The 72,089-nt window shown below is 36.7% G+C and overlaps 1 protein-coding gene across 4 annotated transcripts; it reads right to left on the bottom strand.

Annotated features, from left to right (window-relative positions):
• Positions 1-14,376: 14,376 nt before the first annotated feature.
• Positions 14,377-52,896, bottom strand: CRISPLD1 (cysteine rich secretory protein LCCL domain containing 1). Of its 4 annotated transcripts, XM_052703842.1 has the most exons (15): positions 52,690-52,894; positions 51,426-51,748; positions 31,781-31,899; positions 31,508-31,640; positions 29,829-29,944; positions 29,144-29,244; positions 27,865-28,044; positions 27,711-27,771; positions 27,493-27,559; positions 26,758-26,888; positions 23,903-23,946; positions 23,734-23,806; positions 21,851-21,926; positions 17,655-17,785; positions 14,377-15,942 (listed from the first exon to the last, which is right to left on the bottom strand). In XM_052703842.1, exons 2-15 carry the CDS (start codon positions 51,681-51,683, stop codon positions 15,891-15,893), a joined length of 1,542 nt encoding a protein of 513 aa, XP_052559802.1. In that variant the 5' UTR covers positions 51,684-51,748; positions 52,690-52,894; the 3' UTR covers positions 14,377-15,890. The 4 variants fall into 4 exon arrangements, with proteins under 4 accessions (XP_052559802.1, XP_052559804.1, XP_052559806.1 ...); XM_052703844.1 differs by lacking the exon at positions 17,655-17,785 and having other exon boundaries at positions 52,690-52,895; XM_052703846.1 differs by lacking the exon at positions 52,690-52,894 and having other exon boundaries at positions 51,554-51,660.
• Positions 52,897-72,089: the final 19,193 nt, after the last annotated feature.

Below are 72,089 nucleotides of genomic sequence, written 5' to 3'. Positions count from 1 at the left end.
TTAGGAAAAAAAGCAAGACCTTCTTTAATGTTTGGGAGACACAGAATCATAAATAAGAGGTTGTTCATTAGAAATCCACTAACAACTCAGAACGTTTTAGTCGCTATAATATTTTTCAATCTTTAAACTAGTCTTATACACATTGCTTCCCACTGTATATTTGCATCAAATGACCAAGCCCTGGCACAGGTTGCCCAGGAAGGCTATGGTGATTCCCTGATAGAGATCTTCAAAAACCAACTGGTCGTAGGCCTGGGCCCCCTGCTCTGGGTGTCCCTGCCTGAGCAGGCGTTGGGCCTCTAGAGGTCCCTGCCAACCTCAGTTGATCTGAGATGGTGTGAAATGTGATGGGTAATAGACCTTATATAAATCATAACATTTCATGCACAAAGTTGTTACTAAGATTTGAAAACCACCTCAGCAGATGACAGTGTAGCTTTCTACAGTTGTCAGATGGTTTGGTTTCAAATAAATTAATGCCAGGCCAATTGTTAAATTGTATTTACTGTTTGGATAAAAATGTTTCTGCTTAACGTAGGAAAATCAATAATCCTTAGAAGCGTTAAGCTGCCTCAAGTATAAGGTTGCATAAATAAAAAAAATCTCTGCTGAAGGGAAGGAATAAGAAAAACATCAGATGCCAAAGAGAAAGGGGAGACAGGTTCTTAGCTGCATTCACGAAAAGCAGTGCTCAGAGGTAAAGTTTTACCAAATTAATGGCTATTAATTAAGTATAATTAAGTAAACTATTAATTTACTAAATTAATGCCTCTTGGAACAAATGAATAAAGAGCCATTATTTTCCCTCCCATATCATTTTTGCTTACCTTCTCTAAACCTACCAACAACTTTGTTCACCTTTGTATTGTAGCGTGCATATTTCCTCGTGCCTTCACTTCTACCTGGTGTTACGGTTGACTGGCATAAGTACAGAGATGCTGCACCTGGTTGAGGAGGAACCTATGAAACTGGCCTACAGGCTAACTACTCCTGTTCCACACACCGTTACTTAGGGAGTTGTGGAGTGCTATTTTCTTCTAGGCCATTCTTGCCAGGTGTTATGATGCAGTGTGAGGCAACTCCTGATGACAATTGTTAGTTGGACTCTCACTGCTGTGCTGCTTTGTAAGTTTAAGAAATAAAAACTCATCTCAGGTATCAGGTCAACCTGCTGTGATTAACAGTTGTACGGAAGTATTTGGAACCACTCATTATCACTGTTCTACTTTTCTGTCGTCTAGTTAAAAACAGTTATAGAGTAAAAACCAAAGCGAAGGTTTGGAAATAACAGGAAGACCAACATTTGTTCACAAAATATTGGGAGAATTCCTAAGAGGAACAAACATAGTTAGTGAAAATCATTGTTTTGTGGTCACTTCACGAAAATAGAAAGTGTAACAATTGTCAGATATTTTAAAATAGAAATAGTAAATACAAAAATAGATATTTCCTTTGTTTCTCATTTTCTCCCTTATCCTTCCCCTTTCCCCCACCCTTAAATGTTTCCTGCCAGAACGTGTGCATTTATATATATATATATATGTGCTGGTTTGCTATTACCAGTAAAAACTGTACAGTAAAAATTGTATAGTCAATAAAGGCTGATGGAAATGAACAGAAAAGAATATGGCTATCACATTGTTCATTTTGTTTCTAAAATTCAAATGTGTTTGTGATTTGGTAGGGCTATTTTCTTCCCAGAAGGATGTATTAAAATGACCAGGTTTTCAAAATGCTTCCCATCACACATATTGCATGAACAAAGGCCTGATTTTCCAAAGGACAAGGTGTTCATTTATTCTGATGGTATGTCCTGCAGTTTATAAACTTGTAGTGGAAAAATTGAGCTTTTTTAGCAAATCTGTCCCTAAATGTACAGGACGTGATCTATCAAGAAATATGGACGGGTATCTATTAAAGAACAAAATAAAACAAAACAAAAACCACCGTCAGTGATTGATTAAGGTTCCTTCTGGATTATTTGCATCACTGGATTTTGTTCCATATAATAGGAAGCAATATATGTATATTTTGTCTTCTGAGTATTTCTGAAGCTGTGCTATAGATGAGAGGTTTAGATTTTTGCAGTTTCATACATAATCATAGAATGTAATCTATATTACACCTAATAATAGCAGAGAGTAAATCCACACAACTAATGTAAAGAAGTTCTTGTTCAGTCTCATAAATATTCATATATAAATGCAGACGAAAAATCCTAGCACTCCTGTGGGATCTGGGATGCTTTTGGGGCCAGGCAAAATATCATCGAGAACTGACTTAACACGAGTCCCTTATGTCTATAAAAACAAGTACCCATTAGTTTGCGTGAGATTGCTCTTAACAGCTGGCCTTTTATATTATCCATTATTTTTACTGTGCTTTGGTTAAATTCTAGCTTTGCATTCAGCCCACATAAATAGCTCATGTCCTGGGGCTCTGCAGGGGTTTCTAAAAGAACTCCACTCTCACCAACAAAGTAATGACAGTAAAATTGTTTCATGGTGCAGGGTAGAGTTTCTATCCCATCCACGCAGCAAATTCAGTTCTCTCCTGCTTTGTTTCCTGAAATTCCCATCCTAGAAGAGGTATGCCCTATTGTATAACCAGGTAATGTTTATTTCATTAGTAGTAAATCTTTAAAAATATCATCATTTTAAAGAGGGCCTTGTTTGCTTCCCGTGTTACCATTTTGTGTTGTTGGCCAGGAAATGAGCCTGGGAATGGAAAGTTATGCATGCTCTGTTTTTTAAGTTTATGGAGGTGACAGTCTATGAATCCAAATTAATGCTCTTTGAAGAAACTTTGTCAATGTTTATTTTCAGTTTGTTTTTGAAGAATGTAGACTACACCATCAGCTTGTGTAAATTAGCACATATCCCTTGAAGTCAAGCGAGCTGGCCTGATTGACACCAGCTGAAAATCTGGCTTGAGTTTTTAAAAATCACTGTGATTAAATGCTGGTATTATTTTTCTTGAGTAACGTATTTACCGAAGTGGAAAATGAGGCAAAATTTCAGAGGCAGAGAACTTTCAGCTAGGCATCTTGAAAGCAGCTAGGACAGTGGGTCAGTAAGGGGAGTTTCTTCTACATGACAGTAAAACTAGTAAATCTTACTTTCCTAAAATCTTGTCTGTTAAACCAAGAATCATAGAATCATAGGTACTTCCCACTAGACCAGATTACTCAAAACCTGGTGAGGTGCTGAAAGGCCAAGGTACTGAATGAGTTCTTTGCCTCAGTCTTCACTGGCTGCCAGGATTCCAGTACTTCTCACATTCCTGAGCCCTGTATCCCTAAACCTCTAGGTGGGGACCAAGTAAATCCCCCTCCGCTGTGAGGACAGAGCAGGTCCGAGACCGCCTCGTGAGATTGAATGTGTATAAGTCTATGGGGCTGGATAGCATGCATCCTAGGGTTCTGAAGGAGCTGGCTGAGGTGGTTGCCAAGATGCTCTCCATCATATTTGAAAATTTGTGGCTGTCAGGTGAGGTCCCGGATGACTGGAGGAAGGGTCACATCACTGCCATTTACAAGAAAGGGAGCAAAGAAGACCCAGGGAACTACAGGCCGGTGAGTCTCACCTCTGTGCCTGGGAAGATCATGGAACAGATCCTCCTGGGTAACATGCTTGACCACATGAGGAATGAGCGTGTGATCCGAGACAGCCAGCACGGCTTCACCAGAGGAAGGTCATGAGTGACCAATCTGGTGGCCTTCTATGATGGAGTGACGGCATTGGTGGACAAGGGAAAGGCGACCTATGTCATTTACCTGGACTTGAGCAAGGCCTTTGACATGGTCCCTCACCGCATCCTTATCTCCAAATTGGAGGGATGTGGATTTGATGGGTGGGCCACTTGATGGATAAGAAACTGGTTGAAAGCCCGCAGTCAGAAGGTGGTCGTCAATGGCTCTATGTCCAGGTGGAGGCTGGTAAAGAGCGGCGCCCCCCAGGGGTCTGTCCTGGGACCGGTGCTCTATAACATCTTTATCAATGACATTGATGATGCAATCGAGTGCACCCTCAGAGAGTTTGCTTTTTGTCATGTGAGAAGAAACCCTGCTCATTTTGCCAGGGTATTTCTGCTGGTAGAAAGAGATCAAGGGAGAGATTGGCTGTGTCAAGCACAGAGATTAATTTAAAGGATCTATGACTTCATCCCAGAAAGAGTTGGGCATAATAGGTTAGAGACCAGCCCACATAAGAGAAGGCAGGGAATGCTAAATTCAGTGAATAACCTGGACAGAGAGGCTGTGAATTAATTCCCCTTTCCACCCTTTTCCTTTGGGTAAAGTAAATTCAACCTTGTCTGGAAGATGTGCTTGTGCCTTGGTGTACTAATGCTATTCACAAAAATAGGAGGTACAGTGTTAGTAAGGCTGCTATGTTAAGAAAGATGGTATCCAGAGGGAAATACACAGCACCTCAAGAAAAATATGTGGTAATCACACAGTCAAGAAAATGTGTATAGTAGAGAGAATGGAGCAAAACTGAGAAAACTAAGCCTACTTTTATGATTAAAACCAGTCCTGCTCAGTTTGTTCAAAGTAAAATGAAAGGCACCCTTATGTTAGAGAGAAATAAATGGTTTGCTTCCAAAATAAGTATTTTGAATCATCTGTATACTTCTTTGTTACTTTTATTTTTTCTCTGAAAGAATCTCCCATTGTGTTGAATGACCTATAATTCATGCCACTTCCTGCAACGTTTCTAACTCTGGATGCTTTACTTCCTCTGTTCCAAGCAGAACTGTTCCAGGGAAATCAGACAAAGAATATTTTCTTACATCAGTTCATTCATCACATTCAAATGTCTTTGACTTGTTTGTGGAGTTAATGTAGGAAGGATTTGCCTTTTGCAGGGTATTATTGTATTGGAAATGGCATCACAATTTTACATTAAATCCTATGAGTGGAGCCTTCAACTGATGTACACTGGCATGAATAGACTGATGGAATACTTTAGGTCTGAAGACGTCTGCCTCTAACTATGAGATTGAATTACAACCATCTGAAACAGCAAAACTGGTCATCACATTCAGCAGACTGTTTCATTTTGTAAGGGACATGTTCTCAGGTGGGGGTTTTGGGTCCCTGACAGTGGAAACTGGAGACATTGTTTAGAGCTAGATGAAGGTCACAGGCAAATGTCCAGTTAGGAGAGTCAGACTATTAAATTGAAATCTTTATTTAAGGAGAAAAGTCTGGAAATAAGATAGTAACATAACATAAGGAATGTTGTTTGTCACTCTCTCTCTCTCTCTCCCTCTCTCTCTCTATCTAGGCTGCCTCCACTTACAGAATGAGAAGCATTCCTACTAATCCCTGCATTAAACATCTGAAACCGCAGCCACTGTGTCCTGGTTTCAGCTAGAACAAGGTTCGTTTTCTTCATAGTGTTTGGTACAGTTATGTTTTTGCCTGTAGGAGAAGAATAATGTTAACATAGTAATGTTTTAGTTACAATTTTTCAGCTTCCCATACTGAACTTCCACTGAGTGCCTGAGGGGCATAAGGAGCTGAGAGAGAGTAGAACCAGAACAGTTGACCCAGACCAGCCAAAGGGTTATTTCATACCATATACCATCATGTGAAAAAACTTCAAAACTGAGGGGAGTTGGCCAGAGGGACAGATGCTGTTCAGGGACTGGGCTTTTTTTTGACAGGTGCTGAGCAATTGTGTTGTGCATCACATTTTTAGTGTATGTATACACATTTACATATAATTATCATTAATGTTATTTCTCTCTTTCTTCTCAATCTTACTAACTTGTTTTTATTTCAACCTACAATACCTTTTTTTATACCTTTTTTAAATTCCTTTTATACCTTTTTTTTCCCAGTTCTCTCTTCCATCCTACTGAAAGTGAAATTAGAACGCACTGAGTAGATTACTTGCAGACTAGCAGAAAGCCCTCGGGGCAAGTCATAAAGAGGACATCTCCTGTCAGTAGATCAAAGCTGCTTCCCATAACATCATCACGGAGAAGCTAGTATAGTGTAGTCTGGATAATCAGGCACTGAGATGTATTGAAAACTGGCTGAATGACCAGGCCCAGATTGTGGTGATCTGTGGCACAAAGTGTAGTAGAAAGCCAGTAACAAGGGGTAAATACTAAGTCCAAATCTGTTTAACATCTTCATTAATCACTTGTATGATGGGGTAGAGTGAATCCTCAGCAAGTTTGCTTAAGACTATGAGGGGTGGCAGATACACTAGAGGGCCCTGCTGCCACCCAGAGGGAACCTAGCTGATCAGAATCTCTGATGTTCAATAAGGAGAAGTGTAAAGTCCTTTACCTGGGGAGGAACAATTCCAGGCATCTGTACATGCTGGCAGAAACCTGGCTGGAAAGCAGCTTTGCCAAAGAGAACCTGGTGGTTCAGGTCAACACCAAATTGAATGTAAACTAGTTGTATTCTCTTGCCATCAAGAAGGCTAATGGTATTCTGAGTTCCATTATGAAGAGCATTGTCAACAGGTTGGGTGATGTGATCCTTTCCCTCTACTCAACACTAGCAAAGCCACAGTTGAAGTCCTGTGTCCAGTTCTGGGCTCCCCAGTACAAGAGAGACCTGGACATACTGGAGAGAGCTGAATGAAGGGCCGTAAATATTATTAAGATACTGGAGCATCTCTCCCTTGAGGAGTCTTAGACAGCTGAGAATACACAGATTTGAGAAGAGGAGGGTTGGGGAGATCTCATCGATGTCTATAAATACCTGAGGGGGGGTTCAAAGAGGACAGAGCCAGGCTTTGTTCACTAGTACCCAGTGCCAGGACAAGAGGCAATGGGCAAAGAAGTAAAACATGGAAGGTTCCCTATGAGCATCAGGAAATGCTTCACTGTGTGGGTAACTGAATGCTGGCACAGGTTTCCCAGAGTGGTTCTGGAGTCTCCTCCTTGGAGATATTCAAAAGCCACTTGAACATGGCCCTGGGAACCCTGCTCTGTGTGTCCCTCCTTGAGCAGAATTTGGACTAGATGTCTTCCAGAAGTCCTTTCCAGCCTTAACCATTGCATAATTCTGTAATCATCTAAGATTTGAATGTCCCAATGAAATGGATTAACCATCTTTTTATAAAGTTATCTATTTATTAAAATATCTAGTACTGAGATGAGACACTCAGAATAGGCCATACTGATCCTTCCTTGACAAAAACACTTGAAACACTGACATAGGTAAAATTTTATGATCTCTAATCATCTGGTGAACACATTGCTTCTGCCAGAAATATTTTTATAACTTGGAAAAGCAGAGCTCTTTATATCCCAGTTTTTGAGGAGCATTACAGGTATTTATGAGATTATTCTGTTCACTGAATTACAAGTTTAACTGAAAAGATAACCTAACCTTTCATTTATCAAATTTTGACATTTTATCTAACAATAAACAGCTTGACTGCTGCATAATATGTTTTGCTAAATTGCATGGAGAACAAAACCTCTGTTGTCAGTATTGTCCCTGTGCTGAAGACACCTTTGTTACCATGCTTTCTCATACATGCTCATGTTCCTCCCTCCCTCCCTCCCTCCCTTTCTTCTCTGATTTCACATGAACATTTCCAGAAACAGAGCTCTGCAAGGAGTCTGCCATCCCATTCACCCTGCTGTGCATTGCAGTGCAGTATCACCAGAGATATTCTCTCAAGATGTTCTCTTTCTTTGTAACTCCTACCTTTTACTAGGAAGGAAAAGAGGCGTTTATGCCTTGCTGAAGCTCAAAGCAGCTAGGTTAGGTGAGAGGAGAGACACGACTTCTGTTTCACAGTCACTTCTGTAGCTAGGCATGAGTCGTGAGAGTGAGAGCTGAGTCACAACTTCAACTGTGCAGATACTGTGAGTAACTTCAGGGTCAGAACCAGAAGTTGCACTGCGTAACAAGTATTCCAGCTAACACATACAATTTTGAAGGAAAGAAGCTATGTTCTTTACATTGGCTTTTGAGAGACACAGATTTTATTCCCTGTGTGCAGATTATCTTCCTTGCACTGTGAGGCTAATCCCCATATTACTGCATCCTTTCTAACTCTTCACCAATGTCTAATGCTGAATTTTCACCTCCAACACATTGGTGTCTGGGAATTTGTTTGTCTGGGGAGTATTGTGTGGTTTTATTGATCAGTGAACTGGGGGAAATCAAGCAAAGAGAAGAGCTTTGAGCTGAACAGACTACAAGAATTTAAGTTCATTTTTAAATTCTTCCAAATTCATTCAGAATAAAATGATTGGCTGGTACCTTCATATCTTCAATCTTAAGTAAAGATTCATCCTAGAAATTAAGAGAAACTTGATTGCTGTTTATTTTAGCAGACTTTGTAAATACAAACAAACCTAAGCAGTTTGGGAAGCTTTCTATGACATCCTTCATCCTGTCTTCTCCTTACTGAACAGTTTTTTCTGCTTTCTGCAGTGCATAATCTTATCTGAAGTTTATTTGATTTAGGATAGTAACCACACAGCTTTAAAATACTGAAATCAATCTTTATTATGATTTATTCTTTGAATTCTTCTATTCAAGGACCGTGTGTTTAGTACAGTCATATAAGTTTGTCTTCTCATACACAATAATGCCCTGTTTTTCGGTAAGAGATATTTTCCATATTCAGTGAACCTCCGATATTCCAGCGTTTAGCGGCAAACTAGTTTCACTCTTCTTGTTAAAGCCCAATTCTGTGACAGATTATGGATGCTATTTAGTATATTTTAAAGAATATTGACTATTTTGCATGTGCTTTTGGTTAGTGCTAAATAAGAAGCTGGGTTGAATACTCGGCCTTATAAGGAATCATAGATGGCAATTTTTTATAGGAGTGGCTCAGAGTTATTCTGTTCTGTACTGTACTGATATAAGAAAAATAAATTTGAAAGTATTCTGAGAGATCATGGTAGAGATGGTGGTTTTCCTTAAGTATATTTTAGTTGTTTTGATTGGACTGCACTTCTCCAGGGACTGTAATAACTAAAAACTGAACTGAAGCATTAGCAGAAAAGAAGTCTTAACCAAAGAAAAATATGTACGTTGTGTAACGGATGCAACAGCACATCTCATTCTATGCATAACTTCCTCATTCCTAGGACAAATCTGTTCACATTACAGAATAATTAAAATTACAAAATAATTGCCTTCTAACTTATGGAAAACTGCTTTAAAATTATGTGGGTTTTGAAGCTTCCAAATATGAACTAACATTAGTGACAAGCTAAAAATGACCATACCTGCACAATCTGCACATCACTGAATACATCTTTTATAATATCCTCGAACTCTCAAATGGTGGCAGAAGGGCAAGTCTTTGTTAGTCGTCCACCAAACCTTTTGTGCAGTAATTCCTTTATTTTCAAAATGCAAACTGATCTAATTTACTCTGTAATTCTTACTGGATAAGAGAGTGGGGCTCAGAGCATTTCACAAAACTATTCTTCATTTCAGTTATAGGCATGCCAGAGTAGGACTATCACCTCCACTACAGCAAGCACTAAATCAACTCATACAATGTACTTCTTTGTGTATGGAAATGGGCTAAATCCAAAATCTGAGACTAAGTCCTTTTGCATAAAATGATTGCTCTGTTTCTGTGCTTAGCACAGCCTGCAGCCCAAAGGTCTTGGAGTCATTCTGACACAACAAAATAAATGCTTATTCAGAAGACATGATCTTTCAATATGAATAAAGAAAACCACCCAGCACCAACAAGAAACAGATGGAATGGAGATTGAACTGACTACAGGGAGATTTATTTAGCAACTGTTTCCAATTTGTGTTTGAGATGTACAGTAGCAGTAATTTATGAGAAGTCAAAGCCAGCTTGCTATTTACATTGCATATAAACAAGCCTAAGTGAATAATAAAGCAGCTGAAGTACTTGTTTCTCAAACATTAGGTTAAGTTCAGGAGATTTGGTATCTCTTAGCGCTTTTTTGTTTCTGAAGAATAGTAAAAATAATTTGCATTGCTACAAATCCTGTGGAGTCTCTCAGATAATTGCAAATAGATGCAAGAGTAAATCTAATACGAGTTCTTCCATTTATCCTAAGCTGATACTCCTAGAATGGATATTGCCTTCATAAAGAACGTTCATACAGAAATATCTGCAAACACATCTAATGAAGTTTGTTAAATGTCATCTAAAAGCCAATGCAGACTGCATGTCTTATATGCAACAAAATTGCAGGATTATTTTTAATATTGCTGGCTTTTGGTACAGCAATTTCTGTTCAGCTGTAACAGCTTTCTGAACATCTTACTAAACAGTCAGCATACAGTGACATTTTTATTTCCTTATAATGCCTATGCATTAAATGAAATCATTGAATTTTAAAGCCTGAGTGTTTTTGACATTGAAAATTAAAGTATTTTGCCTGTAAAGAAATGGAGTACTGCAAACTTATTCTAGTTGTTTGGCCAGTGTGCCTCAGTTCTTAACCAACAATTTCACTTCTAGCCTTCAGAAATTCACACCATTGTTAGTGAAGACAAAAACAATACTGGATAAATCACCAGGGGCAAACACTGAATTGAGTAACTAGAGTAATTACTACAGAAATCAGTGTGATTAGTAAGACATGGAGCATCACAACTGGTGACTTTGTTCACATGTTCTTGACTTTCCTCCCTTGGTCTCTTATATTTCACTCTACCTTATTATAACAGCTGGTCTGATGTGGGCTTTCAGGTACTACTATCTTCTGAACATTTAAGACTCATTACTAGCACTTTGTGCAAAATGCTGCTAGGGTTTTATGATTTGGAAATCTGTCTCCCAGCAACCAGGCTAAGATGAACAAGACATTAGATGGATCGTTGAACAGCTGATGGCAAATCTCAGGTTTCACATTATCATCCTGTGTTAACATGGAGCAGGAATCACATTTGATTCTATTTTCACAATGCATGGTAAGGACCTCTGATTTAATAATATCAATAGTGACCATATTTAAAATATCAGTTTACTCATTTATTCATGACAGTAAATACAGGCGAAAGCTAACACTGACGGCATGGTTACTTTTCCCACAAGCATAATTTATGTCTTTATAAAATCATATGCAATTTTCTGAACACTAAAGTATGCTCTCATCTGTACACCTAAAGCTCTGTAAGATGCATCTTATACAGTGAGTGAAACAAAACTCTCCAAGCTCTTCATTCCTTGTTTAATTCCCTAGAGTTTCACAGATGCTTTAAAAGGCCTTAAGATAGAAATTGTGACAGTACAGCATTTTACACAGTATTTATATGAATTTCCAAATAGAATAATGCACTTTATGAATTATTTCCATCACTTCTAAATATTTATATTTCTGAATCTGACCCTTTGTACTACTGCAGAAATTGCAGGAAATAAACCTTCCGTTGTGAATTCACAGGAAGCTGGCTTATCTGAGCTTTAAGCCAAATTCAAAACATACTTCAAAAACAATTGCCACACAGAAGATACTGTATGTGTGAGTCACTTGGCTACATCCCTGCTATATGAAATAAAGTGCCATGCATTTTCCTGAGCATATGCATCAGTACAAGAAAAAAAACCCAACAGATATTATTATTCTTTTATTATTGTTGTTATTTATTGTCTCCTGATGATCCATACAAAGCTGACAGTTGGGTATTTTTGTAAAATTTGAGACTGGGTACTTCATCAGATAAAAACCCATACACTTATATACAAATTATCCTAACTTGTGTTTCAGGCTTAGTTCTGAAAACACTTTACGCATAATTTTTAGATCAGACTGTCCCCTACATGGAAATGAGACACGGCAAAGTCTGTAAACTCTCTAATATATTTCAATATTCACAAAGTTTTTAAGAACTGTTTTACACCATCCCTAGTTTATGTCTGCCTAGTACTGTAAGCAGTCTGCTGGCATGAATATGGGTTCCAAGTTTCCTCAAACTAAAATATTCTCAAACACTTATCAAAAATGGTGAAATTCTAATGACTTGTGTCTGACCACTTTGCTATCATACTAATTGCTGTTTAGTTCCTAAAATTAGCCACTCCATCTGGAATCAGTGCAGCATAGCAGAGAGATCACAGCTGATGTGCACTGCTTCATCAGGCAGGTGAACTATGCTTAATGAATATTTGATCCCTCTCCATATGATTCAGATGTTTTTTTATGAAAAGATTGCAAGTTGTAATTGGAAATACCACAGGATTGTAGGATGAGTTTCATAGTATTCTTCCTTGCCTCAGATAATGCTTTTAAGGGCCTATTGAATTCACTGGGTTTACATTTCTTAATATTTTAATTCTTTGAAAATCATAAATAGCAGATATTGGTGTACTATAACAGCTCGGGTTTTTAGGGGGAGAGTGGTTTATTATTTTAGAAAAGTATTGTTATGGATCAGTGTTAATTACTCATGGCAGCTATTTGCTGATGTTTTGTGGGAGAAAACCATGATTTACAAATAGCATAAATTAAGCTTTCTTATTGTTTATGCTTTTTAAATTTCATACCATGATTTTATAACTCTCTGATTAACTGTACAATCAATAGGTGCACAGAGGTTAAGCTAATTAGAATCATTGTAGCAGAAAGACACTAAATAGAAAATGCTCTCTGGTGTTGTAGACTCACAATAGATCCCACAAGAAGCAATCTCCAGAAAGAGATCCTTCTTCCGTGGCAGCACTTAAATGGAATCTAGGAGAGGTGGAGACAGGCTCCACCCCCTCCAGTAGCACAAGTGAATTGTCTTCACCTGTGCTCCTGTGGGTGACTCATTGCTTGCTTCAGGTGGTCAATTAGAGGTTCAGGCTGTGATCAACAGTTCCCATACGTTAACTGAGCAGTTCTTCAGAATTTGAAGTCTTACTTTCTTCTATATTTTTTGCTTATACTATAATATGCTCTCAAATGCAGCTAGTTACTCATTCAAATTAGTTGTAAGCATCTGGCATATAGTAGCTTTGTTGCAGACAAACATAAAAGTATGTAGCTTTCACTTTACAACCACTGGGAAACAGATACTTCTCTCATTTTCAACAGGCCAAAGTTAGATGGGGATTTATATTTTAATAGGCTAGAATGCATGCAGAAAAGCAACCAGGCTCCCAAATTTGTGCAACAGGTGTGAGGAGAGTTACTTCCCTTTCTTCTTCAAACAGTGTTGGAGAACAGCTCCCTGCAACTCTTTAAATAAACTAGAGATTGCCCCCATTTTTTTTTTTTTTTTTCCCCACAAAACACTCTCTTTGTTGCTACACTGATGTGAATCTATCCCTGACCCCTTGCACAGGAATGCTCAGAAAACATAGATTTGACTTCAAAGGGGAGAGAGAGGACAGAAAGCAGACTTGCAGAACACAAAAAGACACCACAAACAGAAAACAAAAACAAACAAACAAACAAAACCTGTTCAGGAAAACAAGCATAGGAAAAGGCAGAAATTTTGTGTGCCAGCTGCATTTCCACCTAGGACCCCCTTCACACAAGTAGCGAAAGGAAAGAAGGTGTGGGTATGACTGAAGGTTTGACTGTAGTGTCTCTCTCTCTACCCTGGACTCTGCTTTATCCCAAGAGAGGTATGCAGTTTGCCTGGTCAGAGAGCAGAAAGCTGGTTCACCACCGAAGCCCTGCAGCACTGGTAACACGTGGCAACAAGGTTGCTGCTGGGCTGTGAAGCCAACCTGTAGGAATGTCTCCTGTCCACTGTGTTTGTTTTCCCACAATGTAGTTTCAAATATCTTTACCATCAAGTCTGCTTTTCCTTAATTTCAGAAATTGCCTTATTCCATTTTATGTTTTGATAACGTTAACTGTTGTTGTTATTTAAAGAATGCTGGTGCAAATCTGTCTCAAGCCTTTGAGTGACTTGGTGCCCCATCACAGTCCAAGCCTATTTGCACTATGGTTTTATTTCTGAGCAATTGTTAGTGACATTACTGTGCAATCTACATAAAGCTTCTTTCAGTGCATCCTCCCCTGCCAATACCATGTTTCGTCTCCCTCATCAGTTGAACAGATTTCCCAACTAGAGCTGATATTTCCCACCAGAAGCATTTACCAGAAGAGCAAAGGGCTGGATTGAGATGGAAAAAGGTGGCAGTTTTTTGTTTTATGAAATTGTTTTTTATAACACTGGCTTTCTGACACAGTTCCACTTTGCAATGGCAGAACAGTCTGCTCCCAAATACACTGGCTAGAACTTGAAAAATGACTGCAAGACTTACTCAGAGAACTCCCAATGTAGTTAATAGAAGTTGTGTGCCTACACTGCTACAGCTTTTGAAACTTCAGGCTGTACAACTTGGTTGTACAACTTGCAACAATTAGTTAAGCAGAAGGAAACTTTGTGTGGTTGCTAATTCTTCTTCTTGAGGCGAGGGAAACAGTCGAACAATAAAGGCCATCAAATGAATTCTAAGTAAATAATTTTTATTCAAAACAGATTAAAAAAACTAACAAAGCTTGTCTAACTACATGAGGTAGTACATGTAGCAAAACAGAAGGCAGAATATAATATTCTGAAGTATGAAGAATATGAATCAGTTTACAAATTGAAAGGAAATAAATTCAACAACAGAAACAAAAAAATACCAAAAATAAATTTTAACAGCTTTTCAGTCTTAAAGCACAATACACTTTTCATAGAAAGAAACATAGTATCACCATTACATGTTCTCCATATACCATAATATGGTAAAATTAATGCACAAGGCTGTTCACCATAAATGAGTTTCAAAAAAATGGTGAAGCAACAAATGACAATTGCCACAGGGCTCTGCGCCACTATACTTCCTGGCCTGCAGGAATATTTGCCAGGTCATGAGGAATAAGCTTGCTATTTTCTTAAAATCCACCCTCATAATTTTGTATAGTGTGCGGATACCATGTACAGCTTAAGCCCTCGAGCTTGCCAATAACTATGCACGCATACAACTCTATGTTTTTTTCTGAAACCCAATTTAGGTAAATCGAATGAGTCACGTGGTAAAAGTAAAGCGTATCTATGCAGAACTGCACCGCAGATCTGATGGTTTATGCCTTAATTTATGGTTGCTCCACTTCTGAATATGAAAATTTACTTTCAAACTAAGATCCTTCAATGTTTTATACATCTTGCTCTCAATCTGCCCCGATAAGATAAGAGAATATATGTGAAGGACTGGGCCATAGTGAATCAGTACCTTGAACTAAAGAGCTTAGCAGCATTCAATAAACATTGTATTCATAAATTTATTTTAAAAATAGCAAATATGAATGGTCCTCTCTTGTAGAAATATTTGTTTAGAGGAAAATATACTGATACGTTTTCTCTAAAGGACTTCTCTGTATTTCCTATTTTATTTAAAAATTGTGTTTGATTATGATTTGTGTGAAAATGGAAAACCGTCTAGCTCTTCATTTCTGCTTGCATGGCTAATGCTACCGTAAATCATCAAAAAGTTATATATATTTTTATTTTACTTTAAGGCACGATTTGTTATACTGAATTATTGGGATGGCTTCTTTTATGTACATTAGAAATAAAACCTCAGGCCTCCCTACTTTTAAGGTTACTGTTAGTGGCATATATAAAGCACCATACAATAATATTTTCAGATGAAGAAAACACAGAACATTTATGAGTTTTGAATTAGCTGTCTAGGAGTAACTGCTAAGAAAATATAGCAATATTTAACACAGGATTCAAAATACTATTATTTATCAATATAAATTTTCAAATGGATTCTTCTCCCATGTTTAAAGATTTTCTTCATTAAAATTTATACGTAATTTAAAGGTTTTTTTGTGGGAAGCAGTATATATCTTCTGTACAAGAATGTTACAGTTTTATACAAATTTTAGCAATGATAAGAAATGGTCTTTAGTATTCTCTTCCAAGTGCCATGGTTTCACTTGCCTGTTTTATAGTCCACTCGCTTGATTCAAACAACAGCAAATACTCTGAATGCCTTGCTTCCTGGAGGATTCTGTAAACTGAAACATAAAAAAAAAAAAAAAAAAATTGTAACAAAAATTATAAAAAAATCAGATTTTTTTCTCTCCCAATAAATTTATTAAGAACAATTCATAACATATGAATTTCAAGTAATTTTCCTTTGGAAAGGAAACCAGGGATTCTGGTTTAAAGAATAAAGCTCTAATGAAGCAAAATGTTAAACAACAGCTTATGGGAACTTGCGAAAGCATTCATCTTACATAGACTGTTCAAAGACCTACATTCAGATATAACTTACAGATCTAAGAGATCACTTGCTCGTTGATTGTTTATACTTTAACGGATGTATTGCTAAACAGAATTTACATTTTACAAAAACAAAGGAAATATATTCAAACTACCGATAGGCTTCTGAAGAGATTAATATCTGGCTTCAAAAGAAACAAAAACAAAAACAATGAAATTTTGTTAGAATAGATATTTTTGTAATGAGAATTGAAAGAACTTGTCGTGTTTAATGGTCCAATGCTTTTCCCTTTTGCAAAACATATTTGAGGCAATCCGAGAAAGAAGGGGAAACGGAGAGAACATGAAAAAGGGAGTAATGAAATATGTTGTCTCCATTGGCATTGCGGTCTTCATTACAGTTCTTCAGTTTCACAAAATAAAAATTTCATGAGAATGGTCTCCAAAACATTGAGCAAGATGGTAAAGTACAAATAATGACTGAATTTGCAACACTTCACTATTTTTCTACCCAGTGAGGGAATTTAGAAGAACAAAAGAAAACAATGAGGAAGCATTCTTTCTGAGGGAACTGGAGGATAATCAGGAAAAAGCCAAAGAATATGCAAATGAAATTATTCACAAAGGAAATGAAATATGTATTTTACAAGTTTCTAGGTTTGCTCAAAGGTTTATGAAAGAAAGGAGCAAGACTGCCTGACAACTGTAATAAAAAAATAAGAAAAAATTTTTTATCTTTCTCCAACTTGCAAGTTTTTTAAAGAAACTTTCTGAGATTTTACAGAGGTAAAAATCATTCATAGCTTTACAGGACTGAGGAAGTTTTTCTTAAGGTTATATCTTTTTCTTCCTGTAGAACCTGGAGAGCTCCTTCAGGAATTACATTTGATTTGCAATGTACAGCCATGAGTTATCATCACATAACTCACTAATATACTAGTATAATTAAAAGGACTTCCAACACATCTGCGTCTTTCAGAAAAACTGATAAAAACAGTAAAACCGTTACAAAATAGAAACTAAAAAACTTTTAAAGGTTTCTGTGCATCAGTCGTGGTCCAGGCTTATTGGTTTGATACTATATAAACCTGTAAAGTCCATTTCAGAGTGAGCGAATGAACCTGCAACTAGCTACCAGTAGCATCCTATTCTCTAACTCAGAAAGAATAGATCACTGATATTAATTTTAATAAATGCCAAGTAAACCAGAGGCATTTTTATTAAATATTCTATTGCAACATAACCAGAAAAATAAACAAGAGGGTTATTTATTTATTTTTTTTTTTCATAAGCAGCTTTTTAGAATAATGATTTATGGGCTTAGAGGAGGCAGGCAGCTCTGGTACCACAGTTTCTCCAAAATCACTGCAGCTCTTACACAAGCTCTGTAAATCACCCTAATTGATTACTATCTGTGGCCCAGGTACAAACAGACATAATACAAAACTTTATAATATTATCAAGGTGAAGGGTAAAGAGTAATATTAGAAAATGAGCTCTGTACCTTTCTGAAAATATGCCATTTTGGAAGGAAGCAATGTACACCTTTCTTTTGTCTACTGGCATAACATCAACATAGCCACCCTCATTGCGGACTACGCCAGCATGTACGGCTGCCCGGCAGATACTGGATATCTAAGAAAGAATGAGGAGAAGTTTAGTATTCTTTTTTTTTTTATTATTTCAAAAGTAGAAAAAAATAAAAAATGTGTAAACCAAGTTTTAGGAAATGTAAAATAATTACACTCATTGCATGACTGATTTTATTAATCTTTGAAGTCCTTAAATCAGTTACATACAGATAAAGCCAATTTATAGGAGTACAGCCACTGTCTCTTCAGCAAGGATTCACAGCATGATCCAAAAATCATTTCTTTCAGCCTATTTCATTTCAAGAAACATGTTTAAATTCTTGGGCTTTTCACAATGATAGGCTCTATCTATCTGCCTTCATTTCAGTAGCAGAGAGGCAGTGAGAACCAAACCCATGTCCCATGAATTATTATAATTCAGGAGATTCTGTTTAATCTCCAGTCATAGCCAAACAGTGGAACAGCACAGTAGCAAAGGCACACTGCAGTCGTATGTTTCTAGGAAGAGATGTCCTACCCTAAAAGTAAGAGGGATAGAGGATAGCAATTCCATCTCCATCTGAATAACCTCAAACAGAGGTGAAATGCTCCATATTCAAGGGAATATTACAATTTTTCTGTCCAGCATGGGCTAATATTAAATCTAATTAGATTAAAGTTATAATATGAGCATCATATAGAACAAAGAGATCTAAAATAATTCCTTAGATATGGTAGTTGATTAATGCCAGACTAATGATTTTAGATCCTTAATTCTGAGTGAGGAAATACAGTTGGGATGCAAAGTCTCTTCAGTTGCTTCAGAAGAAGAATTTTTCTGTCACAAATTTTATGCAGGCAAAACTCTCCGTGAAGTTAACAGCACCTTCTTCTGTGTGAAACATACTAATTTTCTATCCTGAATCTATGTAGCACAAATAATATTTACAGGAGAGTTCAGTGACAATCTTGAAAACACTAACTTAAATAATTGATTTAAACCTGCAAGTTACGCCTTCAAGGATATTATCACTTTCAAGATATTTTAAATCAATAGCCATAAATATGAAGCTTTTTATATAGTGCAGAATGAAGGTCCCAGTATTCTTCAGTACAAAGTGCTGCAAAGCATAGTTCCAGTTACAATGAATCTCCATTGAAAACCACACTATTTTGTGGAAAAACAAAAATTTCACAGCAAAAGATCTCTCCTCAATCAATCTTAAATTTGAAGCCAATATAAATTAATAGCTGGTCACACAGACCACTGTTCAAACAAGAGCTGCATTTCTTCCAGATGTAACTGGAATAATTTATATCTGTTCCTGTAGATATTTTGTAAACTCAGTGCTGTATAAAATCAGGAACTTAAGATAAAAATAATTTTCCTACTCCTATTCCAAACACAAATGCTGCTAGCTTCAATGTTAACTAGTTTGTCTTTTGCTGTTACAATATTTTTGAAAGTAACAATTTGATGTTCATGTAAATAAGCTTTAGCATGTTTAGATGTTTAAAGTTTTTCTCTCCGTTGTGATGGCTGTGTTTTTGAGCATGTCAGAAGTGATGCCATTTATGCACTCCTTCATACTTTTTCCCTTCCCAAATCCACCAGACTTTCATTATGTCCTGAACAGAAGCAGTCACTTTAGTTTTAGGGTTACAGCATCCTTTATATACACATATTATGGTAGTAGCTATGTATCAGATTGCTACTGTATGATATCTGATATACAGGGGGATATCTACCTCAAGATAAGAGAAACAAATGGAAGGTATGAAAAGTAGAGAGTATAGAACACAAAGGGATTAGTGTTAGGTGAAAACTCCATCCACAAATAAGTTTATAGGCATTGACTATATCAACTGCAGTTGTAATTCGTCTGTCACAAAGTGACAATATTTGGCAGACTGGAAGAACAGGATGAAATAATGGATGGTTTTCCTTTAGTTATGTTAGGGATAGTCATTGCAATGTCAAGGCTAACAGAGGTGGGAAAATAAAAGGATAAAAGTTGTGTGTGGTGCTACTGACAAATCAAAGAAAAATCCCTTTCAGGAACAAGGGAAAAAGGAGTACCGGTAAAACACTGGGAATTTAAGAATGAATATATGATCAAACTGAAGATAGAAAAGGAAGTGATTAAATAGTTTCTCATTGATACTACCAAAATTGTTCTCTAAAGGCATATTTTTGAAGTGACATCTGTTAATTACTTGTCTCTAATGAATATTTATGCAAGCAAATTCTTCTACGTCTACAGAATGCAAGTGGCCTAAGCAGTAGTGCAAATAAATAGTCACATGCATATGTGGATACATACATACATCCACAAATACGGGGGGAAAAATTTGCAGGAATATCATAAAAAATATTGACTTTCTAGAATTAACCAGGAAAACCTTTGACTGCAATTAGAAATACATTTGCTATGATAAGTGCATAAATGAATTCCCTGTATACATGGACAAATCTGTGAATACAAGGAAATCTGAAAAAGAGGATCCTTGTTAGATGTTCTCTATAAATATTTAATATGAAACTAGTTCAGTCATAAGTTATAGTGTACAAAATACACAATTGTATTAGATAGTGAAAATTTCAGTTAAAATCATCTTAGCTTTAAAATAAAAAGTGATAGCAACAACAAAAAAACCTGCAGAAAATCATATAATGACAATACTATCAATAAAAACATCTGCACAAATATAGATAGGATGCATCTGTCTACATCTGAGCTGGAAATGGAAAGGAGTGGACGTCTCTGCTCAGCTATTCACCTCACACTAGAGATAGACACTCAGAAATGGTCAAATGCATTCTCCACATCACTTGTCCATTTATTTACCTTACCACTACTTATGCAAACTGCTGTAAAAATAACCTAGAGGAGCAGCTTCAGTGATTATATCTACTCTGGCAACACGTGAAGTTGGTAAAAAGACTCCAGTCACTGGCTTCTTACTTGTTTTCTGTCTGTTTTTTCCTAAAAGCAGTATGGCTGTACACATTTCTATCCAGTGGAGATTAATAATGAGAAACGATGTCTAATATCTTTAAAGCATAATTCCATAATACTAACAAAAGCCACTTACGATTTTTCCAGCCAAAATAAACACATGGTGTAAGATGTCCTCTTGTATAAGTTAAACAGAAACAGGTCTTTCTCTCACAACAAAGCCTCATCTGTCTCACTGGGAAAATTTGGCTGGAACCTTTGAACTGAAAATTGTCTTCCACTAAATGAACCATCAATGAATGTTAATCTCTTAAACACATTAAGGACCAGGTTGCACATGCATAAATCAATGTTATTTACTAAACAGCAATGGCTTTTCAAACAGGTAGCACTTTTGTCAGCAAGTACAAAAGTGTTTTCAGGATTGGGATTCAAGTTACAAAAGTAACCTAGCTAGTTGCCATTGATGCCAGCTAAAAAATAGTTATAATATACAGCACACTGATAAAAATGTGAACTCTGCCACTACTTCCTGGCTCCTTCATAGAGAGATGACAAAGGATGTACATGGAAAAGAATATTCATTTAGTTTTGGCTATCCACTTGGGAACTAAACATGATGTACAGAAGACATGGCAACAAAAAAAGTTGCCTAGGAAACAGAAAATGCAACATTAGTCTCTTAAAATAACGCAATATGAGAAACTTTATAGAAATATATCAGAATCCTTGTACAAATTTTTAGCTATCTACAAAGATAAGAAATATCCAAAACAATAATAGCGTGGACATTTATTTTCAGAGTAATTTTGGTTAGTCAGACAAAAAATATGGTTGCCTTAGGATCTAAAGTGCAAGGATTTAAATGGGTATACATTGTCAGTGAATGAATCTATGGGAATTTAGATCAAAAATTGAGAACATGGGTCCAGAAGTCCCATGACTGAAGTCTACACTGATTTTTTAATAAAATTTCCATTGAATTGTCTGAGTATTCAAAGACAAAGAACTTCTGAAAAGACTGTTATGTATGTCTTTTTTTGATATTAAGTGTAAAAAAATTAGCATGTGGAAGAAAACTGAATATCTATTAGCATTATTTTTACATTATAGCTTTTCACAGAACTTTACATTTCATTTCTTAATGCAGCGTAGATCACAGAACTTACATCAGAATAAATTCTTGTTCCGATGACTCGGGCATAGTGTGGATTTGCCTGCATACAGTTGTGAGGACAATACACTCTGAAATATTGAAAATAAAGCACAATTAGGAATAATGATAAAAAAGTACTATTATAACATATTCAATATCAACATTAGTGAGTATTAATCAGTCTGGTGGTGCTTACACAAAGGTCCATACCGATGCTAGAAGGCTAACAGTTTTGAGCGTTTGATACTACTAATGAGAAGAATTCCTAAAGTAACTTGTAATTCATAACAAAGTGCTTGAAAACATATTTCAAAGCTCTGATTTTCTTCTCTTTGGATAAGTTTATGATATTTTCATTTTACATATTTGAGTACAGTAATAAAGCCATTAATGTATTTTTATCTGCTTCTACAGTATCCTATCTGAACTGTACAGCTGCATATCTTCTCAGGAGATGAATACTTCAATGAAGGCCTGCTACTTCATGGCTGTTAATGCCATGAAAAATTAGCAACTTATAATGAGGGTCAGCACTTAAAATCCTTGGATAAAATAGAAAATTCTGGAAGGTAATGAGATTCCTAGCAGATTCCAGAGGATATGTTTCTATCCATGCCCTTGTCGATATTTGATATGCCACAGCCTTTGGGCATGCTATTATCAGTTTTATCAGATGGGTCACCAAAATAAGCTGATGCAGCTGTGAGAGAGATTTTTGTCTAAAGGAAGTAAGATGTCAAAGAGTCATTTGAAGACTTCCTGATTTATAGATAGAGCATGAGGGAAAAACAAGGTTGCACAATCAATGCCATAGACAGTCACTTTCAGAATAGTGTTAAGTACGTATACAGATTCCTAAGTGTATCACCACTGTTGAGAAGCTCCTTAAGTTGATACTTCAGAATTAATTAGTTCTTCTTGTGTGGGTTTGTTTGTTTGTTTGTTTGTTTGTTTTTGTTGTTTGTTTGTTTTTTTTGAGCTAGATACTAATTTTCTTTTTAATTAAGGTAGTTTCAGTTTTTGATTATGAAAAAAATAATAAAGGTAGAAGTATGAGTGTCCATTCCCGCATTCCACTCCTTCTCTTACTTCTCCACATCCTCCAGCTAAGAAGCCAGAAGTCATAGCCAAACACCAAACAAGTCCACAGACCCAAGTGCTACATGAAGGGATGTTTTCCTAGCAGTTCTGGCTTTGTACTTGCTTCCTGTTCTGGCTTTAGGACTGCTATGAAAGTACTCCTGTGGATATCTCCAGCTTAGCTTGCGGTAAATCATGCTATAACGTGTTTACCTTTGACTCATCTATGGTCTTAAGAAGTGTTACTGATCTCCTTCCTCAAAATATTGAGGCATTGGCTTCTACTGATGAGCTAATATATAGGCTTCAAAGAAAAGGAGCATATGTTTGACTGAAAGGTGTTAGCTGACCTGCAGACCACACCTTACCTTAAAAACATATTCTTCAATAATTTTGCAAATATATTTGCTCACTGAATCCTCCAGGACTCAAAAAAAAAAAAAAAGATTACTTCTGTGATAAGTATCTGCATTTATGTTTTGCTCAAGATGCATAGATTTAATAATAAACAGTGAAAAAGAAAAATAGATTTTCCTTTTCAGTCTTTAGTCTAACAAAAGATTTACTAAGATTTGATAAAGAGATGAAAGATAGATCTGAACAGATAAGAGAAAGTGAAATTTGTCTATGAAAACAGCTGATGGATCATCTTCAGCTACTCAACCATTTATTTAGACCTAAAACTAAAATATCGGGAAAACATTTCCGCCTAGCACATCTACTGCTGTCACCTTCGTTAATGTCAGCTATAGATAATCAGTATCTGACATAAAATATGTAGCATTTTGTATTAATAAAAGATCCAAAGAATTTTACCTTGGACAGTGTGAAGTTGGTTTTTGAAATGGGCACAATTGTTCCACTGTTGTTTCACAGGTGATAGCTTGAACTGGAAAAAGTAAAATAGGAACAAATAAGTTTGTGCTATTTGGAAAATCATAGTTTAAAATAAATGAGTTCATTAAAAAAAAAAAAAAATGCTAACCTGTTACTTTAGAGACTGTGAAGGAATTAGCAGATTGGTATTTTCTGAAGAAGATATAACAGAAATAGTCAGTAAATAACATCTCTTAACGTTTCCAGTCTTCTATGTCTTTTTAGTTAGGAGAACTTTCATACGTAAACCTAAAAATAAACTTAAGACATTGTCCTCAGTCAATTTTTACTCATTAAACCCACCCTACCCAAATGTGGATCTATTTGTTAGAGCGGCACATTTAGTTTGTACTCTAAGTAAATCTAATTGGAAACCAAGAATGCATGTTAAACTCTTTCAGTAACTTAGTTTGCTTAGAGACTACGCATGCTAAGTGCAAATTATGCAAACTCTTTGTCAGTCAAAATATATTAAACAAAAACTATGGTTGAGAATTTTTCAGAAACATTCATTTACAATAAGGGATCATTCACTTGTTTGCTTGGATTAGTTCATGTCATTGCATAGTCTACCAATTCCATATTTGGTCCTTTACTGCCTTTCAGTTTGTTTTCATTAAGTTAGCTCATACTTTGGTTGCCCTAGCATTGCCAAACACTGATACAGGAACAGTTGACTGTATTCTATTGTTGATTAACTAGTAGACATATGGTTTAAAATGTTAGCCTATACCCTGATAATAGAACAGATGGATTAAAAAAATTGTATTAGCAAGCCTGAATATAAATCAGTGAAGAAAACTGAGAAGTTTGCTGTATGTTAAAGTGAAATTTCTTTTTCTATGTTTTGGATTATACATTATGAGTGAAACTGTCTTCACTTCATAATATTCATCAAATTTATGTGTAGCTTATGCAAGAATCCACCTAGAGACAGTGAGATAGCTGCAAGGTCTCCCTAGTCTTCTTGTTTGAAGGTTTCATCCATTAACTAGAGAAATCCTGCTCAGGTAGTACTGTCATTTTATTGTAAACAGGTGTCTTACAAAACTGAGAAATCAACTAATACAGAATTTGCATCATAACCTCACAGAAGGGACATTTACTAGATGTGAAACTTTGGTAAATCTTCTCTATTTATACCAACGACTACAATTTAGGGACTGACTTACTATGCTAATGCTGGATATAGCAATATTTTATAAATTCACTCTACAATGTGAAGTCACAAACAGTGCAGGACATTAATGAAGAATTATGTCATCTGTACACACATGCAGTAGCAGAAATTTCATGAAATATACTTGTAGAAAGTAAGGTACAGTATTGGTGGTTTAACAGTATTTAATCCATAAGGCCTCTAACATAGTTTTTCTAAAATGTGAACCAAAAACCAAAAACAAATTAGCCTTTAATGTTCAGATGTGATACAACTTATATGTGTCCATAGAAAAGAAAACTGAGAACTAATACCTCACTTCTGTGTTCTGATTCTCAGAGAATAAGTGCCAAACACATTCTATAGATGACACTCATGGTTTTGTCTCAAATAGCACAGAAACACAGACATATAAGGTGATAGGAAATCCATTCCTTCCACTTTGAAAATTTTCTGAAATTTAATTACCACTACATTTGTAGGAGAGCTGAGTCCAAAAGCAATACAGATTTGAAGGTTGAAACCAGATGATTTTGATTTCCCTTCCAATCAAAGCCATTCTGTGATCCTATGATCTGTTTATCTCTTTGTCTCAAAACATTTAATGAAGGAATAATTATCTGTATGATCCTTTTAAGGAGGTGTAATTTAAACTGCATTCAGACCATTTGATGACCAAAGAAACAGATACATGTCAATGCCTGAAGTGCTTGCTACCTAGGTAGCCCTAATTCTAGGCCACTGAACTTAGTCTACCTGGCCAGTGTTTCTCTGTATTCTGGATTATGTAAATCTGTTGAAGAGAAAAATTACATCAGATTTTACACCATGTGCAATTGGTTAGCACAACACATAGACATAGCACAGCTTCTAATGGTTACACCAGGTTCATACACAAACCAAATATATAATTCAGCAAAATGCTTGTTCTTTCAATTTGATATTACTCATACATTCTTACATATACAGTATTATCACACATATACTAACTACACATAGTACTGTACAGTTCTCCAGAATACATTAAGATGTAGAGTAGTGTAGATTCCAGATGCTATTAGTATCTTACATTCCAATATACTAATATTAATGCTGTTCTACCAATAGAAAATTATGCATTATATACTTCAGTTTTATATACTACTTTTCTCATTTTACTTTTAGCATGTCAGGGAGTATCTGGATTTATTGTCACACATCAGTCTCAGGACAAGCACCTGAACAGTGTAGTTCATGTCCAAATGAAGTTTCCATGGCATACAGTATTATTCCATCACTGGCCAATGCAGATGTTGAAACAAGTATTTGTGCAAAATGTCACTGAACTGTAATGAAACTATCAGAAATATAAGAAGAGATGCATTTTTGCTTGGTTCGTATTGTTTCTATGCACAGCACAAGAGGATCACTTCCAAACACGAGCTTGGACAATTTTTGCCTTGTTAGCTGTCATACACTTCTGTGTAAGTGGACTAACACTGAATAAATTAACAGCTTTGTCCAAAACTTTTAAGGCAATCTATGTTAGTGTCAGTATGTACTGTTTTTCTACAGTAATTCTGTACAGTTACAAATGAGTTAATTATTCTGTCACTTTTCTATACACCATTAAACACTGGCTAAAGTTTCAAAATGGATTCAATACCTGTATATCCACATAAACTTTTACAGTATTTTCATTTTTTTATGACAAAAGAAGTATGCAAAATGCTATTCTTGTTATACATCTTGTATGAAATAACAGCAACAACAGAAAAAAAACAAATGAAAACTGTTCCACGTGTTTTAATTTTAAGGAAGCTTACCCAATTGATTGAATGCCATTTCTGTAAGATTTGATGAAGTAATTTTTTCTTCCTTGCCTTGTGACATCAACCCAACCACCTTCATTGTCTAGGATTCCATAATGTATGGCAGCTTTACAAATACTGGATTGCTGAAAAACAGAGTTTGAGAAGGAATTCCACGTCAGAGAAAAATACTACTTTCTATTGCAGTTTAATTCAGCTTTTTAATTATGTCATTAAAAACTTAGTAGTCTGTCAAGTTTGAAGTGGTCTAGGTATTATTTCAAATGAAGAAAAAAATCACTTTGCCTTATTCAGAGATAAAACATATTCATTTACAATATATTCATTCACCTTTGCTCTTTTTTTCCTATACTATTTTTCAGTTATACATGATAAATTATGCAGCAAGATATTTAGTTTACATATGTAGATCTGTCTTACCAAAGCAATTTGTGCCCACAGACTGTCATATTTGTCCTGAATTTGCATCTTCACAAATTTGCACCCCAACATTTTGGCATGAAAATTTTCATTCTGTTTGTGTGCATGAGGAGGAAGTATACATGGATGGTAAATGCAAAGGTGCAAACTCAGTTTGGTGCTATTTTAAATATTTGATATAGGATTTATTTAGGCTGAAAACTGTTTTCTTCAAAATCTATTCTCACTGCAAATTTAACTAGCATTCCAGAAAAAAATACATTTCATTAAACACTGCATTTGTACAAAATCTTATTTTAAAATATTTACCATTTCATAATGTACACTTCCAATAACTTTGGCTTTGCTATCCAAACAGCCAGCAGGACATTCATACCTAGGAAAATAAAATATAATTTGGTCTTAGAACCTGAGATTACATAAGGGAAAGTAGTCCAGTTCACATACATTTAGAAGAATAGCCTTTCAGAATAATAACAATCTGTAACGCAACTGTAATGTAATGACAATTGTAAAATTGCCCATACCTATTGCAAGTTGTTCCTTTGCACTGATCTCTTAACCTTACTTCACATGAAACAATCTGAGCTAAAACAAGAAAAGAGCAATTTCACTGAAATTAGATAGTATATTCCAAATTCCAAATTTGTTGACCACTTGAAAAACAGTGAAATTCCTTACACATTTGCTGTGTGCTTATTACTTCATTTTTCTCACTGTCCTCACTTCCTGTGGAACCTGAAGGTGAATGAGTTCTTGGTCGGCTTTGTGCTGTTGCATCTTGGGCTTTGGATCGTTGCCGTTCGATCTCATTGGTTTCCTCTTCTGGCTCATGAGGAGAATAAGGCCTCTCTGAATCCTCTATTTCAGAAAGCAAGTGAGAAAAGATTTCTCACACAAAATGTATTTGTGGAATGTAAAACTCTTAACATGTTTTCATAACACAATTCTGTTTTCATAAAATGGTCATTGAGTATAAGCAAAAAACAAGGAAAACTTTCCATTCTTTCAAAGGGAGAACAGCTCTAGCTTCATAATAATCTCAATTATCTTTTGTATGCTGACAAAAGGTAGATTTTTTTCTAGAAAAAGCAGCACAAATGAGGTATGAAAATGACCCTAATGCTTTTTTGATCCATCTTCTTTATGCCATCAGAAAACAAATAGGTCAAAGGAAATAATTCAAATAGATGGTGAAAAATTTTACCAAATTCAAAAATAGTTTGCAATTAAATAATCTGATTTTCTAAAAAATTGCACCTGAAAATATGACACATAACATAAATAATTTTGAAATACTCAATACTAAACCTAAAGTTTTCACTTAAATAAGAACCATAAGGAAGGTGTTTGGACTATGGGGCTTTTATGGTCCATATGAATACATAGTAGATTTCAAAAGTATCTTTCTGAAGCAGCTAAGGTACATATACAAAGAGCAAAACAAAAAGAAACACTTGTTTCATGACGTACTATAATTCAATGCAATATATACAAGATTATGACAATTCTAAAAAACGAATAATCACACTAGCTGAAAATTTAATTGTTAATTCATTCTTGATTTGATCTTCTCTTATAGTAAGGCATATTGCTATGTCACTGAGCTAGTATGTTTCCCTTTAAACAAATCACTGCACAGACTTCACTACAATTTACAAAAAGACCTATGAATAACATACAGAAAAAGTCTACATTTTTGTGTACTAAAACTAAGAAAATGTTCTCATGCAACAATTAAATTAGCAGCACACTCCACTCTTCCTCATGATGCTCAGCCCCACATATCTACCATACATAGTATATGATCTCATTCAGTATGGGAAAGCAGATCCTCACCACGTCTTTGACTACATGCATAATACATTATATTCTATTAACTTAAAACATAATGAGAAAATAAAGCAAAAGGTTACATTTCTTTGCCCAGTTATAGCTGTACTGCTAAAATCCTACGTACCTCTGTAACAAAGATTTTCTCTGCAACCTCCTCCAAAACTAGGGGGACATGCAGAACAAGGACGGCCAGGCTTATAAGGAGCATGACCCCACCAGTTACCTCTTCAAGCAAAACAAAACAAAACAGTTAGTAAAATATGCCATAATAAATTAATACATTAATAATAAGCATCATTCTATATGTTGACAAATACGTGATGAAATCTGATATTAACATAGACCATAGCATTGCTTCAGTAAATTGAACATGCTGTAAGTCATTTAGAAGTACACCAAAAATATTAGAAGTAGTGCCATTAGCTGCTCTAATGTGTGTGTGTGTGTATTCTATATTGGCCTAGCAATGTAAATCTAAATTCTTCAATTACATGAGAACAGGCTCCACTCCCCTAAATGGAATAACTTATAGGATGTGATCTCCAACATCAACTTCACATTACACATTCTTTAAGGTCAGATATATTTGTTTTACAAAAAAAGTTGCTCAATATTGAAGGCCAGAAAACCAAAGCTCTAGAAAATCACAACAGTATTTGTGCTGCCAAGGCTGCACTGGGAACAATGCTCTACTTTGTAACAGTACAAAAAACCATAAAACTCAGACTGATTTCCTTCTGGATTATTTCCTGGATTACTACAAAGTATTTCCCCCCATTCGAGATATTTTTGGGTGTCAGATAACTTACTTAGGAGAATAATTGCATACAAGATAGACAGCTTTTGGCCAAATCTGTCCCCAGATGTTCATGTTATGACACAAATTAATTGCACAACCTATTCTGCTACTTGTAGCCCAAACAACCTATGAAAAAAAAAAAAGAGAGAGAGAGAAAGACATGTGGAAATCAAAGCTAGCTAACATGAAAACATAACTTCAACATACAGAATTCAAATCACAAGAGATGCTGTATTCTGTTCTGTTATATATGGGTTGAAGCAACCCAGCTAAAACTGACTAAAGGCCTCTCATGGCCTTTTTCATTAGAAAGTAAAGCTTTACATTGATAGAACGTACATGGTGTTTATTTTAAATAGATGTTCTAAGCATGTATTTGAAACTGCAGAAAATGTTTTCAGCACATTATCTGAAGAACTGATCCTTGAAACTAAGATGACTTATTGTAATTCAATGTTTTCTACTCAGGTTCCTGTGCTATGGAGTTCTCAGCATGAACTAGGAATGCAGAAAGATTCAGATTGCTTGGACTGAGAGAACGGACACTTGTCACACATGAGAGAAAGTGACAAACAATAAAACTATTAAAAAAAAAAAAAGTCATACTTCAGTAAGATCCAGGTTATAGATTTTAAATAAAAAATAAATATGCCTCCATGTTATTGCAATATACGATGTCTGTGCTCCTTTATACATCTACTTAAACACCTTTCATTGCAGAACTCAAAATAATCTGAGAGACAAAGTTGGGTATGTTCAAAGCAGACAAAAACAACAGGTGCTAATCTTGTAATAAATCCAGTAATTAATTTAAGGGAAGTTAACTATGTAGTTCCTTCAGGACTTCGGGAGTTGAAAAGGATATGTACTGTGAAGAAAATAGTAACATAAGGAAGTATATATTTATATTATAGGTCGTGCTTGTGGCAGAGAAGTGTAATAACAGTTACTTTTAAAGAAATTGTAAGCAAAAATAAGGGAATAATTCTCTTCAAAAAATAGGTACAATCATAAATGGTGATAGTAAGCAAAGAGAAAATAAACTTTTTGAAATTGAGCATTTTGTAGTTTTCTAATGACGTATTTAAAAAAAATGTAGATTTTAATATAATCTAAAGATCATGTATTTCCCATTTACTGGAAACGTGACCTGCTCCTCTCAGAAAAAATAAATAAATAAATTTTGAAGTTACATGCCTAGACTTCATGAGCAGAAAGTAAATTAGTTCTTATGCAATTTCAAAATCTTGCTGAAGTTAAAGAAATGTGTTATAAACTGTACTTAACTGTTATTTGACCTGAGGAATTCATCTAAGAAAGCTTTTTTCATTTAAGCATGCATATTCCAGAAAGGAGTACCAGCACGCCAGCTGGCACAGAAACAAGATTATGCAAAGTGCACTGAGCAGCCACACTTAGTACCAGGTATTGTGAGCTTTTTCCTTAACCCTGTTAATGAGGTGATATTTATGAAGAAGAAATCTGAAGATTTGCATGACAGCAGTACTCAACAATACCACTACCCAATGCTTGTAACTAAAGAGTCTAGTAAAAAACTCCTTTCCTGCTTTTGTACCACCATACACATAGTAAGACTAATATGTTTTACTTATCATGCAGTGACCTAACTGGAGGTTAGGATTGCTCATTTCCTTCCGTAGCTGACAAAACACAAACCGACCTACATACCTGTGTATAATGTGTACAAACAGGGCCAGAGCATTTGTAAGGACAATATGGGTTGCATTCATGAGGATGTGGATACGTGAAATCTCTCACTTCATCATACCATGCTTGGACATGAAATGTTGGAGGTCTGTACCTATGAAAGTCAGCAGCAGTCTATTAGATCACTAAACAGCTGTAAATTCTGTCATTGATAGTCTATCATATCCTTAAAGTAATAAGCAACTTTTAGATTTCAAAAAAAAATAATAGAGTATTTAAGAATGTCTTAAATACCTTCCCCAGTGTGCACCCAAATTCTGTCCAATGGACGGAAGGAGGCTTGCAGGCCCATGCTCCCATAGACACGTTTCAGCCCATGATTCTGCAGATCTCTCCAGTTCTGTATCCCATGTCTGAAATTCAAAATAAAAGAAATTGACACCTGCTCAGAAATACTTGATGGGTACCTCATATACCTTAAAACAGAAAGGCAAGCCAAAAAAAAGCTTGGAAGATTGTTCATTTTTAAAGCTTCTGCTACTGAGAAAAAAAGTGACAGTACAATAGTGTGCCTATTATATAAGAAATAGAAAAGTTTCCACAAAGAGGAAAAAAGTTTTAATCCCTCCCCAGATTTCCCTTCCAGAAAGCCTGTGCAGGCACTCTGCAGTGAATAAAAGACAAATATGAAACTGAAAGGCTTAGTTCAACTTTCCAAGCTAAATTAAGTGCATTTTCTGTCTTGTGAGATTTCTTTTTAGTAACAGGCACTTTTCTTAGCCTAAAGAGTATTATCTAACATGCTTTCAACATAAGACTTTATTTCCTCTAAACCAGTAGTTTATTTGAAATGAAAGTGATTTTCTCTCTCTCTTCTATAATCAGCTTTCATTGAAATAATACACAATGCAAACAGAAAATATGGAAACCAGAACAACATTGTCAGACATTGATTTATGGCTAGGTTGGTAAGAAAAGCAAGCATTCATGTTAGTAAGAAGCATGCTTAGGAAAAGTTAAATAAAAAGCATCACTTTTTTCTCCTTTTCTTTAAAAGACACAGAAGAACAGGTTTGTAGCCAAAAGGCAAATGTAAGTTTCTGTCTTTCAAAAGCATACTAAAAGTTACTCATCTTTAAAAAAAATTAAATCATACTGTGTGTGTTTAACGTATTCATCTAGGGTTTACTCAAACTGGTCCTTGTTAAGCAAAGTACCCATACTGCTGATAGGCCTTTTAAATTTACTGACACTTGCAGAAGAAGTTTCTAGATATCTGACTCATTGATAATAATACCCAGGCTAAAAAAAATGAAATATTTCCAGGAATGAAGAAAATTATTTATAAAAACATAATTATTTCATCATATGTTCAAACTTAATTTCTTTTCATTAGACCGTGTTATCTAAGTAACAATAATTCAATATTTCCAAACCCAAATTCCCATGAAGACACTGTAGGTCATGTCTACAAATTTTTTGGCAGAGACTGAAGGTAAAGAACTCAATACAGCCAAAGAATACAGAAAAAAATAACAGAAAAAAATTCATGTGCTATAATTTATTTTTCTATTAATTTTGATATGCAGTTTTCACCTTATTAGATTAGTCATTAACAAAAGATATGCTTTTGGTTATGCAAGAAGATGATTATGGAAAGACAATTATCATTCAATTTAATCCAAGTTTATCAATTCTTTGTTCTCTTCAGAAGACTCCATTGCTACTGCATTTCCATTCTGTCTGCTATTATTAGTAAAAAATTTACAAGATACATTTTGACTCTCAAAATGCAGCATTTATTTTGACAGAATTCTTAAACATAACAATGTACAATAATGATATAATAATGCTCTTACCCTACATACAGACACAAAACTCCTCAACTCTAGGATGCAGTATTAATTTTCTATTTGTCTGACTGGGCCGGTGTTAAAATGTCATAAACCATAGCTCTAATCTCAAATCAGAAAGTTTCATGAGTTTGTATAAATCTTTTCCCTCTCCTAGTCACACTATCATAAACAGTCCTGTTTCCTACATTGTCTAAAAAAAAAACCAAAAAAACAACCGAACAAACGAAAAATCCAAAGACTAACACATTTCTTCCATATATACAATATTTTCTTATAAGCAATAGTACAATTGCTTTGTCATTCTGCTATAGAATTGCAACACTGCAGCATTTTAAAATAAATGCTGTACAATTTGTCCTTGCATATAGTGTACAAAGTGAAGTTGGCTCAAAATCTTTTACCACTTAGATTTCTGAATATGAATAAGTCCAGGTGTAATGTATACCCCAAGAAATTGCTGCTAAGAATGGTTTTATCAAATGGATCTTGAAATATATAATTAAATAAGACTTCAGTTAGACCAAATGTGTGCGTTTTCACACTCTTGGAACTTCCTATCTCCAAAGCCAGGTAAGTTTTCTTAGAACTCTTATGAACCTAAAACACCAAAATATATTCTCTTGTGAAGCATCCTTCAAACAAGTTCATAAGGAGCTGACAGAGCTTATGGGTTACACTTAAAGGGAAGGCAGGGGAAGGAGATATGATATTAGGGGTCTGCTGCACACTGCCCAAACTGTGTGGAGAAGCTTTATGTTCATAAAACATGGTTCTCATGGGGGAACTTTAACCACCCCAATATCTGTTCAAAGGACAACACAGCAGAGCAACAGCAATCAAATTGGTCCCTGGAACATGTTGATAATAACTTTCTCTTCCAAGTGGAAAAGAACCTATGAGAAAAAAAAACATACTATGCTGGACTTTGTCCTCATCAACAAAGATGGGCTGGTGAGTAATGTGACACTCAAGGGCAGTCTTGGCTGCAGTGACCACAAAATGATGGAGTTTAAGATCCTTAGTATCCAAGAGGGCATGCAGCAAGCTTGCTTCAAGAGAGCAGACTTGGAAATCTTCAGAGAACTGCTTGGGCAGAGTGACATGGGATAAAGCCCTGAAGGGAAGAGAGGCCCAAAAAGGAAGTCCTTAGAAAGTGGAAGCAGGAACGGGTTACCTGGGAGGACTACAAAGAAGTTGTCCAAGCAGCCAAGGTTCAGATTAGGAAAGCTAAAACCAATATAGAATTAAATCTAGCCAGAGACATAAAAGGGAACAAGAAAAAATTCTGTAAGTATATCAGTGATTAAAGGAGGGCTAAGGAAGATGTGGTGTAAGCCTTCTCCTAAAGGAAATGAGAGACCTGGTCATGAGGGATATGGAGAAAGCTGAGGTGCACTTCTTTGCATCAGTCCTCACCAGCAAGGGCTCTAGCCACACTACCCAAGTTGCAGAAAGCAAAGGAAAGAACTGCAAGAAGGAAGATCTGCCCTCTGTATGTGAAGATCAGGTTCAAGACCATCTAAAGAACATGAAGGTGCACAATTCCATGGGACCCAATGAGACTCAATCACGGGTTCTGAGGGAATTGCCACATGAAGTTGCCAAGCCTCTATGCATCATATTTGAAAGGTCATGGCAGTCTGGTGAAGTTCCCACAGATTGGAAAAGGGAAAACATTCATTTTCAAGAAGGCGAAAAAAAAGAAGATCCAGGGAACAACAGGTCGGTCAGTCTCACCTCTGTGCCTGGCAAAATCATGGAGCAGATCCTCCTGAAGTCTCTTCCTAGGCATGTGAAAATAAAAATGAGGTGATTGGTGGTGAACAACATAGCTTCACTGAGGGCAAATTGTGCCTGACAAACTTTCTGGCTTTTTATAATGAGGTTAGATCATCAGTGGATAAAAGAAGAGCAACTAACATCATCTATCTGGACTTGTGCAAAGTATTTGACACTGTCCTGGACGAGATTCTTGTCGAGGGCAAGGATTACAAATTAAGGAAAAATGGATTTGGTGGATAGACCACTTGTTGAATAAGAAAGTGGCTGGATAGTTGCACTAAGAGAGTTATGGTCAACAGCTCAGTGTTCAAGTGGAGACCAGTGATGAGCGACACTCGTCAGGAGTTGGTGCTGGGACTAGTGTTATTTAACATCTTTGTAGGTGACATGGACAGTGGGATCAAGTGCACCTTCAGCAAGTTTCCAGATGACATCAAGCTGAGTGATGCAGTTGACATGCTAGAGGGAGGGATGCCATCCGGAGGGACCTGGATAGGCTTGAGAGGTGGGCCCATGCCAACCTCATGAAGTTCAACAAGGCCAAATGCAAAGTCCTGTATCTGAGTTGGGGCAATTCCAAAAACAAATACAGGTTGGATGAAGAATGGCCCGAGAGAAGACTGAGGAGAAGAATTTTGGGGTGCCAGCTGATGAAAGACTCAACATGAACCAGCAATGTGCACTTTCAAGCCAGAAGGCCAAGCATATCCTGGGTTGCATCAAGAGAAGCGTGGCCAGAAGGTTGAGAGGGGTGACTTTGCCCCTCTACTCTACTCTCCTGAGAGCCCACCTTGCATTCATTTAGGTGGCCCCCAGCACAAGAAGGACATCAAACTATTGGAGTGGATCCAGAGGGAAGACTATCATCCATGAAGATGATCAGAAGGCTGGAGCACCTCCCCCTATGGGGCGGGCTGAGAGAATTGAGGCTCTTCAGCCTACAGAAGAGAGGGGTCTGGGAGACTTTATAGCAGACTTCTACTACCTGAAGGAGCCTACACTAAAGATGAGAAGGAACTTTTTATGAGGTCATGTAACAACAGAACAAGGGGAAATGGCTTTAAACTGGAAGAGGGTACATTTAGACTAGAATTTAGGAAGAAATTCTTTACTGTGAGGGTAGTGAGACACTGGAGCAGATTGCCCAGAGAATTTGTGGATGCCCTCTCCCTAAAGGCATTCAAGGCCAGGCTAGATATGGCTTTAAGAAACCTGGTCTAATGAGAGGTGTCCCTGCCTATAGCAGGGGGAGTTAGAACTATATGATCTTAAAGATCCCTTCCAAACCAAACCATTCCATGATTTTCAACTCTCAGAAAAAAGTGGCAGATAAGGGAATTGCATTGTTTCATTATTGCTGTTTTTCTCCATGCAAATTTTGAAATATTATATGCAACTATTTTAACTTAATGATTTTTGCATGTTCACAGCAAGGTAGTCAGTAGTAGTTGCTTGAAGCAATTCCTCAAGTTCACGAATAAGTTATTTTATTTTATTTTTTAACTGATGATAGCTATACATGACAGATGTCCAGAGCACTGCAGTAGTCTTTGATAAAGAACTTAAATTCATCACAAATTTTCCTGACCAATGTACACCCTAACTCCAAAGTACGATTGAGATTGGATACTGTCTTCAAATGTTTCTTCAACAATTTTGTTCTTTTTTTCATTAACTGCTTCTTGTCTGTAGTCATAGTATAAAATAATGTTACTCCTCTCTTCTTGCCAAGACAGAAATAGGCATGCCTTCCAGTTTCCAGGCCACAACCTTAGCTGCATCAAAGACATAGTCTTTGAAACAGAAGATGGGCTGAAGGTCTTTGCAGGAAGCATAATGCAGAAGACTATTCTAACAATGGGGAGTTTGGGCTCCTTGAATATTTTTGCCTGTTGCAGTTATTCCTGACTACAGAAAAGTATGGTATGTGAGCTAAGGAGGCAACTCTATCCTTCCCAAGAATGTGTGCATGAGATTGCCTCAGATTGGAATTTGCACAATTAAGGGCAAGAGGTTCTAGGTTATGGCTCATGTGCAAATCAACCTATTCCTTTTTACATTATCCATACACATATGCACATTTCAACATCATTTGTTCTGTCATCAACTGTTCTTTAAAAACAGCTTTGGTGCAGTTTCGTAATACTGGAAAAAGAAAAAAAAATGTAAAACTTGAGCAATTCAAATTATAGTACCTTTGTAAAATGTCTGAGGTAGTATCTAATGGGAACTGCGTCATAAATCAGAATTTAAACAGAAGTATAAAAAGAAATGTTTATAAAAAATACAGTACAGAATTTCAACACATTTCAAACACATTAATTTTAAGTTTAATCATGAAAATCCTGATGAAAAAGTGATAAGAATTTTTTATGAGAAAATCATCAGAAATCTGATAGCAAATAGTTGGGACTATGTAAAGATTGATTTCTCAGTTATACAGCATGCTCAAACACATGGTAAGATGATCAATTAACAAATAACTCCACCTTCAAAATACTGTGAGACAATGAGATGAATCACATATCAAAAAGCTTGCATTCATATTTTAGTTTTGCAACAAACAATTCCATGTCTTATTTTCTCCCTGATGTGTATGCTACACAATGAAGTCACTTCAGAACAGTCAGCTGTTCAGGAAATTCTCTGTGTGTGCCAGAGAAGAAAGGACTCATTCATTTGTTTCTCAACCTTTAACACTTAAATCCCTTATTTCTAAGCCAGACATAAAAACTACCTGGCATGGATATAATGTGTATATAGCTAGCGTGGTTTATTGTTTTTTGTTTTTGTTTTTGTTTTGATAAGGAGATTGTGAAGAAATATCCAGCTACAGTACAATTCAACATTGCTTCTTCTTCATCAAGGCTATATTTGAGTTTAAATATACAATAATTACTCATGTTGTTAATGCAGACAGATATTTCAAAGCTAGTTCAAGTATCTCAACATATGGAGGTACACCAAGTAGAATATGAATACCTACAAGGGCTGATCTGAAAGTAATGTTTCCTATTTAATTATGTTGGCGCATGAAGTCAGAGGTGGACAATGGTGGTATGACAGTAGAACTGAATCTTCCCACCAATATTCCATTACATTTTGTTATCATGTGGCAGATGGCAGCAAAGGAACAGTCAGACAAAATGGTGTCTGACATGGAATTACACATGAAGCAAAAGGAACATCATTAGATTCCTTCATGCAGAAAAAAAATTGCACCCATTGACATTCATTACACTTGCTGAACATTTATGGAAACCAAATAGTGGATGTGAGCACAGTGAGGTGGTGGGTGGTGCATTTCAGCAGAGATGACAGCAACAAAGGGTCACTTAAGCTGATGCAGATCTTTTTGTGGGCATCATGTAGGCTTTTATTCATCGCTAGTGAAAATGCCTAGCTAAAGGTGGTGACTATGTTGAAAAATAGTATTTTGTAGCAGAGAATTTGCTCTATCAAATAGTTTTATTGCATTCTTTATTTCCATGGAAACTACAATAGATAAAAACAGGAGGCACTACTTTCACGGTGACCTATATAGATCTTATTTTCTTACCTCTTTCATGTATTATACATAGGTATTGAGTACTTCTTAATTCTGGCTTTCACAGAAAACTATCGGTATTAACTTACCACAGTCCTGCAGATTTAAACTTCTTCAACTTTACTGAGTCATGTATGTCGTCCATGGCTTTTACAAGACATGTAACAATTTTACCAGTTCATGGACCTAACCTCAACTAGAAAGATATTAATCTCTTACATTCCAAGCTGTGTCTGATAACAGATGGCTAGAACACTCAATACACACATATTACTGAGAACTGCAACTACAACCAACATCAGACAGGTAGGTTCTCATGAGGACAAAGGATGATGTTCTTCCCTCATTCTGCCTTCCATTCTGGACAGGAAATTACTTCCTGCTAGTCTGGTTCCAAGTGATGGACAGATTCATGAATCCAGATGTACAAAATTCTCTGGAGAAACAAATTGTGCTATTTGTGTTTCATTGAATAAACAGAAATATTTGGCATAGGTATTAGTGGTAGCTGATCATAATTTTAGAGATGCTCACTGTGCTTCAGTTGTTGATATAAAAATTGTAAAATCCAGAAATACAAAAAGAAAAACAACAAAACATGCATAGGTAATACAGAGTTTGCTTCTACTCAAGATCAACATCCTGCAAGGCAGACTCCCTCAAGCGTTGTTTTTTTTTTTTCATACTTAATCAAGATACTATCTCTTAGCTTTTAACCTTGCCAAATTTACTTTTCCTAAAACTCCCCAGGACATACAGAAACAACTAAGTTCACAAGCAATCTGCTTCCTTATGACAAGCAAAATTTTCTTCTAATGAAATATGCACATTCAAAACAGGAGATCTCAAATGCTGGAAATCAGTTTCTTGGCCATTCAAGACAGCAATTTTTCTGTAGAAACTCACCAGCATAAGCAGTTCCTTTTTACACTTGTATCTTCATATGTGACACAAAGTCTATGAACTTTTCAGGCATCATTACTGTGAAGCATGTTCCTCCATATATAAAACCCTTAGCTGAAAGTTTAATGATGATCTAGACTTGATTCCATTATCTATTCTGAATAGTTTACCACTGACTTCTGCTATCCAAATAAGTATGCTCAGAGTAAAACTGCTATCCCCAAACTTATGTATGAGTTGGTGTGCACATCATGGGCATTGGCTGAACTTCCAGAATCTGCAAGCAGTAAGAGGAGAAAACATTCAGCTCTACATACTTCCATCTTATAGTCTCAGTTGGGTTTATTTTATTGTCTTCTTCTTTTAGATTTGGAAAATAACTTGCATATCATCCAAGCACCATGATTATTTACAACATTTCTGCATTATTCACACTTATATACTAAAACATTCCCATCCATGAAGGAAACAATGCCAATTTTTTAAGACTGTAACACCATCACATACACCTTGATGGAAGTCAGATCAGATTAGGATTTTTCAATGGCAGGATTTTAATTTAGATCAGGAATGTGGTTTCTAAATGAAACTCCTGATCATTCCCATTTAGTGTACATCACAGAGCACTCTTGGGGTACAAACCAGATTCCTTCCAGACAAAATGTCAGGAGTTGTGTTCTAAGAGCACATCTAAAGTTTACAGTTGTTAATGAGTTTTCAGCCCACACCAACAGATAAGACCCAGATCAAAATAGAAAACCCTGAAATGTAGAGAGTATGAATGTCAGACCCTCGGCACCAATTCTTTTGCTCTACAAAACCTGCTGTTGTAACACAACACTTGCTGACACAAGCACCACCTTTCTCAATATTTTGTTAAAACTGTGTGCCAATAACAATCCTAGAGTTTTGCAAATCTTATCCTAGACTAGCTGAGGCTAGCACCAGGCTGGTTGATTAAACTACATAGTGAGAGCAGTTACTAATTCCAGTTGCCAATTTTTCCCCTCAAGAAAGTTTTATAGGCTTAGCAGCAGGGATGTCACATGCAACGCAAATCTTTTAAATATTCCCAGTTTACAACATATCATATTAAAATAAACCAAAACTAACACCAGATTAACTTCACAGACTGGACTACAAATTGTGGTATTTAACCTCTGTCAATATGGGGTTCAAGTAGCGTGTATATTGAAACCAATGCTCCGCTTATTGAAAAGCTGTTTCAGAGAGGATACTGCAGCTTACAGTACAACTTGGCATCAGCCAAACCAATCACATGGGGTAGGATTAACCTTCCTGGAAATTAAACAGGCTCAAAGTAGATACAAGCATTTGAGCTAATTATCTGAATTACCTTTGTAGTTACATAGACAAATAAGCACCTACAGAAGGAGATAATTTTGGCTACCTATCTTTAACTGAGAGGAACTGCATGCTGGAAATTCTCATTTCTCTCCACTAATTATAAAAGAGATTGGCTCAAATGCAGACATCTACACCAGACAACAAAAGCTTGGTGAGATGAATCTCACTATTTATATTATATGAGTGCTAAATCAAGAGGAAATTCTCTACCCAAGGCAAATCAGCATGAGTCCATCAATTACAGCAACAGGTGTTGCATCAAAACTGAGAAGCCCAATAGTTCAAGAGCACAGTAATAACATTTTAATTGGAGAGACTTTCATGTGTAAAGGAATAAAGAAAAAATTGTATGGAAAGCAACTGTATGGAAAGAAAAAAAAAAAAAAAGAGCTAAAATTTAAGCTCAGTACAGATGGAAAAGTAAGTACAGTGGGCACCACTGAAAGTAAACATTTACCATGGCATAGTATAAATACTTCATTGCTGTATACGTTCTAAATATAGGGAGAGAGTAGTAAAGTAAATACCACCATACAGTATGGGTATTTATTTACTGTATTCTTTAAGACTAATGATAATAAAAAGCAAAAAAAAAAGCAAAAAAAAAAAAAAAAAAAAAGATGAAACATTGATTAAGAAATGTCATGAGCAAATAAGGCAGAAATACACTTAAGAACCAGAAATCAGCTATGTGGTATCAGCATAGAATGGCAGAAAGGCACAGCTGAAAGAGATGGATCTCAACCACATTTTAGCCTCTTTTACTGAGACAAATCAAATATTTGCGTGTTGTCCACTTTTTAACAATTGAAACTAATAACGGTAATTTCTGAATAATATTTATTGCCTTCTTCTTCCAAATTTTATGACTGTAAGAGTAAAGAATATTTTCTTGATAGGAACCTAAACCTCCTGCCCTGCAATGATAGCTTATTTTTTGTTGTGGTTGTTGTTGTTTTTATTTGCATGTAAAAACAAACAAACAAACAAACAAACAAAAAACCAAGAAATCACTCTTTCCTGTACTAACCTTTATTTATTTCCCAGATTAAAAAAACTCAGCTGTTTCTCTCCTTCAGTCCTCATAAATCACACATTCTGCATTTATAATCAATCCCATTAATCTCTTTCACTGACTATGAAGTGGCTAGACAATTCCTAAATTGCCAATGCTGGACATCGCATTTCAAACAAGGTCTCACCAATTTCACACAGATAAGTCATTTTCTTTCACATATTGTTGGCTCATTATTTTCTTAGTGTAACTCATGGATAGGATAGTGTTACTCCTAGCTGTTATTTACTCCTTGCGTTCCACCTGCTTGATACTCTACTTACTCTACATCTTGCAGTTACTTTTACTTTATTTCATCACATTCATTCCAGGACATTTCCTCCACTTGACAAGTTCTGATAATTTTTAAATAATTCTAAAACAATCCCAACCTACGTTACTGTATTCTCCAGTTCTTAAGTGCATTCCTTGCTCATCTAAGTCATTATCTACATGCTTAACTGAAATGGGACTTGCTCGGACATCATCAACATTTTCAACCCTTTGTGTATTTAACACCAAGCTTCTGTCACCTTTAACTTGTTTTGGGTCAAGAGTGTCAAAACCCTTCCAGAGTCAAAAAATGAGACACCCACTACTTCTACAAGTATACTACGCTAGTTAACTATCAGGTCACAAAAGTAAAAAAGATTGGTTTGATACAATCTCTTCTTGAGATATACTGGCAGTTTTCCTTGTTTTCACTTAAGGTGAGGGTAAGGCAATTTTATCCATACTTAGCCTTGTAAGGGAAGTCCATAAAAACTAATGATAATTAACACCTCTGAAAAGTCACTTACTAGCATGCAACTGAGACAGCTACCTTCAGACATTTGAATCCAAAAATATCAAATTCCATGCTAGCCTGAGGTGACTTACATAGTATATAGCAGAGTGAACACAAAACCCCAGGAGTACTGAAACACTAGACAACTGTCCCTGAAAATACAGAAATACTCATTCTAATAAGTACTGATATACTCCTTAAACACAGACAAAGCACAGGTAAAATCATTAAACTTTCCAGTAGCAGGAAAGTTAGGCACCCATTTTCTTTTGGAAGAAGAGAGCTTGTCTAAAAGTAAAAGGTAAGAACCTTACATGCTACCACATGGTAGACTGAAGTTATAGAGCATTAAGCTGGGCAGAGATCCTTGAATAGACCTTGAGGTTGCAGCTACTTTTTGGAAGAGAGTAAAGAGCAGGAAAACTGTGGCTTTTGCCTGGAAACAGGAAAGCAAGATGAGGCCAAAAATATTGTTCCCAAACACTGAATAAATTGCTCCAATATTTAGAAGTATCTCTTTATTACAGTTTCATGTGTTTGAGCTTATGTGTTCAAAAAGTAAAAACCAGGAATAGGAATGAGTAGACATGACTAATCACATTTAATTCTGTGTGTACTCTAAGAGTGTTAAAAACACCCTTGCTGGAATAGTCAGGTTTCCAAGGTGTTCTGAAACAGTACATTTACTTTCCTACTTTTTAAAAGCAGTGCATAAAGGCTTTCTATTACAAGATGACTAAAAAATCATCTATTTGCTTCTATATTCTGACATGAATGGAAAAGAAACAACATTGATCACAGATGTGCAAACTGATCTTGATTTCTGCATTTTGTGCATTGCCAAAGAATGAATTACACATTCATTACAAACAGTATTCATAAATATGCATAGCTAATTATAAACTGACCACAGCACAGCTCCTTACCTCAAATCCTAGTACTCATTACTACTATAAACTAGATGTAACTGATTGCTTTCATGCAGCAGTTTTACAGATGCTACAGAATTTCCTGGACTTTGAACAGGAATTAGCCACAGTGTCTCACATACGTGTCACAATGAATGTTCACTTCTAAAAGGTGACCATTGCAATTTGATATTAGTACAGCAGAAGTGAATTGAACTTACTGTAAGAGATCACAGTGATCATACGTAACATGGCCCTATTGACAGAAATGTTTAAATAAAATTTAAATGAAGGGAATTGGAAAATATGCCTTAAAGAGTACTTGACCACTGAGGCAGCCAACAAGGCATTGAGAATGTATATACTGCATTATGTAATAAGAATCACTCTTTCTTAAAACTGTCTTGAAACAAAGTTCTGGATTTAATGCAATCTTCCCTCATAATAAAGTAAAAGTTGTCCAGACATAAGATAGTCTTAATGAATTATGCCTTTTTGACTATTATAATCACTCCACTTTATGCCAAATCTAAGGTTGAAGAGTACTTTTATAGAAAACAGACTGAAGACATATCTAGTTTTTCAATGTCATTATTTAAGAAATAAATATATTTTTTACTTTCCTCAAATAAAAAATGTTAAAGAGGATGTCATAAAGATGAAAGACTACATGGAGTTGCTTTCACAAATCTCGTTGATTCCTGCTGTTTTTAGCCTACTTTATGTTTAAGTCTGATCCCATTACTACTGATCAATATTTTTTTTCTGTTCGGGAGGGCAATGAAGAAGTCTTCTGTCAGCAAAATAAAGGATGAACAATATCTGTTCTATATTGCTAATTATTTTCATTATGGGAAGGCTAACAGTAAGCCTTTCTGCTACTTTCCACTTTCAGTTTCTTTACTTGGAGTTGCTTAGTTGTGGTTGGCATTCTATCAATAAAAGTCATAACATGGACTTATCCACTTGCTTTCTTGGCCACTTCACATTGCACAATCTTTTGCTAAAACAGCCACAGAGAATAAGAGGGTAAGTCAACGTCACTGAGCTCTTTGATGCAGTGTCAGTAAGCTCTGAGCACAGGCTGAAGCAATTCCATCAACCTTTGAAGTGGAGCAGGTAAGTGGAAAACCAGAGAGAAAACAGACAGGTTCACTCTGAAAAAGGCTCCTCTCTTTTTGGCAACTATAGTGCTCTCTGGCCACTTAAGGGATTCCACAAACCAAGGTTTTCTGTTTTGTGTTTGTGAATTGTGTTTAACCAGGCTACCCAGACTTTCTGCAAAATGGACAAGACAAACTAGAGTCATGTAAGAGTTTCATCAGTAATGTCTAGGAATTTCAACAGGAGACTGCCATTCAGCACATAAAAGTTCATCACATCTACTGCAAGGTCTCTAAGTTTACTAATGCTGTTTCAGTTCTCTGCACACTGAAGCACTGAGATTGACTCCTGTGCATACTTCAGTTCTGTAGCTACATAGGTGATAGACTGAAAATCTCAGCTGAGAGCTGACAGACATGCAGAAACCTGCTAAATCCAGACATACACAGATCATTATATGAAGCAGCATAAAATTGCTGAAATTATTTCAATCTCTATTAGAATAGGGATTGAAATCAGCCACTGTGATGACATGAAGAATGTTTTTCTATTATCTGTGCAAGAGCTCTCTGTACTAGTGGGTTCAACCGATCCAAAGTTGAATCATCCATATTTAAAAAAGGCAAGAATTTGCTTTAGGAAAATGAAGAAAAATCCAAATTATTTATAGTCATTCTTCTTCTTCTGAAATCTTCACAAAGCTACTGAACCAAGCTGCAAGTTCTCAAGACCCCCAGAACGAGGCCCGGAGGAAGCCAGTACTCATTCAGAAGCCTCTTTTGAAAGAAAGGATACAGTATCAACACTTGCAACGCAGTGCTATGGCAGTTTTCAGACAGACAAGACCTTCTGAGAAAATATATCAGAACGAACTAGGTATATTTCTAGCTTTCCCATGAACAAAATATGGATGCAGTATTGCTATCAGAAGCACATACATGTTTGTCCGTAAGAATTATAAAATTATACCAAATCAATGTGCTAATCTGAACTTTTGAAAAAAGTACTCCTACAAGAGTACATTTCCTTCATTCCAAGTTCATTTCCTTCACAAGGTTTGCAGAAACAAACAAACAAACAAACAAACAAAAAGAAATCTGAAAATCAAGACAGGAGGCAGGGGCTTTGTGATGACATCCCTAACAGGTAATGGCAGGATGTGGACAAAAGAAGACTAAAAATAATTAAATAAGAAGCCTAGAAAACACTGATATTCCTAATTATTTTGATTACAAATTGCAGTGTGTGGCAAGGTGCCAAGAAACACCAGGTTGAAATACTTTGCTATCAACCTAGGAAGGTTGATAAAAAAAAGATGACAGGAGAGTGCAGAAGTCTGTCTAAAGTCAATTTACCAAACAAGGAGAGAAAAAGATGTGTTGCCTTATATATTCCAAGGCTATTGCATACACTGGCAAGTGTATGAGAAATCATGGCATTTTCCATTTTTGTCTTAAACAGCAGGTCTGTGCCAAGGGATGCTGGGCAGTAACAGACAGCAAAGCACAGACCAGCCTCAGAGCAGAAAAGCCTCACTATGGCACTGTTCTGGTCAGACTCACGACTGCCATCAGAAGTTTGCTTTAGTTCCCTGTACTACTACAGACATTTTTTCCACAGTAACCCAAGTGACTGATGAGAAGGCCATACTGGGTCAATGGCTCAGGATAGGAAATATTGAAAGCATCATCTAATTTCAGCTCGGGAGCCTTGGAATATTAGCACAGAAACGTCATCTCTCACAGCTCTCTTAGCAGTGCTGTTAATCCTTGCACACATCATAAAGAAAAAAGGTCTTCACTCCTTTCTGTATTAGGAAGCACTTGTTTACTGTATACAAAAGGATAAACATCCATAGAGTATGGACTTGCTGTATGTTTTCATAGCAAGCTGTTCACCATTACCTCAAGACTTTTTTTCATACTATCAAGCTGCAATACTGACAATTCAAAAGGTCTCAGTGCTGAAGGAAGAGCTCTAGGAAAGAACGATCCAGCGTGCAATCATAAGATCATCTGCAGCCACTGCAGAGGAGGCAACTGAATTTGTGGGGTTGCTGTTCCCTACACGGGAGCTCATGCAAGTCCCCACACCAGAAACTTTCTATACAGAGAAAGAAACAGAAGCTGCACCTACACCAGAATTAAGCAATGAAAAGAAACGAGGAAAAAAAAAAAAAAAAAAAAAAAAAAGGAAATTGCTACTTTAACGCTATCAAGTTGCAAGGTCTAGATAGTATCACTCATGAATTTGGAGGAACTTAATTATGAAATTGCTGAATTGATGAATTACTGTGTAGTGCAACAAATTCTCTTCCAAAATGGCCTCATTAACAAAATACAGTATGTGGGTGCTAATATTTTAAAATGCTTCCAATGGATTCTGAGAAACTGCAGACCAGAAACTGACTTCTACTTGGATGATTTGATAGGCTAAGTAGTAAAGTAAATACCTGGATAATACAAGCTGCTCCCAAATCTATCAATCTATCAGACTTCTTTGAAAGCATCATAAAGATTAAAAAAAAAAAAATTAAAAAAAAAAAAAAGTAGTTAAGTCTTTTTTGCAAAGTCTCTCACTAAGTTGTTAAAAAAATGAAGAAAAAAAAGCTATAATGAAATAGATGAGATAAAGAAAAAAGAGCCAGTTTAAAGGAAAAACAACCACAGTAACAGTTAATGTAGCATATGATTATGTGGAGAGCTCTGCAACTTTTTGTCACAAAGATATATGTAGATTCAAGCATTTAGATTCATAGAAAAGAGTTCCTTCTGGAATTACTGGTAGAAAAAATAAAACAAAGTGCCGATTTAGAAAGTCCCTAAGCTGCTGTTTGCTCAAAGCTGGGAGTTTTCATTGCAGAAGTTTCTCTGTTTCCATTCTCTACTCTTATCCTCTTACCCTAGGAATCCCCTACAGCTCACCACCAGAGCCAATTATGTGGGAAGATGAACTTTTCATCCGTTTAGTTCAGCCAGACAGCCATGAGAATATTCTGTTTATTACACATAGCCACTAACCTTTGCTGCTGTTAGTAACTTTGGGTCACTGAACTGTGATAATCTCATACCCTTTTTCTTTTACAAGGCAAAAGGGTAAAGTTTACAGCTGTACAGAAAACCAGTAATTCAACCCTTTTTTTCCCTTAAGGAAATCTAGATCTTACATGCTGAAGCTCATCCTCTAATACAAGGGAAGTCAATGGCATGCCAAAGAACTACAGAAATCTGTACTACAATAGCACCATACTATTTTCTATCACTACACGTGTCTGTCACGGAGGCTAAATCAAAACTGCAATGCGCTGCATGACACGAGACATTAATGCCATGGTTTATTCTTTTCGGTCTTCATGCTGTATCATCTACCTGCTGAATACATTATACAAAAGTACGTTAGTGTAAAAACTTTTTCTCCTCTGCACAACTCAAAAAAAAAGTGTTGGTCCTGCAGTTCTCTCAAAGATATGGTTGATATGGCTATCAGGGTACAGATCAACGCTTCTGCATAAACTGCAGTTCCTCATTTCTCCCAGTCATTCCCACTATTCATTCCCACCATCTTCTTTTATCAGCACTACTACTCATCTGATTCAGCCATGTAGGGAATTCCAAACTCAAACTGGCATAAAATTAAAACTACTGGGAACGAAAGGAAGAAAGAGGGAAGAAAGAGGGAAGAAAGAGGGAAGAAAGAGGGAAGAAAGAGGGAAGAAAGAGGGAAGAAAGAGAGGCATGTTTCTGATTCTTTAATCAGTTAAACCAATCTCATCATCAACTCAGATATGTATCAGTGGCAAGAGCAGGACAGAGGCATTTTCAGGTAAAGCTGACTGTTAGTTTAGCATAATTGAAAAATATGAATTGTGTAATGAGAGAAGATAGCTCCCACATACTTTTTCCCAGCTCCAAACACACTTGAAGATTTTAAGCTCTACCACAGACTTAGAGAGAAATAGGCATATGAGTGAGGCACCTGAACCTTCACCATCTCCTCTCAGATTCTGTACACCGTTAATACTTCATTTTCACCAGTAGAGCCAGCCCTGTTTTCAAAGAAGGACTGTACTAGTACAAAGGGCTGCTCATACTGACACGGCTGTGCCCATAGCAGGAAGGTTTCTGCCAGGAGTTTTATACTAATAAAGCACTCCAAAAGTAGACAAAAATATTTCAGCTGTACTTCTCTAGCTCACTAAATATCAGGAAAACAATTAGAGGGATTTTTGAACTTGCCTTTGTAAGGCCTCACATATCTTAATCATATTGCAAAGATCTTTTTAAAATCACTTTTAAGATTCTCAACACCATCCATCCTTTATTAACAAAAAAAAAAAAAAAAAAAAAAAAAAAAAAAAAAAAAGGCAAATGCAGTTATAATTCCGTTCATAATTGACTCCTTGACCTTTCTATGATTCAGAGAACTGACCCAGAGGTCACAAAAGCTTCTGAAACCAGATCTAAGAGTGTTTATCTCTTTGTCTGGAAAGGCCACAATGGTACATACCTTAGTATGTGTCCAGAAAAGTGTTTATTAAGGTGTAAAAACATGTATCTGTCTATATTCAATCATGGACAAGAGAAAAGCACTAATAATTACACAGCTACAATATCCGTCAGAAGTTATGAGAGAATGGACTTTGCCTCTAAGTTTACCTTTTGCCTATATGCTCTATAATAATGACTGGACATTAGGTTTCCCAAGATTTTTTTGTTGTTGTTTTCCCTTTAAGTGGGGGACAAAACAAGCTTCCTTTACAGCTACTCACAGCTCAATCTGGGGCTACCCATCTCATTTGCAATTTTGTACCCAATTTTTTGAGCTATTAAGAAGCAGAACAGCCTTTATGACATCTTATGTAGAAAACAAGGTAGACAGTCAGTCATAAACTGTATCACAAAATGTATCTTCCAGCATTCACAAATTCAGTCACTACCTTCTTCTTCTCAAGCAGTAGATGTGTTCTTTCCTAAACCATCCTCTTGGTTCACCATCTTTGCTTCTGCTTGCTTCCTCCAGCTACAACCTCCCTTCTCAAACAATCCCAGGCTCAGACTTTCCAGTAGCCTCTTAGCAGTCTCAAAACCTCCTCCTCTAAGCTCTGATTTCTCAGTTTTTCTCCACCCTGAGAGACCCAGCTCTTCTCCTAACCGCATGTACTCATCAAATTTTCTTTCCCTCTCTGCTGGCAACTTCTCAGTACCTCCCCAGACACTCAGCCTAGTTCCAGATCCTTCTCATAGCTTCCTGCATCTGAACACATCTCCATTCCTTAGTTCAACCGGTTACAGACCTTTTATCTTCTCTAACTTAATAGTCTTTCCTAGTGTCATTTTACAGAAAGAAGGCTTGACTACTTTAAAAAAAAGTTTCCCAGAAAAAAAAAGAAAAAAGAAAAAAAAAAAAAATCAACCTTCATTTTTAGAGACAAAAAATGTAATGCATATTACTGAAAAGTTTGAAAAAAAAGCCCTCAACAAAGTTTAAGGGTATGTGCAGACAACAGTAACTGAAAGAACTAAAGAGGTTTAAGATACAATCCTCTTTTTGTTTGGAGACAGAATGTAGTAACTAATTCTTTGAATGTGCATAGCTTAATATAATAAAATTCATATAGTACATTCAAGTTAAACTACCTTTATTGATGACTTAAGCAAACACGGTTTCTCTATGACACATACATTCTCAGTTCAATCATATCTCCAAGCTAATAGAGACATAGCTCCAAGCTCGGAAAGATATTTAAGTCCTGAGATATGCTAACATGATCCTTTGTCATAAACTCACAATGGAAAGTGTTATATTTGGTGCAATGTTTGGTGTTAACAACTCAGTAACACTTCCTCTGATGAAGGGTCAGATAAATAATACACATTATAGATATAGGAGTAAGATTTGGGTGCTTCTGCAAGAACAAGACTATGGAGGAAAACGTGATTTTTGTTAAAAGCTCCAATAACCTAGTTTGATCTAATCAACAAGAGAAATAGACAGTGTTGAACTACGGCATGAAATTTAAGCTCATAAACATGGCAGATTTATATCTACAAACAAACTAAAATAGACAGACTTCTATATGTCTGTCTATTTTACAGAAGACAGATTAAAATACAGAAATTATGTATTACATTATTAATCTGTTAGACATGGGAACATATAGAACTCCAGCACATGTCAACTCAAACAGAAGACTTTATAGAAGCCTCTTTTTGCTCAGAAATTGCATCCAACCTAGAAGCGTGGGAGAGAATCCATGTTATTTTGAAGCTCCATAGTTCAGTGCTCTTCTCAGATGGTAACTTCATAGGCCACAATCAACTATTCTGAATAATGCAATTTTGGAAATTGGCCCCTGATCCGAAGGAATTGCGTCTTAAATTAAATAAAGGAGATATGAGAGATTAAACCTATTAATATCAGTAAAATACAAGATACACACAAAGCATTTTTAACTCAAAGTTCACCCCTGTACAAAGTAAAAAAAAAAAAAAAAAAAAAGAGAGAGACAAAAACAAGCATTTGTAAGAAGAAATCAGGCAAGCTATGACTGAAATTATGCTGCTTTATAAAGTGACAGTAACTACTCTAAAGAACATTTCTTTCTGCACGTGGCTATCAGTTTTTCCTTACCATATATTCCATATTGGAAGCTGGTGGATACACCTGACCCCGTAACTTATTATGAAGATCCAAGATACTTTGCATATCACTGTCTGTGATAGCCCTTTTCCCTCTCTGCTTGGCGATCCACCACTCACCATCTTCATCCATGTATTTTTCCAAAAGTTCCTCTAAGAGCGTGGCATTGGGAAGAACCATTGCAGAAACTGCTTGGGCTATGAATAGCAAGGTAGTTACTCTGAGCCATTCCTGCACTACATACTTCATGATGAATGATCTCAGAATGCTCAGGAGTTAGCTCCAAGACAAAGTCTTTTTTCCAGGTCTGTTGGCTGCAAACGCATAAGAGAGAGTAATGTAATTGGGAGGTTGAAGCACTGGTCTGTATGAATTCATTAAGCAAAAAAAGTCAAACTGTAGTGTATACAGAGTTGGCCACTGTCGATTAAGAGGGAGAAGCAAGAATGCTGTGTGTTATATACACTAATAAATACAAGCTGCTGTTTGGAAAGATTGCTTATCTTCAACTTTGTGAACTTCAGTTGTCCAAGTGCTTTTGTATACACTCTGGCATGCACATTTTAGTGTCTGCATGCAAGAAAGCATGCTTTCTGCAGCTACTTAACAGAAGCCAGACATAGAGGAAGATTAGCTGTAGATAATTTTCCTAGTATTGGAATTTATTAAAAAAACAAACAAACAAACAAAAAAAAAAAACCACATTCAATTTCAAAATGTTAAATGAGAAACACAGTGGAGTAGATACAAAATATCCCTTCTTGATGCATTTCAAAACAAGACTCCGATGAAAGCTTTTATTTTACGATTTCCAAATACCTAATAGAACTAAAGTTACTCAGCTCTGGCAAGAGAATGGGGGGAGATGGGGGTCATCCCATTCATCGAAAACAACAACAACAACAACAACAAAAAACAAACAAACAAAAAAAGAAACACGGACAACGCTTGAAAAAGTACTACTGCATCAAGAACGCAACATGCCAACGCCGCCTGTTACTTGACTGAGCGATGCTCAGGAGGAGGAAAACTACGGTGCCCCCCTCTCCCCCAGGGGAAAAAAGCGTGAATCCCGCCACCGCCCGAGCCGGACCCGCCGCTGGGAGCACAACAAAAAGAGGCGGAGGAGCAGCGCGGGGTTCTCCCAAAGCCGAGCGGCGGCCACGGAGCAGCGTCCCGGCCCTGCCCTGCGGCCCGCGGGGAGCGGCCCCCTCCCGAACAGTGCCTCCGCCCCCGGGCTGGACGCTGCCCTTACCCTCCGGCGGCGGCTGCCTCCTCTCTCAGCAGCCAGCTTCGCTCCGCCGCCTCGCCAGGCCCGCGCCGGGCTCGGGGGGCTGGGAAGGAGGGCCCGGGCACGGCCTCGCCCCAGTGGTGGTTGCCGGGTTGCGAACGAGTTGTGCCGGCGAGGGGTGGATGTCGCCGAACGCGCCGCCGCCCCTGGGAGCTCTACGCTTCTTCCTCCCGACTCCCGCCTCGCCGGGCATTTATCGCGGGCGGCGGTGACGTGAGGCGGCCACCCCTCCCGGCACCCCGGGGGCGGGCCGCGATCCGCGATCCGCGCTCCGGGTTCCGGGCTCCGCGGCCGCCCCCCGCTCACCGCACCGCCCGTCCTCACCTGGACGGCCGCGAGCTCTGCCGCCCGTCAGAAGCTGGCCTTGCTCCTACCAAAGTAGTGGCCCAGAAAAGGTCGAGAGAGGGCCCTACTCCCCCGCCACCTCCACCCGTGGGCAGCTGAGAGGATGCTGAGCGGTCGGTTGGCTTCAGCAAAGCCAAAAAGCTGGGCGTTCAGCTCCCAAAAGCCCAGACAGTGTGTGAATGCAGCAAGAGGTATCAGGGCAGGAATTTTGAACTATGGATTCAGAGCAGCTGCTTGAACCTTGGCTTCACAAAGTAGAAAGCTATTTGCTATATGTACTATGTAGCACAAAGCTACAGGAAAGAAGCTTGTAACAAGTATATTTTCCAGCGAAACTAGGTATCAGAGGTGAACTTTTGAATTATACTTACATCAAAGTCCTGTAGCTTGGTTATTATTTTTTATCCAAACCACTAGAGACAATGTTTCACTTATTTAGTATGATTTGGTGCCCTGAGCTAACAGTGGGATTGACCAGCTTCCAGTCTTCACAGTACTGCTATACCAGCTTGCAAAGGTTTTCTGTATTTTCATTTTCAGCTATTGGGAGGCTGAGGTTAAAATTCATCAGAATCCAGCTGGCTTCAGACTGGCTCCATAAATGCTTCCAAATTTCTTGGGCCCAAGAGAAACAATAATGTGCAAGGAACACACTGCTTCTTACTGTACCCTCTCTTTCTCACTTTTAGTTAGAATTTCCTTAAAAACTTTGCATGTAACCTGTTTTACAAGCTTCTATGAGTACTCTGCTACTTATGTACCACAATATATAAAAACATGATCTATATTGGTTGCTCTCTATGATATTATTTTTTTTTCAGAGCTGAGATATGGATCAGAACTTCATAGAGTTTGCACATCAGATCTGGATTTTTTGTAGTAGTCATGTCTTATTCATCTAATTTGATGTAGTTACAAAAATGTCCAAAGACCAATACTTGGTTTGGAAGAGACTTTAAAGATCATCTAATCTAAAAAAGCATGGCCAGCAGGTCAAGGAAAGTGATCCTGCCCCTCTGCTCTGTGCTGTGAGGCCTTACCTGGAGTACTGTGCCCAGATGTGGACTCCTTAGTATAGAAGAGATAGGGAATTGTTGGAGCTCATCCAGAGGAGGGCTACAGAAATTACCAAAGGGGTAGAATACCTGTCCTATGAGAACAAGCTGAAAGAGCTGGGCTGTTGAACTTAGAGAAGAAAAGGCTCTGAGATGACCTAACAGTGGCCTTTCAATACCTAAAGGGAAGCTACAGGAAAGAGGGGGACAGACTCTTTAGCAGGGCCTGGGGTGATAGAACAAGGGGAAATGGCTTCAAGCTCAAACAGTGTAGATTTAGGTTGGATATAAGGAAAAAGTGTTTTACAGTTAGGATAGTGAGCCACTGGAACAGGTTGCCTAGAGATGTGGTTGATGCCCTTTCCACGAAGACTTTCAAGGAGAGTCTGGATCAAGCCCTGGGTAACCTGGATAACCTGTGCTTGTCCCTTTTCATTGCAGAGGAGTTAGACTACATGATCTTCACAGGTCCCTTTCAACTCTAAGAATTCAATGATTCTATGATCAAGTTCCAAACTTCCTGCTGTAGACAGGGCTGCTTATCACTAGATAAGGCTGCCCAGAGCCCCATCCAACCTGGCCTTATATACCTCCAGGGATGGGGCTTCCACAACTTCTCTGGACAACCTGTTCCAGTGCCTCATCATCTGTTGAATAAAGGATTTCTTCCTAACATCTACATCTCCCCTCCTTTATTTTAAAACTTCACCCCTGTTATATTACTGTCAGATCAAGTAAAAAGCTGGTCTCCGTTTTATACATAAGCTCCTATTAAATACTACATAGCCACAATTCACTTCTCCCAGCTGATCAAGCCCAGGTATCTCAGCCTTCCATCACAGGAGAAGTATTTGAGTCCTTTGATCATCTTTTGGCTGTCCTCTGGACCTGCAGGTCCATGGCAAGCTTTTCATCCACTGTAATTCCCGAATCCTTCCTGGCAGGGTTGCTCTCAATGAGTTCTTCTCCCAGTTTGTACATATTTCCAGGATTGTCCTGACCCAAGTGCACCTTGCACTTAGACCCATTGAATCTCATTAGGTTTGCATAATCTCATTTTTTCACCTTGTCAAGATCCCTTTGGATGGATCTCTTCCTTCTGTTGTTTCAACAATACCACGCAGCTTATTGTCATCAGTGAACTTCCTGATGATACACTCAATCCTGCTCTCTAGGCTGTTGATAAAGATTTTGAAGAACATTAGTCCCAAGACAGAACCCTGAGGGACACCACTCATCATCAGCCTCCACTTGGACATAGAGCCATAACTCCATTCATCCAATTCCTTATCCATCAAACAGTCCACCCTTCAAATTCATATATTTCCAATTTAGAGATAAGAATGTGGTGTGGGACCATACAAAAGGCCTTTCAGAAGTCCAGATAAACAACATGATTCATTTGTCTACTGATGCTGTCACTCCTTTGTAGAAAGCCACTTGATTGGTCAGGCATGATCTTCCCTTGGTAAAGTTGTGCTGGCTTTGTTGAATCACCTACATTCTTTGCATGTGCCTTAACATGGTTTCCAGGAAGATCTGTTCCATGATCTTCCCAGGCACAGACATGAGGTTCAGTGGCCTGTAGCTCCCCAGGTCTTCTTTTCTACCTTTCTTAAAAATAAGAGTGATGTTTCCCTTTCTTCCAGTCTCCAACTTCATCAGCCGTTTACTTCAGGAGCTTGGGATGCAGGTCAATAGTCTCTTTACACTTGTACACATCCAGCCTTAACAGGTGGTCTCAGGCTTGCTCTTTGCTTATAGTAGGAGGGATTTGCTCCCTCACCTTCCACCTAGATGTTCAGGTACTTGAAAGACATGGGACTGACTTCCAGAGAAGACTGAGGCAAAAAACTTGAGTACCTCAGTCTTTTCCATGTCTGTTTCCAGTTCTCCCTTCTTATTTATCAGAGGGAGTACACACTGCTTGATCTTTCTTTTCTAACCAATGTACCCTTAGAATCCCTTCTTGCTATTTTTCATATCCCTTGCTATGTTCAGTTCCATATGTGCCTTGCATTTCTTTATCTCACCTCTATGTCATTCATACCAAGACATTTACTCTTTATACAGGTACAAGTGGTGTATCATTAGAAAGCAGCAGAAGTTAAGAGTTATAGCTGATTATGAATATTATCATAGCCAAGAAACTGAAAAAAAAAAAAAATAATAAAAAAAAAATCTATGGGAATGATGATATTTATGGAGTTCCCTTTAGTCATTGGGAAGTTTAGTAGCTGTCCTTGATGTACATCATCAGCACTGGACAATTGCTGAACTTTATATATATAACATGTATCAAACATCTTTCATTCTCTGCGTTCATCACACTGTATAGAAAGCACTTGTTCATATTTGGTCTTTGTCAGATTGAGAACCTTATCATATTATTATAATGCAGGTTTTTAAATGAATTAAATACTAATATAAAAAGAGAAATGTTCTCATTGAAATTGATTTATTTTTTTTTCAGCTAATTTATCAGTAAGTGAATAAACCCTTTACACTTTGTGACCGTGCCCTTTGTATTTGATTTATGGCTGTATGATTTGTGACCACATAAAAGTGTTGTGACTTTGAAAAATGGGATTTGGGCCTATCCACTAATTTTGTTCATATATAAATGCAATTGCCTGAATCTCTTGTCTTGATCAGTTTATGGGAGATCATTTTTTCCATTTGCCTTATTCTGGATTGGTTTAAACCTCCAACATTGTGGGTATAACTATCATCTATAATTTAAAATTGTTGTAATAATCAGTTATGCACCATTATATCTCCTGAAACTAAAACTAACCATCTTCCTTTCCCAAAGTGACATGCAAACAAGAATGTATGCAGACTGTGTGAGTAACTATTTTTTAAATAGCTGCAGAAGAAATGAATTTAAAAAAAAAAATCGTAAGAGTGCCCCAGCTACACGCTGGACAAGCAATAAGAATAGGCACTGAAGAAACCTTGGAAGAGAATATTTTTAGCACAAACTTTGTCTAAAATCCTTTCAGTTTTGAAGGGACAAATATCTTCTGCTCTTTGAGCCTTTCTGGATTTGAAGAGACAGAATTCCAGCAGTCTTTGTAAGTAAACAAAGGACTGGATGAGAGATATTTTACTTCATCATCAATGTTTTTCTAACGGAAAATATATACACGGTCCTTAAGTGTGGATAATTTGATTAAGAAAAAGTGGCATCACCAAGTAAGAAAGAAAGCGAGAAAGGCTCTACTACATATAATGCACGCTTACAAATCTTCTGAATTATAAAAGCTGGGCTTTTACTTAAAAACGAAAGGAAGACTCAAAACCCAGACTATCTGTCTTTTGATTTTAAACATCTTTGGCTAATATACCTTCTGGTTCTGTATTTGATGCTGTGGTGTCACATGAACAAAAAATGTTGCTATTTCAAATCAAGCCTGCCTCTTTAGATACTATGACTACTTGTGCTCATCGTGTGGTAATTGTCTTCAGACTTCCACAAAAATAGCAAAGCATGAGACGTTTCATCAGATAAGTCTGTAAGGTAGGAGACCAATTTTTAAATTTCAGTCAATGCTTGATGCAGGGCAGTGCTTCTTTGTTGGGATATGCTCAAATCCTGACTTTTAGCTTTTTGCCTAAAGTGCCCCTACTGGTTTTTGAGTTTTTCTTGAGCAGGTTTAAAAACATGTCACAGAAGGAAAGGACAGTGAAAGAAGTAAAGAGAGGACACATGGTGATAATTACCTGTTCTGTGTGTGGTGGGAAACCTTCATCCAAAATAAAATTATTCTAATGTTGCAACATTTTCTTCAACTGAAAATGTCTCAGCCAAATCCATTGTTGAGGACAGCTTTAATGGTGATCGAGAGGCAGAACTCAGCAAAAAACAACAGGACATAGCTTCCCTATGGCCAGATTTACCAGGGTAAAAAGATGCATAAACATCCCACATAATCTATCAGAAATTAGACAAGTGCGTAAGTGCTTTCCGTTGTACAAGGTGGCATTGCAAACCATTTCTTTTTATGAACAAGCATTACTATGTGCTCCTCAGCACAGTTTTCACAACACGCTGTTTGATAGTTCACCATCAGAATTCACAAAGATCATGGTTCCCGACTGTCTCTCAGAGGAGCCTGAAGATTATTTAAAAGATCAGCACTTAACAAAGACATTCATAATGTTTCAGTGTTATTTACCTTTGGGAAAAGGAACCATAACTATTATCATGGATTATCTCCATCACTATGATGGAAAGCAAAATCAGTAAAAATGTTTTTCTGTACTGTCTTCACTGGCTATTTCTCCTAAGTGACTCAAAAGTAACCACAGTTGCTCATGACAGTGAATGAATCAAATTTCAGTTGGATTTTAAAGACACGTAAAATAACAATTATTTGAATGTAACTTTTATAAGTTAGAAATAAATAGCATGAACATTTTACTTTTATGTTACCAGTTTAAAAGTTTTCATTTTAAAATGTGAATGCAGTGATTGCATGAGGACTGAAATACGATTGTATCGTGGCATTATTTTGAAAAATATTCCTTTTTTGCCTGTTCACAATGATTGGAAGTAATTATTTCTACTTAGGGGAGCTTTTACTTTGTTTATAATTGAGATTAAGTACAGTTTATTTTTTCAGCTTTATTTTGTTTGAGATCAACAATAAATAAAATTTATCATCCATTAACATTCTGCAACTAATATGAAATCCAAAAAGGACTTCAACCAATGGAGAAATCACTGAACCACAGGATCGCAGAATGGTTGAGGTTGTCAGGGGTCTTGGAAGACATTTAGCCCAATCACTGCTCAAGCAGTGACACTCAGAGCAGGGGGCCTAGGGCCATGTCCAGGCAGCTTCTGGAGATCTCCAAGGAGGAGAGCTCACAGCCTCTCTGTGCAACCTGTGCCAGTGCTCCATTACCCACGCAGTAAAGAAATGCTTCCTAATGTCAGAGCTTAAAGCCATTGGGGAGCTGGGATGAGAGGAAGGCAAGCTATCGTTAAGAAAAAAAATCTCATGATTGAAGTTTCTGTAAAGATATGTTATAGAAGAATAATACAGGGAATAGTTCCAATTGTAGAACTTTCTTTTAATTATAAAACTAGTGAATTTTTCCCCTTAGCTGCTAAGGATCAAAAAGTATATTGTTGACTGAACAAAAAAAAAGAAAAATTGCTGACATGAAAAGCAGTTACTTTCTCACAGAAATAGTCTATTTTTTCCTGTGGATTCTCTCCTGTCTTTCAAGCTCACAGACACACACTGAACTCTTTTTTTTTTTTTTTTTAATTGTTTTTGTTTTGATTTGTTTTGCTTTGTTTTGTGGATATACCCATAGATTTGCAACAAATTCAAGCCTTAAGGACAGTGTTTACCATCCTTTCTCAGAAACATTTTGTTCCAAGTCCTTTGCTGCTGACTGATTTGGAATAGGACTGGGAACTTTGCTGGTGGTTTTTATTGTCTCCAGACACATAATTCAACAGAATAATTTAACAAAATTTATGTTGCTCTTGGGCTCACAGTGTTGCTTCATTTGAACATTTTCCCCAAAAACAGCTTTTACTCCAAGATGAGTGGATATCATCTTGTGAAGTTTTGAACAAAATCAAGTCTAAACTGAATGTACTTATAAAATGTCTTTGACTGTTTAGTTGTAAATTTATTTATATGAATTATTGGAACAGCATATATGAGGAAGAAACTGAAGTTTGCACCCATTCCTGCCAGTTAGAATAGAGCATTTAATTTTACTGTGGCTTAACAGATAAATTTTAATGGCAAAATCCTGTTTATAGTTTGATTCTCTGAGAGTTATTAATTCAGTCTTTTCTCTGGAAAAGAAATGTCTTGATTTAGCCATCTCCAGAGTATATTACACTTTCTGAAGTAAGGTGGGAATATAGATATTTTTTAGTTGCAGTAGATATTCTTCACAGTTGCAGTAAGTAGGGGGAATCAACTTTTTACTCAGGATGGGTCAAGGAGGAATGGTTTTAGGCTCAAGGAGGGAAGGTTAGATTAGATGTCAAGGGGAAGTTCTCCATAGAGACAGTGGTGAGGTACTGAAACAGGTTGCCCAGAGATGCAGTAGGTGCTCCATCCCTGGAGGTGTTCAAGACCAGATTGGATGGGGCCCTGGGCAGCCTGGTCTAGTAGAAGATCTGGAGGTTGGTGACCCTGCCAATGGCAGGGGTTGGAACTTGATGATCCTTGAGGTCCCTTCCAACCCAAGCCATTCTGTGATTCTGTAAATCGTGGCAGAGCATAATCTCAAGCAGAATTCTCAGATGAAATCAGTAGCAGTATCAGGTCCCTTTAAGCTGAGAACTGCTGTGATTTACATAGTACTAGTACTAGTATGACCAGAGCTGTGAGGTACCTTCGTCAAATAGCAACACAGGTTCTCATAATCCTCCTAGTTCAGAGCTTTTTTTAGTGAGCTGGGAGAAATGCATATGATACAGGTTTTCCCAGGGCAGTAGACACAGCACTGAGCTGCTGGGGTTCAAGAAGTGCTTGCACAATGCACTCAAGCATCAAGTTTGATTTTTGGGTGGCCTTATGTGGATTCAGGATATGGATGCAATGACTCTTGTGGGTTCCTTCCAACTCAGGATTTTCTGTGATAGAATATTCTATTAATCTAGCTCTAAGAAACAGATTTTAACTCTGAGACATCCACTACCGTAATTACAACTCTATCTTGAACTCAACTTCTGGTTCCCACACCACACAACTTAAAAACTGTTTGCCATGCTGAATGTGAGAGACGCAGGGAAAGAACAGGTCTACTTCCTCACGTATTATAACTGAAAGAAAATGGCAAACCAGGCTGATTATATCTCTAGTACAGCATCTTCGTCTGTGAAACATGTTCAGGTAACCAATACTGAATCATCTGTATCAGTACCATAAAATCTTGCACCATCCAAACTCTCACTTTTGAATGCTTCTTGGCAGCAATATTTCTCCTAGAGAACCAGTGAATCCAGCACTTTTGCCTAAGCCAAACAATACATCTAACATCTGTAACAATAAAGAATGATCCTGTCATGAAATACATAATGATGTATTGGGTTTTGCTTCATTTTAATCATATGTCTTTTTAATTTGGGCAAAACCAGGCAGAGGCATCATATTTCTATTAATCCTAAGAGTCATTCCCCTAGAGGAAGGATTTTAGGGGGCAGCTGTTCCTGGGAACACCAGAAGCCAAAGGAAAAAGGGAGATACTGGAGATTATGTACAGCTAGTATGTCTAGAGCACAGGATAGTTTTAAGTCATTCAGCATAATTTGTATTATTTAGCTACTACAATTCTGAGTTGGTGCTAGTGTTTCACAATCTCATAGCTTAAATGTCAGGTGAAATTACCTTCCCCCACACACTGATAGTATAAGTTGAACACTCAGTACAAAACTGTTCAAGGATCAATAATGATATTTAATTCTGATTTTATTTTGGCAGGACTGACCATTCTAATTTTTCTGTTATAAATTGTTAGTAATTCCTTCTTCTTCACAATAAATTGCCCATATCCTGCTGTGCAAGAATGGTCTTTATAAATTATACCAGCATGAACATTTATGATTCATTTATTAAGAATTAATTTATGTCATCCTACATGTTACCTCAGTTTTCAATGGCAACTTATTCTAGTTGGAAAAAATCAACACAATTTTAAAGACAAATAAATTAAAATTACTATATGTTATTATATTTTCTTTAAATTTCCTGATAAATGTAATTAAATATATAATTCTACTGTGTCATAAAAGGAAGGATGGTTTAAAAATGATTAATAAAGAAAGATTTAATTAGAATTACAAAGAACATCTAGACCCATGAACTTTGTCCGTTGGAATATGGATCTTTCATAAGCAGATCTTTGAAGAAGGGGCTCGTTAGCATATTTCTATATTTTGCCCTGGAGCACTTCAGCCAGACTTATTCAAGTTTCATTAATATTTTAAAATTTGTGGCAAAAATGTAACTTTAATTATAGGGTTGGATTATTTGAAAATTAAAATGCTGCCTTTAGCTGTACTAAAAGAACACTCAGAAGAGACCTTGTGAGAATCTTATTTCTCCCTAAATCCCACAAGATGGAATCAATTTCTATTTTAATTAATAGCTTATTTGCCAGTCATTTACAATTCAGTGTGTAGCCTTGACTGTTAGCACCTCTAAATACTCATTCCTAACACTGGGTAAATTATTTTGCAGTATCAGGAAAAAGTCTGTGACGCAGTGACTGTTTTGGAGGCACTGACAGCTTTAGGAACCGTTCCATGTAGCACGTTTTGTTGTATCAAGGGGAAATCATGAAGACTGGCAGTTCTGCCAGTTGCAGGCAGAGCAGGAAGAAATGTTCTTCCTTCATTTCTTCTTTAAACTTAACCGTGTCCAATGTTGATTTAAGGACTTCATCCAATCACCAGATTCTCTTCTCCACTTCCTTCTGTCCCTCTCCTCCACATTTCTGCTGTCCACTAATAGCCAGGCCTATTACTCCCACTCTCTCACAGCAGGACCCAGTCCATTATATTCTGCCTCACCAGGTTTGCTGATGTGCAATACCCGCCTCACACTGGTAACTCCAAGTCCTCTTTTCCTCAGTAGCCATCTATTCACACTTCTGAAATTTCCTACTCCATCTCTCAAAATAACTGGACACGTTTTTCTAAGTAGATGTACAACGTATTTACCACATTTTTTACTTGTGTAGTATGAATTATGCATTACTATATCTTATATTTGGCAGCAGCATGGGCATGGGTATACAGGTGTTTGGAAAACGCAGAGATGTTTATTAGAGAACTCCTATTTCCTAATAATATCCCATTTAATTGATCTTCCACAGCGTGATGTTTTGTACCCAGTAATTCCACTTTTACATTCACAGCAGCTGCAGATATCTGCAAAGACACGCAGCTAAAGGAGCTACAACAGGGAGGCACGTGAGGATTTGAGTTGCTTTGAAGGCATAGCACCTTTAACAGAGTGCAGATTATTTGCAACAAAACACTGACTTTTCCTTTGAATACTTAGGCTATAAAAAAAAATGAATTGCTTACAAAATGTGGGGCCCCAGAAGAGGAAGTTCAAGCAAGTCATATAGTAAATATCTTGCAAAGAAGCTTTCAGATTTGCAAAGTCAATTGGCACTTTCCAAAGCAGTGTCGCCAATGTCAGCCAGGTAAGTGCCATTGAAAACACCACCAGGGTAAATATTGAAAGGTCAGCTTCCCTTTTGTGCCAGCTGTGTGTGCCTGTTATCCAGCCTTCTCACTTTAAACAGACTGATATCTGTATGAGCACAAATATTAAAACATACATTCTAATATTGGTGCCAGTAAATGTTTTTCTTAAAGACACAATATTTATATATGCAAACAAGACAGTTACAGAGGGTATAGACTGCAATATTTTCACACCACAATCACTCCTTGCCTTCAAAAAAAAAAGGGGGGGAGGGGGAGGGGGAAGGGGGAAATGAACAGGTTTCTGCTGAGATGGATGAGAGCTTTGGGATTTTGGCATCTTTGCAGTGGTACGATACCTCATCAATCTGAGGATAGACTTTATGAGCCATACAGTTTTTTTGCAACTGGTTCTCCTGAGGATGTTGTAAAATTTTGTAGAATCATAGAATACTTAGAGTTGGAAGAGACCTTTAAAGGTCCTCTAGTCCAACTTCCCTGCAACTAACAGGCACATCCACAGCTAGATCAGGTTGCCCAGAGCCTGATTCAACCTCACTTTAAAAGTCTCCAGCGATGGGGCATCCACCACATATCTAGGAAACCTGTTCCAATGCATCACCGTCCTCACTGTAAGAGACTTTTTCCTTATATCCCTATATCTAGTTTAGTGCAACCTAGTGAAAGGAACAGAATTTGATCAATATTTGTTTCTTTGGAAAAGAAATCCAATGTGGATTCATTTTAATCAGTTTGTACCATGCAAGAAATACAGTGACTGCAGAGGAGTTGTGAAATGTCCAGAATGTAGTGAAGTTTCTAGAATTATGGTCTGGATCTTGCTGGAGACAGAGAGTGAGAAGGCTTCCTCGGTTTACTGGTACACATCAAAGAGAGTGCAAAGGAGCCCGTGGATGATACAGTATGATTGCACAACTGAGACATATATTTGGTAGGGTTGGTTAGGTGGACTGTTGTGATGGCCTTGCATGGGAAAGATATCACTGTCTGCTTATATTATCAGTAATGAACTAGAAATGTAACTTCCCCATATGCTAATGCACAGGGGAAAGTGAAGATTTTGACTCCTTCTGATTTCCCCTGTGCAAACTGATATGATTCAGTAATGAAGAAAAAAAAGGAGCTATTTCTCAAATAATACCGATAGTCCATTTGTCATTTGCAATTAGAAAACATCTGTATTTGTGTTCCGTGCTATTGCTTCTCAGAATTGTAATGAAATTGCACAAAATTTCTAGTCATTGTAAAACATCTGTCATTAGAAATGTAATATTTCAATATTTAAGTATTTCTTGTTTTGTAATAGTGGCGTCTGTAATAGTTATGATATATGCATATTCATTTTAACAAACTATCTCACAATAGCTCTTTCAGTAACAGTAAAATGGAAAACACTTCCAGTTACATGTAAAGTTCCTCAGTCATTTAGTGTGGAGGTTTTGTTAAAAGGTGCTTATGCCCGAAGTTCTTATTTCTCAGAAAATTTTCAGAGGTTGAAATTATTTGAGGAAGATTATGAAACACGATGCCCATATTATGATTTTGTTGAAAACTGCAGATGCCAATAATTTTATTTGTTACGGCATTTTTCTTCTAAATACTTCATATCAAATGAATTTACAACTGAATTGCTACAGATAAATGATAACATATTACGTTCTCAAAATAGTGATCATAATAAAATGATGCACAGCATTAATGTGGTGACTCATCTTATGTGGACAAATTTTAACTCTACTTGCTTTCTCCCCTCAGTCAGCTTTTCCCTTCACAATCAGTTCCTGAAATTAGGACCATGCATTCAGTGACATGTGATAAGGTTTTGAAAAATTATCAGCAAGACTCATGTCTGTATTTAAGTAGTTGCAATAAAAATAACTTAAATTTCTAAGTTTACCAAAATAAACATTAGAAGGAAATGCCCTGAGAGAGCTATATAATGCATTATTTCCAGATGTATAATAAATAACACATTTCTGTAGAAATGCTAGGAAAGCAAATTCTTCTAATATTTAAGACAGCTTAAGAGACAAAGCACAAGAGAGGTAAGTGCAGGAAAGATGGTTTGGCATTGGTAATATCTATAGTGATTTCTATAAGGAAACTAAAGGTCAAAGTCCTTCTAATTTTAAAGATTCTTATGAGTTTCTACACATACTACATGTATCTATTTGCATATGTAGAATAGTGACCTAGAAAATATGTGAAAATTTTTCTTTTGTGCCTCATAATTCTGATATCCAACTGCTTATCCAAGTTCCACACCTTGCCATGTTGCTATTCTCAGTACAGTATGTCAGTTGTAAGAGAGCTCCATGACTACTTCCAACATTATCTTCTGTGCAAGATGATATTGTCAAGTCTGTTTGGCAAACCTTTATTCCTTCTTCCACTACAGACATCATTTAAATTAGCCTCTGGATCCTTGACCCAAACATATCCTTAACGTAATGGTGAGTTTGGTAACAAAAGCCAAGGTAAATTGCATTTGTCTCACATCTAAATTGAAAGTATCCAGGTGTCCAGGAGAGCCTGGTGGAAGGCGAGCTGGTGGTTCAGATTCGGAGAACAGCCATCTGTTTTTGACAGTATACAAAAAAATGCTTAAATGAGGCTGATATATTTTGAAGTGGTTCTAGAAGGCAAATTTAAATAAACTATAAACTGTTGCATATCTTGTACTGAATACAGGAACACCAGTAAGTTTAACAGAAAGTTATATATATATATATATATATATAAAAATTTTTTCAGTACTACACCCTATATTTTGTGCACTTAAAAGCATCACTTATTAAATTCAGGAATTTTCTCCACTTAGCAATTTAAAAATATTTTCCATTATTTACTCCTCACAATATTATTTTAGCCATTTGTTGCCTGATAGAATGATTTTTCTCAGTCTCTTTCAGCTCACAGCTTTCTTTTCCTTTTTTAATCCTCAGCTTTTCTTCTCTATTATCTTTCTTAAGCTCATTGTTCTTTTCATTTCTGGATCAGAGCATGCGTTTGTTTCACCATCTCTCATTAAAAGGCATAGGCTTGTATTTGCTCTTTTTGATGTCTACTTTTATCATTGCCCTTCAGTACACAATAACGTACGATACCAATTAAATATCACTGCTATAAAATAGTTAATAAAACAGAAGTTATATATCATGCATTGAGGGTGTGTGGATGCTGACAGATAAGAATTTCTCTAAAGCAGGATCATTTTCTCTTTGCTGATTCTCTTTGCCTCTTTGGTTGAGGCCCATCTCTTTGTTCTCTCAATTCACTACAGAAGATGATCTGGATTCAGATTATGATTTGCTTGATTTTCATTTGGTTTATTTTGTGTTATAAGACATAGTAGATATACTGTACAAGATCAGTGTGGTACAACAGGAAGCACCATTTCAGATTTCTATAAGGAACTGAAAAACTAGTCTGACTCAGGTCTTTTTTATTCATTCTGTGAAAGCATCCTCAGTGATCTAATATCCTATGGATATTAACAAACTGATATACTAATGACATTTCCATTACTTTTAGTTCCAGGTGCACCATTTATTTGTCACTGTTTCAAAGATAATTTACTTCTTTGACAGAAGGTAATCCATAGATTTGTTACTAATCTATGGAAATAAGATGAGTGTAAAAGCAATTCCTTTGTAAGTCTTTAAGTCCACTCAGTACAAGAAATTTTGGCTCAGAAAAATTGATGAGGTAACAAGAAAGAGAGGATATAAATAACAAAGAATGAATTAAAGGATATTACTTTCAATTTACTAATCCAAGATTTCTTGGTAATGAGACTAATTTCAGTGCCACTCCTTTATTTTTTCCCCCTCTAAAAACAATAATAATATTCATTAATGAGATCATCTTTTTTATGTACAGAATCATCTTAGGTACTGTTTCAGAGATTTACTTAATTTTTGAGAGTTCAGTGACATCAACAACAGAGTAATAATAGGTATCTACACTAATAATTTGCCATTTTGTAAGCAACCTAACACAGAACACATATTTTATATCATCATCCTTTCAAACATACAAGAATAGTACTACTCTCCAGGTCATGGCTGTGCTAGAGTTGGTAATTCTTTCTGGTTTGAAATAAACAAAACACTCTTGTTTTTTCAGTGTTTCCTCTTGGAGTGCTGAATAAGACAAACTATTTGCACTTACTAGTTAGTGCTACTTCTCTGTCTTTTTATTCTCTGTTTCTGCCTTCTTCTGTACAACTTTTTAATTAAATCTTTTCTATTAAATTCTGTCCTTTCATTACTTATTAATGTTTTCATTTGAGAAGCATGATTTTCTCTTCACATAAAAGCACAGTCAATTTATTTCAATAACCTCATTTAGAACCAGTTACCAGTAATAAAAGAAATGATCCATTTTTTAGTTATGCAAATTGAACTGACAACCTCAGAACACGTGTTCTTAATATAATGGTCAGCTGGTCACACCTGGAATTCGGCTTTTTCTTCATGAACAAATGGGCAGAGTATTAATGTTATAAAGTGTGATAGAGGATATTCACAACTTGTAACACTGAGCAGTTGGGAAAGGTGGCTAAGTGAGAATGATTTCACTATCTAATAAGTGATGACAAATATTTCCATTATGAAAATGACTTTGAACATCAAAGTTAACCTCCTCATCTTGGGCAGCCCTCTGAAGAAGCCTGCATTGACTATACAGGAGCTCAAACTCCTTCTTATGTGTTTAAAGCTCAACAGTGTGAATAATCTCTTTTTTACATTTCTACAAATAATTAGATCTCATTAAACATTGTATTCACAAAGACACTTTATCTGTAGCTCATTTTAGCCGCATTCCCATAGTGCCATTTCCTGGTGACATGTCTGAACTTCTGTCAGCGGCACACCTACATGCATATTTGATCCTGACAGCTACTTTTCTTGTAAATTTGCATTTGTCAAGTAATGATTTAAAGAGAACACCAGCATTTTTTTTTTTTTTTGTTAAGACCGTCAGATATTTTTCTCAGTTTCTCACCTTCTTTGCATTGCCAATGGACTTCTAGAACTTTTGGTCCTACCATCATAATAGTAGAGGACAGCAACATGCACATTTCCTTCAGAAAATTTTTAATAAATCCTGAAGAACCTCATGCCACACACTGTGTTTGTTTATCTGATAGTTTCCCATATGCATTGAGAAATTCAAGAAGAATAGTTTCTTCTACTGATGACAGAGTACTGGTGAAGGATTGCTTCCGCCCCCCCTCCCTTCTCCCCTCCCTCTCTTCCTTCCCCTCCTTCCCTCCCCTCCCCCTCCTCCCCCCCCCCGCCCATCCAGGCTCATATGGCAAAGCTCAAGGTTATAAGAAATGTTAGCAGTCACTACATGTTAGCATCCACCACAGATAATCTACAGTTCCTAACGATTCCATGCCTTTCTTACACACCAATCTGAAAGGAAAGAGTGCACACAAGATAGTTTGCAAGTAAAGATCTCTTGCTTTCAGAGAGACTGCAATATAACCAAAGGTCTGAAAAAGGATGTACACAGAGTTTTGCTATCCAGAGACTGAGCTCAGGTACCATCAACGGTTTCAGAATTCCAATCTAAACTAATACCATCTGTAGAGTGAAGTTTAAAAAAGTATCTAACACCAGTAAGGAATTGCTGAGTATTGTTGAAGTATGCAAGTAAATGGGTAGACATGAGAAAACAATTTGAAAAATAAAGGATTTTGGTACTTGCATGAAGGGAAACGGGAACTTTTTCAGAGGTTATTTAGGTTATTTGAGCTATGAACTATCCTTTCCATCTGACTCAATGCCTTGCTTCAAGTTTCTCCTCTTCCTCAGCTTAGTGGCTCTTGTCTAATTATAGGTTAGCATGTTAAGAAGGAGTCAAACAGAATTGCCTTCTGTATATTGGATCTTACATGCTAGCCTTTGGCTTCTATCCCCACCACAACATCAGACTGCTTGTATAAATGGTAAAAGAGACACACTGGGCACTGAAGACAAACAGTAATCACCACTGCAGCCACAGCCCCACAGTGGCACAACCACAAAACTAACATTCATAAAATAAGGAACTACATACAAGGAGCTGCCTACACTGAAAAATATAGACTTTTCAGATGCTAAAGGTGTTAAATATAAGAGTACGCACATTTTCACCAGAGTACCACAGAAGGTAATAGTGATACCTCAATGGCAAAAATACTGTAGCAATGCTGCATTACAACTCTTCATTTATTTATTTATCATTTCTTTGGTTTAGCACAAAAATGATGTCAAAAACTGAATATTGAGAAGACATTTCATTTAATTGTAGCATCCAAGGAAAACAAAGTTTCCCATAGAAGTAGCTGCATTTGATTGATGTTGCAGTGCTCTCAATTTACTAGAGAGCCTGTGTATAAGACAGGGTAATGTATTGGTACAATTATCAGCTGAGCATAGGGTGTCCCAAGTCCTTTGGCAGTGTGCAATATCACACAAGATGTGGCACCACATCTTCTCTTGTATCAGGACATTATCTCTCAGATGGAATAAGCAGTAGATGGTAGAGCTGGCCTGGCAGCCACACTGGGATGTGGTATTATGGAGCTCAGGAGAAGAACTGCTGGCTCTTACTGGCATGGTACAGTGGCAAAGTCCAAATGTGATATGAACACTGAAGACCAAAATCATAAGGAGAAAATTCAAGAAGTATGTCTCAGATAATTTTGTAGCTAAGAGCCTCCTTCTCATCCTCTTTCTGTCTAATGCAATATTTGTGAATTTTGTAGATTTACTCAGTGGTTTGTCTGTTTTCAGATTTGTGTTCCTTTGTGCTGGTACTGGTAAGCAGAAACAATTTACATTTAACTGACCTGTTTCACTTTTTTCTCTCTTGCAGCTTGCAGTGTGTAAATGCAGTCTGTACAAACCGACATAGTTCATAACATTATCCATTACAGTGGTATATTATGCTTTTTAATCATGTGATATAAGCCACAATTTTAAGCACAGCCACACATTTTAAACATGTTTTTCTCAAGCTTGAAACATGCAATATCATCATGAAGAAAAAACAGATTTCTTCTTGCTTTGGTTCATGTAATCTCATATAAATCTGTGTAGAGAACTTCTGAGCAAGGGAAAAAAGGAAAGTGCCTTTCACAGAGAGACTTCTAGTTTGGAAAATCCTTATTTCTATCCTCTGTTTTAATTTGTGCTTACATATATATTGTTTCTTGCTGAGGTCAGGTTCCTGTACTATAATGATGTTTTGTTTGATTAATCTGCTAATGTACAAGATATTTAACCTACATTTTAGAAGAAGTTGTGCGGGTAGAAGAAATACTAAGGATACTGAAGTAATAGTACATATATGACTATTACTTTTTACTTGGTAGCTTACATTTGCACCTGTCCCTGATAAAATGGGAACAGTTTTGTAGTTTATTCAAGGGGAAAATGTATTTCACCAGAATAAATATTTCAGTGATAAAAACAAAAAACATACCAACTAGATGAAAGAAATCACTACTGGGAGATCATCATGGTTGTCAGTCAACATTACACAGATTACACTACTATTTATTAAGTTCTTAATAGAATTGCAAGTACAAAAACAAAAATTACTTCCCCTTTGAAAGTATTTTCAAAATAGTAAAGGAAAAAAAAATGCAGTTCGAAGATCTGAGAAGCAGTTCCAGAACCTAGGCAAATGGTGAGATACTTTGGTAATTCCCAGAAAAAAAGTAAGGATCAATACATTGTAACATAGACACAGCATGTAGCTTTCATAGTTGTATACATTCCTCAATTGTATGTCTACTAAGTGAATGATCTTGTTTTCATTTCCTTCTTCCTTTTAGTTCTGATTGAATCACTTGTCACATGGTAAACATTTAGAACCTTCCAGCCTGAACAGAAACCTTTGTACAGCCTCAGAAGAGGTGAGACACCGTGCCCTGTAAGTACTAACCATCATAACTGCAGACTCTAGGAATTTCTATATGATCCAACCTTTGCTCAGTGTACTGCAACTCAGGTATCAACTAAAACTTGCAGCTTTTCCTTTTTGCTTTTCATGCTTTCTTCACCCTTCCAAGTTGCAAGTAGATATTTTTGCTGCCTCAAATAAGCTCAACGATACCTGTGAGCAGCATGCAGCTTTCTAAAAACACTACAATAAGATTTAAACAAAAACAAACAAACAAAAGTACTAATAAAATCAATATTAAAACTGTGAAACACACAACCAAATAGCAGTTTAGATGACAAGAGAAAACATCAAGAGATGTCAAACTTAAAGATCTTTTCCCATACCTAAGGAAGTCCATGAGTAACAGATTGCTGAAAGTTCAATTATACCAGATGTTTGTATGGCTGCCTTTCTCTGATGTTAATCCTGAAGCTTCCATGCTGGGTTTTTAGAAAGAAGCAGTAATAAACTAGTTTTGTATCTCTGATATTTATGTTCTGCATACTGTATAGCAAAGTTTAGGTATCCAAAACATATGAGATAATAAAGTAATCATATCATAAAAAAATACTGTAATGATAATTTCTGGAAAGCACTTGAGGAATCAAAGAGTGAAGTAATGAGGCATATGGCACTCATTGTTTGAGATAAAATCTATTAAGCTAAAAGCTAATGTAGATTATTTACTGTTGTCTCATGATGGTGATTTGCCTTTTGACCAGTAAGTAATTCACAGATCAGGAGGGAAGTTTGCTTCCTCATTAGATGGATAACAAGCATATTAGGCAGATACTCAA

This window comes from Tympanuchus pallidicinctus, unplaced genomic scaffold (assembly GCF_026119805.1).
Source record: "Tympanuchus pallidicinctus isolate F22 unplaced genomic scaffold, pur_lepc_1.0 scaffold5, whole genome shotgun sequence".
NCBI lineage: Eukaryota > Metazoa > Chordata > Aves > Galliformes > Phasianidae > Tympanuchus > Tympanuchus pallidicinctus.
Note: the sequence above shows the minus strand (reverse complement) of the source record. Positions and strands in the feature narration are given on the sequence as shown.

Excerpts from the sequence above, each read along its gene's own strand:
- CRISPLD1 (XM_052703842.1), bottom strand. The coding sequence starts at position 51,683 with ATGAAGTATGTAGTGCAGGAATGGCTCAGAGTAACTACCTTGCTATTC. Across the intron at positions 29,945-31,507 it reads TTTGTACACATTATACACAG|GTTGTTTGGGCTACAAGTAG; the intron begins GTATGTAGGTCG and ends TTTTTTTCATAG. Across the intron at positions 23,807-23,902 it reads CACAGTCTCTAAAGTAACAG|TTCAAGCTATCACCTGTGAA; the intron begins GTTAGCATTTTT and ends TACTTTTTCCAG.